General features: G+C 44.2%; 1 protein-coding gene across 1 annotated transcript; it reads left to right on the top strand.

The window, feature by feature from the left end:
• The first annotated feature begins 21841 nt into the window (after positions 1–21841).
• On the top strand, positions 21842–23897 carry LOC136545610 (uncharacterized). Its single transcript, XM_066537617.1, has 2 exons — positions 21842–22018; positions 23494–23897. The coding sequence occupies exons 1-2, from the start codon at positions 21913–21915 to the stop codon at positions 23733–23735; spliced, it is 348 nt and encodes a 115-aa protein (XP_066393714.1). The 5' UTR covers positions 21842–21912; the 3' UTR covers positions 23736–23897.
• The last annotated feature ends 48192 nt before the right edge of the window (positions 23898–72089 follow it).

Consider the following 72089-nt stretch of genomic DNA (forward strand, 5'->3'; position numbering starts at 1 on the left):
CGCCGGCTTGAAGATAACCAGTTTAGTGCCATAAAATCTAGACAGATTTCGTGTCCTCCCTTTTCTTCGCTCCACACGTTGAGGTGTGTGTTTTGCACTCTCTAACCTTTCTCATAGCAGCAGCAGTCTTTCTCTAGCTGAGGATGGGGGCTAGAGTTTTGCTCACATGCTTCTCTGATAATACTTCAACCATCGTTCTAGACACCAACTTGACTATGCACAAGCATTGGACTTATGGGCTGTTTTCGCAGCGTACCAAACATTATTCCACATGTAGGGCATTTCTACATAGATAAGGAACCATTCCTATATATCCTTCGGCACTTCATCCAATAGAGTCCGGACACATGTGTTAGTGGCACCTTGGGGCACAAAGATGCTGACTAAAACTAGGGACGTGCTTTCGCTAGCTCCTACCTAGCCGATACAATGTCTTGTACTATATACGTGATTGTCCATGATGGAATTGATTTGATAGCACATTTGGAGAAGAAGTAGCACTTGCATTGCGGGGCCAGGTTTGCTGTTTCCTTGATCAACATTGTTCTGTGAGATCTGGCCTTCATAGTTACCAAATAGTCGTTACCTAACTGAAGACTAACTTTCCTACTGGTAACAAATCAGTTGTCCCTCAACACTAAAAAGGTTCCAAATCTTCACCCTTGATAATAATAAAAATTGTGGTCGAAGCCTATAGATGGTCGCCATTGAAGTCAGCAGAAAGGGTTCACACCAAAGAAGGTCGGTTCGTCTACGTGATCCTTATGCACCTAAAGATTGAGAACTTGGATAGGAACTTATATATACCAGGTGACCTATTACATCACATAATATCTTGGTCCATTTATGATCCGACTGATAACTTGTTCAACCTTAAGTGTGGTGCACCTTTCTGATCCAATAAAAATGACATAAGTTGCTCACTAGATGATCGACGTCATTACAGGGACAGTCATGTCAAGTAGAGTCACTTGTCTACCACCTCTTGCAGTCTGTTTATGTTCCTATTGGTGACATGTTCTTCAAAGGTTAACCGTTGGACTACTCCAGAAGGATGTCCTATTGCATCTAGTTCGACATATAGATCTCTTGACTTGATAAGGAGAGTTAACCAAGGAAGGGCTCAAGTGAGAATAACATATCGGTGTAGTTCTGTAATGGATCACAACTAGAAACCTCGATACCAGTGCATGCCGAGTGGCACAACCTTGTGTGTGCACCCATAGGGGCTCTCGGTTTCGTCATGGCACCATAGATCGCTAATCGTGGCACCATTACTGAACATATAACCTACAAGAAATCTCACACGACACAAATTGGGTTGCATAGGAGCAAGCACTATACGAAGGAGGGATAGCAAACAAAGGTAGTCACAAGGTTAGGAGTCAACAAGTAGGGGATCCGAAGATTAAAACACAGCGCAAGAGAGCATAGCCTAATTACCGAAGGCAACTAAGCAGGAGACTCTTGCTGAATTTTCATATACGCCTTGTGTCCACCAAGTTATTACCAGGTAAAGAGGAACATGAGATTTGGTATTGTCGAGCAGCAACATGAGATCAAGACTGATAAACATCCAGAGACTTGAAAGAGTTGGAGATAAAACAAACGAGATTTGAGGGATAGAGCCAAGGCACTGACTAAGGATTTAATTGATAAAGCAATGACATGATCTGCGAGGAAAAGGTTCCAAAGCAGGGTAGATAGCGATTAGCGTTGCACCAGATCATCAGTAGAAGAAGGAGTAATGAGATCTAACAAGGATTTTTAAGCAAGGTCCTCCCACACAGGAGCGGGACAACCACAAAACATGTGAGCAAAGAAGGGGGCTAAGCTTGGGTCAAAGGTCAAGCAAAGGCATGGATAAAGGTCTTCGTAGCGCAACGTTCAAGGGCTAGCAACCACATGTACAGGCTCAGGCTCCTAAGAGAGAACTTAATTGGAGACGACAACCATGAGATTATCAAAACTTGGACGCTGCTCTAGGATAGCGCTCTTCAACACCCGTATGCTTACCGAGGACAAAAGAGTGATAGCTACGGCACTACCTAGATAATGAGCATCCACACCTACATCATGGTCTTAAGCAAGCATTTCGAAATACTCAATCTAATTAGCTTAAGTGACTATTACTAAGCACAAAGCTCGCACAAACAAGCAGTCACCTATAACAACACTACTACACAACTTATGCAAAACATGGTAGTAAGGCACTGTTATCTTTTATTTCCTTTTTATAGAGTAGGTGGATATCTCTATAAAACAAGTTTCACTTACATTTAGCAATTTAGTTTTCAAAGAGGTGAACTTTTTTGCTAACTACTAACTTGTCATCTATTTCCTTTGGAAGCAAACATTCAAGGTAAAGCTAATCGCACACTATCTTCAAGCATAGCTATTCAAGCAGCATGGAACAAGGCACTTTGTCTAGCTTCACACAGGGAAAATAGTGACATCACATTGATCACAAGTTACTTAGCATTAGAGCAAGGTGAGGGAAGCATATTTATGCACAAGCACAATCATGATGCATGCTCGTCCTATTCGTCCTCACGAAATTGCCAGCCTAAGGCAGCAATTACGTTCTATGTCGGTGGCATAACACGTACTCTCTCGATATATAGCTAGTCGTCAGCTATATTCCTTCTATGCATTCATGGTTAGCATACCTATAGGCAAATTCATTGTAGCCCATCCCCACAAGAGATAAATAAGCACATAATAAAAATAGTAAACTAAGATACCCTCCATATACACATCCCTAGATATATATACTTCGATATCCATAGCTACCCGACAGATATACCCACAATTAAGTACCTTCATATATACATGTGTGTACCATGTAAATATTCCAGTAACCATGGCTAACTCTCCCCTAGACCGCTAGTTGGATGGTCATGCTCTCACAACTCACACTTACCTGGGTGTAGAGGCAATTGATCCATACATTACCATTCAAGTGAATGGCATCCATACAATAGCACGCCGTATGGACGACGAAAGAAAAATTGCAATAAAGTATATCCCTCAAAGTTAGTACTTAGATAGCCACCTAATAGTCCTTAACTGGGCATAAAGGAGGATGTTGCTAGCATAGTTTTGCAAATAAGTTTTGACAAATTTGCCTGTAGCTAAAGTTTTAGTTAAAATAGACTTTTTAAAACCAAAACTTGGCTTTTAAAACTATGTACCTGACAGTATTATGCTTAATCTCGCCCTGATATCAGCTATGACAGAACCATCCAATTTATATAAGATCAAGTACGGTTGTCCTCTCTAACACGTTGACACACCCATACTTTCACTCATATAAATCCAGTAGTCCGCTGAGTGTCCCGAAAGACCTCGGTAAATCAACATCACAACCAAGATCACGTGATTAAGCAAATACATATCACATACACAGGGTTGCAGCGGAAATAATATTATAAATGGGTTCACAAATAAAAGTACCAGTTTGGGTTTCAAAACCGCTTAGTGAAAACAATATAGCTTTCAAATGATTACATTAATATAAGTTCCAAATATATTGCTAGCATAAGTGACATCATCTGACAAAAGCATATAGATGAGAAGTAAGTATAGAATCACCGAGCCCACTGGCGGTTAGCCACCATCATCAACAGGTCGAGAACATCACCTGCAACAAGGTGGGATAAACTCTGAGTACTCGAATGTACTCTGCCAGACTTACCCGTCTTAAACCAAAATAAAGCGACACCAAGGATTATGCAAGGCTTTCTTTAGTGGGCTAGCTGACTCGTTTGCGAAAAGCATAAGCTATCATGAAGAAACCATTTTAAGTACTTTGCATCATCTTTATTATGACCTATCCATCTAGGTAAGCACCTGTACTATAGCAATCACTTTATTAACCAATAACATCCAGTTACCAATTTAGATTTAGCATATCCGATACCATCTAGATAACCATTATTGTTCCATAATAATTACTACGATGCCGTAACTCGAGTCAAGTGCTCACCATCCAGGAGCGATGGCGATTCGAATCGATTCCTAACCAGCTGGTGATTTATTCCTTACACAAACCTCACTCACCTGCTAAAGTGAGGTATCGGTCACTGAGTCAACAATCTAGGAATCTCGAGTTTGCCAAGAACCACACGTACCCGGGGGCCGACCGACTGCACTTTGGTCTTATCATCTCGCCCCCGTGTCCTACCACACCTGCTCCGGCATAGTGCGCTGTGGGCAATCTACTCGGCCCGAATAATCTCCCAGCTTCGCGATCGAAAGGTACTTTATTCAGCCAGCTACTCGAGGCCCAACAACGGTCGGTCCTTAATCGACACAGACGGAAACTAACAGCACCCCAGAACCCTGTCTGGTTACCTCCAACTTTTTTGTCTGGTCTCCAATTATCCATCACACATAGTTAATTCCAGGATATCATTCTTTCCATAGCTAAATTCTTCCAGTAACCACCTATAAATGTTGGTGACCGGATATCACCAATCGCTACCGGTCTAAGCAAGGCTAAGCAGTTATTCGATCCCGACCTAATAGGGTAATAAGGTAATAAGGTAGGCAAGGATAGTAATAAATGCACCAACGGTTTCAATCAACTCCTACAACTTAATGCAACAATATATAAACTCATATATAGGAAGAATTGCTTTTATAAAGTAGGAGACTTAGAATGCTCCGGGGCTTGCCTGGGATCCCACGCAAGTCAGTTCAGTTCGCTTGCACCGTCATGGTGACATCTCTGGTCCTAGCACTTGCTTAGTGCATGTGTATGAATGTGATGAATTGTAACACAAGATGCATCACATAAACATTCAAGACAAACACAAGATTATGCAAGACATAGACACCAATATCTATTTAACTAACCTCACACAACTAACTATAGAGAGCAAGCTACTCACATCAACTCATATCAAGCAAACAAGTTATTCACAGCAATCATAGAGTCAAGGCTGCAACAACAGCAGCTAATTTTACTCATAATAGGAGTTGTACTAATCCAAAAGACATGCAACAAGACAATCTGGAAAGCTTATGGAATTTTCTACAATTCATCTTTAATCATCTTATCATGATTCTCAAGTTAACTAAGTCAAATATACTCATTTACAGAAACTGGTCCACAATTTGACAGAAAGCAGCCGTTTCTGAAACCCAAATTTAAACAGGCATAACTCACAAACCACAAGGCCAAATACCACCAAATTTTAACAGAAGCTAGATACATGAATTATCTACAACTTTGTTATTCTCATATTAAGATGATTTTACAGTTAGAAGGGTCAACTAATCCAATAATTGCATCTCTGTCCAAAACATAGACAGAAACTGACATGCCACTTTAAACAGCTATAAATGGAGTTATACATGTCCTATAAATGTGATTCTAGACTTTTTAGAAATCTTAGCAAATTCTAAACAACTTTGTTGTAAACACCTAAAGCTAATTATACAACTAAGAAGGCCCCACAGTAAGAACAAGGAAACCCTATCTAGGTTTGGGCAGAAACAGCCACCGAGATTTAATCAAGTATAACTCAAGATCTACTTAGCCAAATATCATGATATTTAACTTTTTGGAAATCTTAAGAAAAGTACCACAACTCATGTATTTTCACCAGGTCATGATTCATAACTTCACTGAGCCAATTAATTCAAACATGCAAAACTGTTCAGAGTAGAAGCAAAGCAATACAGGGCATTTGTTATTTTTATAACTCTTAAACTATAGATCCTAAACTCTTGAAATTTTTACTAGACAACAACAATCACCTTAGTAGCACTCCACAAAAATTTCATATTTATTTAAGCATAAAAACTGCAGTTATGAAAAAGACAAGACATGGTAAGTAACAGGAACCTAGCTGCATAGACCTATTTTTACAGCAAAATATTTAAACTAAAACATGCCCTATTATAGATCTAGTGGATACAGAATTTCACAAGGATTCCAAAAAGTCCTCATTTACTATTTTATGATTTTTCTACAAATTACTACGAATTTTCAAAGTGGAGCATTCAAATCTGCCAAAAATCAAAAGAAAAGGAATCTAAATCTTGCATCGAGGACCCTGCGGAAAATATAAATCAAACATCAGCGAAGAGGTCCTTCAGGCACTATTCATATGTGTCTAAGGATTGCAGATACACCCTTTCCATTTGTCGAATTTTTGTACGAAGTCCTTGACACGGATCAAAACAGAGGAGCCCGCCGGGCTTGCTGTTGCCGGCCGGAGGAAGCTCGTCGGCGTCGATGGGGTGGCGGCGCAGCATCAGGGGGTCCACGCGCATCCACTGAGGCACTCAGCTTGGCTGGAGATGACCCAAGGTGGCCCGACCACGCACGCCAGCTGCAGCCGCGACGGCGGCGCCGGTGGCAGCGAGCTGCAGGAGCGAAGCCGGCGAAACAGCTCGATGGGAAGGTGCGGCGCAAATGGAGGAAGGAGTAGGCGAGGTTGGTGGGGCCTGAGGAAAAGCCGGAGCTGAAACGGGGCGACCATGGAGCTTCGGCGGCGGCGGCCATGGTGGGCGAGCTCTAGCGCGAGCGCACGACACCGAGAGCGAGCAAGAGCGCAGAGGAAAGGCTGAGCGAGTGAGGGTGAGTCGTGCTGGTGCTCCATTACATTGAGTGAGGCGCGGGGCACGCAGCAGAGAGCAAGGGCGCATGGCAGCCACGTCCACAACACACGTCGTTCACTGAGGCGAAAATCCGAACAGGTGGCGGGCGACAGTGAGGCTGAGGTGGGGAGCCGACTTCGGCCGTCTCGGGTGTGAATTGGACATTGGGCCTAAAACAAAGTTTGAAGCCCGCGAACTGCTCTTCATTTTTCATTTAGAGACCAAGGTCATTAGAGCTCTTCAACAGTGGGTAATTAAGCCACAAACTGCTAGTGTCAGCGTATTGACAGCGATAAGCAAACATTCAAATTGATGGTGAAAACGAGGTCAAACTGGTGCCATCTTTTTACATGCCCTTCTCCATGAACTTAGCTCCAACTTCCATTTTGGGGTCAAGTCAAGTTACTTAACGAAATTTGGAGAACACGAGACGTCAATGCCGATGGCGATGAATTTCTAGACTTAGAATATTTCTAAGTGCTGAAATCAGCAGCAAATTTGATCTTGTGACCTCGAGTTGACTTACTTCCAAGATGATCTATCTCTTTGTCCAAAAACAAAGTTTGTTCTACATGATATGGACTACAACTTTCATTTAAGGTCCAACCTCAAAACTAGTATAGAACCTACTGTTCTACTTTGACCAAAGTAGGATCACGATGAAGCTTAAATTATCCTTTTTGATCCATTGGAGCATTTTCTTGGCATTTGCCCAACATGAACCTTTCATGACTTTTGTTGTAGAGTTCATCTAGAGTCATTTTGGCAAGGTTGCAAGATTTGGTTGACAATCGAGAATTCCATTCACTTTATAAAATAATTCAAGCAAGGACATAACTCGTCATTTCATGTGACTTCTTGATTCTAAACTTCACGAAACTTTTCCATGGATCAATATAGATGGGTATTGATGTGAGACACATGAAGATATTCCAATAACACTAGCCAAGCATATATCTTAAAAAGGGCCTATATGTAAAGCAAGGGTGCAATATCTAAGTTTAGGTTGGGGCTCATTTCCATAGGTTTGACCTTGACATCTTCATCATTACTTAATATGCCATGTTTGAGCTCAAACCCATTGCTTAACTGATGGCAAACACCTGGGGTGTTACAAATAACTTACTTAGGTCTCTAGTGGTGGCCTGCCGGGAGACCCTAGTAAAAATAGGGTTATGAGCACGTTGAATGTACTCCTCGCATGCATCAGTGTCACAAATACCTAAGGGAAGATCAAGCCTAGTAATCAAGCGACACAGCTCCTGTCTAGCTACATCAGGTTTATAGTCCCAGTTGCGCAAACCATCAGGATTAAGCGCAAGCCTAGACTGAACAGCAGCACGTCGATTAGTTTTTTCCATACATGATTTCTGGTGCCTCTTCAAGTGCCCAATTCTAGAAATAGATCTAGCAGACATAGTAGCCTTACACATTTTGCAAACAGCTTTAGTGCAAATTCTACTACCGTTCACATCCTCATAGATCTCATCAAAGTTAGCCCAGACAGGAGATTTGCGCTTACCAACTCTGGTTGCATTACCAGAAACAGATGGAGCAGAGTTGTTGGTGTTGGAGCCAGTCCTAGCCATCATCGCCCCTTCACCACCGCCGTCGTCCAAATCGATCGGAGCCTGGCTAGCTCCGAGATCGACACCGAACAAGGCAGCTGCGTCCTCTCAAAGGTCATCGTCATCCTCGCCCTCGGGGGCCATGCTCGGTAGGACGGCATCGTCATCCGCCATGGCAGTGACCGCTCCGGCCACGTTCCTCGATGGTGTGGGTGGCCGCCGAGCTCGCTCTATGCCGCAGCTAGAAGAGGAAGCATCGACTACCGACCTACAGATCAAGAAACACATCAGATGACAGAATCAGATCAAGAAAGAAGATGCTAGGGTTAGGGTTAGGGTTAGGGTTTACCTACGCAATCGGAGCCCGGTGCCAGAGAAGACGACGACCCCCGCAGAGAAGACAATAGACCATTAGCAAGGACGGCGAGCGGCGGAGGAGGCATGACACTGATAGGAACACGAACTCACATATCACCAAGAGGGGAAGGGAGAGGGGGAGAGGAACGAGATCAGGGAGGAGAAGGGAAAGGCTAGCCGGCGGCGGAAGGCAGATCAAGGTCACCGAAGTCGATGAGGTCGAACGCCGAGGAGATGGCGGCACGACGAAGGCGAGGCGAAGACGAGAGCAGTGTGGGCGCTGCGCGGCGGGTGGAGTCAAATGGATTAGCCGATTAGGGTTAGGTGAGGAGAGGGGGCGGCCGGCGGCCGCGGCGTGTCCTTTATATATGAAGGGAGGAGCCGAGTGTGGGCTGATGATGGGCCAAAATGGCCGTTGGGCTGGCGGTGGCGGGTAGCAGTTGGGGGGGGGGCTGGCTGCCTCGGGCCACTGTCGGGCCTCCCTCCATTTCTCGTGCCGGGCCGTGGTGACCCACGGGCTTTGGGGTCAGCCCAAGCACGGCCTGAGCAGCGGGCTGGGCCAGCCTGTGCCCGAGTTTCATCGGGCCGTGCCGGGTTCGTGTCGGGCTTTTTTTTCGTGGTTCGTGTCGTGCCGTCTTGCCTCGTGCTTCATGGCCAAGTATAGGCGCTCGGCTGGCCACAGTCGGACGCGCGGCCACGCGGGCGCGGGGGCGGGCGAAGGAGTCGAGGCCGCCAGCCCAAAGGAAAAGAGTCCACGTGTGTGCAGTACGTAGATGGAGAAGATAGACATGGAGAGAGAAAAGAAAAAAAAAGAAAAAGAATATAAAAGGGTACTACAGATAATTCTCTGCTTTCAACAGCTAGATGAATCTGTTTTACCAAATGTTTTTCTAAAATAGCTTCTGCACCGTCCAAAGCAAAAAAAAAAAAACCCCACCGGTGAAACAGAGTTGTACCAAACATACTTTTATTATATTCGTCTAAGCCACAAGCCACGTGTGTCGCTGTAGGTGAGGACAAAATTTCATGACCCGTGCAACGCACGGACATATACCTAGTATATATATATAAATATAAACAAACTGCTACAACCAGGGTCAAATCCAGTGGTTGCATAGATATGGCATGTGTATCCTAGGCCCAGTCCAATAAGAGTACTACTACTTTGCAATCTATATATCTAATATTAAAAATGTAAAAATTTTCTTCACTTTTTTTTTATCGGGCCATTCTTTTCGTCAACGGCCCAACTCCACAGCCTGCACTCGCTTCAGCCGGCAGACCCGCTCGACCAAGTCCAACTCGATATCGTGAATACAAAATAGAGTTATATTAGCCATAGGCTACTTTTTAGGTATATAAATATATAAAAAAAGAAAAACTAAAGAATAAGATAATTCAAAGAAATGAGTTCTCATAGGATTCTGATTCTTTTCCGAATATAATAATGAGTTTTAATAGGATACAAATTCCTTTCCGAATACAATTACATTCATCTTCTATATTCATCTTCTATATTATTAGGGATAGAATTTTACAAACAAGAAAAACACATTGCCACCTGGGTTCCAGATTTGACCGTAGAATTATATAATATTAAATAACCAAAAATTCATCCCATTTATTTTGTCGGCCTCCCCTAACTAATCGGACAGTTAAGAGTTTCTTCCGTTTTTTATTTGACTCAGACTCACATTTATTCGAGTTACAACAACTCGTGTCTAATCGATGATAGATATAAAGTCTAATTCCAATACATATTAAGGTGTGTCCTATATGTGACCTAGACTCATGACTCCTGCTCATACAATAAGTTAGATACGTATTGGGTTCCATTGCAACACACGAGCATTTTTACTAGTAAAAATAAAAGAAAAAAGAAATCCTCCAGCCACCCTAATATAGAAGGTTTTTGTGAGCGGTTCATAATGAGTAGGCGCTAGTAGAAATCGAAGTGTGGGCTCATGGCTATGAACTGCCTGGGTAGACATGTTTGCGTAGCAGTTTATGTAAGGATATCGCTAGTGCAGACATGTTTCTTTTTTGTTGCAGACCAAAGAGACAAAATGATATCGTTATGGTTTGCCACCTTAAGATGAAGCAGTTTGCCAGTTTCTAAAGGAAGTCTCAAGTTAGCAACCATTTATACACCGAGTGAAAATGCAAAGGAAGCGGGATCTTTACAGCAGAACATGAAGTAGTGGAGTTTCCCATGCATATAGATCTCTATACCTTATGCTTGTGTATACTTATTGACTGAAAAAAAAAAACAATCTAGTATGGAAGCATGTACCTTATGCTTGTGTACTTAATTAACTACTTATCGACTGAATGCGTGGATATATCCACGCGTCTTCCACGAGCGCATCATTGTGCTAATATAAGGTGGAAGGGCGTGGAAAAGAATAGAGAGTAGAAAAGAGTTCTGATGTATAAGAGAGAAAGAATATATAAAAGTGGTTAGGATAATTTAGAAATAGTATAGAATTCCTGATATAAAATTGTCTTCTATATTTTAGGAGAAAATTATTAGAAACTATTGGAGATAGTCTTATTTATTCGTCGTAATACTTTTTGGCGAGTTGAAAAACTCCATCTTTTTGGGAAGAAATTCTTGGGAACTTTTGGAGATGCTCCATCTCTTAATGCTACTTTAATTTGGGTATCGGTACTGCTAGCGCCCGGACGTCCGAACGGAAGCCCGCGCGCTGCACTCCGTTTCGCGCTCCACGCGGGGCCCGTGCCGCCCGAGCGACAAGAGGGGAAGGGCGCGCGGCACCTCCGATTTGTAGGGACCCGACCGTGGCGTCATATGGATGCCCTGCAGGCGCCGGGAGGAGGACACACCGAGGCAATGCAACAAAAGGTGAGGAGGAGAGATGCAACACCCTATTTACTTTTGAAACATCCAAATACAACAGTTGCAACATGCGTCTAAAGGAAGTTGAAATACTTGAAACATGCTTCTGAAAAACTTAAAAAAACACCTAAAAACACTTGAAAACCATTGCAACACACGACATCCAAATAAAACACATGCAACGTATGTGTGAAACATATGCAACATCCAAATAAACACACTTTCAACATGCGTCCGGAAAACACAGATGAAACGTACCTCTGAAACATCTGAAACACTCGAAACATACACTTGCAACATGCCTCTTAAACAATTACAACATTGTCGGTATTTCTAATCGCCGGCTAGTAAATTTCTAGTTTTCGCGTCTGGCCCGAATGGTGTGGTCGGAGGACACCAGGATTATATTAGTTCGGGCAGAACATCCCAACGTCTAGTCTGCTGCTGCTCGTGTTACCAGCACTGTTTGTAGTAGGGGTTACAGATGGGTGAGAGAGGGAGAAGGTCCCAAGTCTCTGGTGAAAAGATCGAATGGGGTTGAGCCTTGTTGAGCTCATTCAGCCCTGTGCTCGTGCCTCTCCTGGGGCATCCTTCACCTTTTATAGGTGAAGGAAAAGGCGCATGTTACAGTGAGAGAAAGAGAGAGAAAAGGAGAAAAGCGAGGGCAAAGAAGGCCTCTAAGGTCGCGGCGTCCTTCATCTCCTTTATGCGGGTCCCGTCGGTCCTGCAGATGATGATGGGGATGGCTCCATGTCACGGCCATGTTCGTCACTAGCGCCATACGCAGGCGTCGTCAATCAGCCACGGCGCTCCACTCCATTTCGGCGGGCGACGTGGTCAACAAGTACTCCTATCAGAAGGTGTACGGGGATTAGGCAGCACAACGCCGATACGCCGACACTGTTGGTGATGTGAGCCCCTAGGTATGGTCCGTCGTGGCCACAGGTTACGTCGAGACGTGCCCTCTTCCCTCCCGATGTCAGAAGTTTAACCCTGGGGTCGTACTCTTAGACTCGTAGTGGTTGGAGGCAGTATGGATCCCCGTTGGGCGAGACGGAACCCGCGCCCGAGGGGTCTGGCGAGACGGAGCCCGCGCCCTCGATGTCGGGCGAGAAGGAGCCCACGCCCGAGTCTGGCGAGATGGGGCCCACACCCTCGGTGTCGTACGAGACGGAGCCCGCGCCCTCGGTGTCAGGCGAGACGGAGCCCGCGCCCTCAGGGTCGGACGAGACCTTAAATATGTCTTGGACCATCCGGACGAATTAACGTTCGTGGCCGTTAACTTCCTTCCTCCGGGTATCCCTAATATCGATACCCGACAAACATATTCAAAGTGTGCAACATCCCCCGATCTACTTTTGCAATATTCATATGAAACAAATGCAACATACATCTGAAACGCTTGAAACATACACATGCAAAATATGGGAGGGGAAGGCTAGGCCGGTTGCCGTCGGGGGGGGGGGGGGGGGGGGAAGGGTGCCGTGTCAGGGTGGGGGAGAGCCGCCCACTCCACTGTAACATCGTCGCGCCACCTCCATGGATCTCGCCTGGGTGGGGGAGAGGGCCACCGGATCCGCGGGCGTTGGACGTTGCGGTGGGTGAGGACGCCGGGGTGGGGGAGGGGCACCGCCGGGGTGGGGGAGTGTGCACACCATGGTGGGTGAGGGCGCTGCCACCGGCCAGGGAGGCAGCTATGGCCGCAGGTCGGGGTGGGGCAGGGCGCGAGCACGGACAAGATAAGAATGGAGAGGAGGAGGCAAGGGCGAGCACGCGCGTGCAGGAGTGATCAGTGGGAGACGTTCGTCCGAATGGAGATTTGTTTTTTGTTTGGTGCACGCTCCTGGGGAGCCGCGTACAGACGTAGAGTCACGGACGGGCGTTCTAATAGGAGCACTATCGTTTGGGTATCATGCATACTTGTCTTTCACTGTCTTTAAATACTATATATACTTTTTTTACATACACTACACCAATTGTAGGTGCTGTTTGGATTTTTTTTCCAAGCGAGAAATTCCATTCCCATTATGACATAACGGAAATACAAGCATTCAGAGTTACAGGTGGACAGAAACTAAGATGAAAGACAGGTGCTGTTTGGATAGCCAACATGTTTCTTTGATACCGTAGGACAAAGCTATGGCGGGACAAATTCAACATATCGATTGAAAAATTCAAGCCTCACATTATCTTGCTTGCTTAGATGGTGGAACTAACACGTTGAGAATCGTGCCACGTTGCATCGATATAGTAGTTACAGCGAACGTTTATGGAAGAATTAGGACGCTGTCCTAGATTGACGACCTGTTGCCATATATAAATCATATATATGCCGGCCGGACTTGAATCCATATACTAGCATACTTTTATATATTATTATAACACCACCAAGATGATTTGTGGCTCGGGCACCATGGATCACCGACCCAGCAGCAGCAGGAACCCATGCCTTTCTCTGCTGCTCCTCGTCGCTGCTGTTCTCGTCCTCTCTGGTGCAGTCCATGGCATGACGGCGGATGGCAGCACGGGAATAGGCAATTGATCGATCCACCGCTGCTCTCTACAGTATATCTCTACAAATTGCTCCCAGTTTTTTTCTGACAAAAGTTTAATTTGCATCGACATGCATGTATCCAATTCTTCGTTGCCGGATGCATGCGCGCAGCTGCAGGCACTAACGAGGCGCAGCAGGCCGACAGCGGGAACGGCAGCGGCGACTGCCACGGCCGCAACCACAGCCATAGCCACGGCCACCACGGCGGCGGCGGCGGCGGGAAAGACAAGCCGGGGACGCCGGCCGCCGCCTCCAACCCTTGGGTCATCTCGGCAGAGGCAGCACCGCGGCCTCAAGTAGTGTCGGGGCTCACGGCAGCCACCGGCGTCATCGTCCTCGTCACTGGAGCCGCCGTTTATTTCTTGGTCGCTTGCAACTTACTAGTTTAGTCCTACAATGTATCTCTATTACGATTGTACTACTCATTGACAAAGATGAATTTTGCAAGGAATATAATGCTGTCTTCGATCCAACAGCCTGGCAAACTTTTTGATTTCAGTTGACCAACATCGTTCCTTCAATCTTGGTCGGACGGCTGTGATAATTTCTTTTTCTTTATCTCTCAGCAAGCAATTGTAATCCTTTTTCTCTCCTACACACAGGACACGTACAGTTCGTTTCACTGAAATTTGGCTTATGCTGATGCTTATCCTGATCTGTTGTGAAAGAAAAATACAGTTCGTTTGCTGAAAAGTACTGGTGAAGTAGTGCCGCAAAACAGGACGAGTGTTGACAGGCTCAACCCCTGCATCACCCCCACCACTGCCTCTGAGCTATGCGCTCAACATGTATTGAGAGCAAAATTAAAAGTGACTAGTATAGTATAGTACACGTGCTAACGCCATGGCTTCATTTCAGGTTTGCACATAAAAACAACCAAACAGCGATATTTTTCTTACAAAGGGGGGAGAATGATGTTTGATCATGCTGAACCAGTCAACATTGTTATTCAAACATTAAGATTCTTAGAGAAAGTGAGAAATTAAACACCTTAATTGATGGCAAGACATTCGAATTTGATAAGTTCACATTCGAATTTGGAATATAACACAAAGAACATTAAAATTGGGCCAGCTAAAATTGGCCAGGCTGGAGGATACGGCCCAGTAAAAACTACAAACCGGCCCAGAACACCTTGCATCCGGCCCAGGCCAATTTAAGCACTATTCACTAGTTCGCGGTGGCCGCTCGCGCCCTGCTCGTCGTGACGGCCGTCGTTCTCCTGTGATGATTATCTGCTCACCTGCATTATTTACTCGACTCGTCTGCATACGTGTACATATCTCTGCACAACACCTAGCATAGCCAGAGATAACCTTTGGTGAGATTGATGGTAGATGGATACATACATGCATGGATTCTTCTACGTGTTGCACATCTCTCACTCTTTAGCATTGGAAATTGGAACGGAACTGCTCTTATTTGAACGTCTACGGCATGTTCCTCTTCCTACCATCTGGCCATTCATTCTTATCCACTCGTCCAAGGCTCGGTTCCACATTTCCTATCTTATTTTCTACTTCTGGTCTTCACTATGGGCACCCTCGCTTTTCACATCTTCCTTGTTCTCCTCTCACAGCAAGCCAAGCGGACAACACAACGAGCTCGGCTATGCTTGGCATCTCAAGATGAAGCAATTCCTCATGGTGAAGCTTGGAGGTGAGCATTGTGACAAGGGTGGGCAGCACCGGTGCCAGCGAGCTCTAGCCCACAGGCCGAGCCTCGCGCCCCACTGACTTCGAGACTAGCCCCTCCCCCCCCCCCCCCCCCCCCCCCCCCCTCTTGGATGGATCTCTATTGCTGCGTTGGAGGAGCATGAGGCTCTGATGCATTTGTGGGCAAGGAGCAAGAGGCAGAGTAGTGGTGCGCTAGTGAGCGGAGGGCGATGGGCGTGTGGCCAGGGCTGGAGCTCCTCGCCAAGATCTGTTTCAGCGGATCCTTCATTCTTGTCTATGTTGCAATATATGATTGTTTATGTTGCATTGATATTTTTGGAGCCGTTGCATTGACTCATTCGGGATGTTGCACTGCAAAATAAGCGGATTTTGATATGTTTCTATTCAAGCTGCATTTTTGGGATGTTGCGGCAATTATACCTATATATATGTCCCAACAATAAGTTGGTCTTGTTGCAATGACTTTTTTCTACATGTCGCTGGTTTGTTTGGTCGAGGTCGAGAGCGAGATGGAGATAGACATGTGTTTCTCTATGTTGTAGTTGCAAGTTTTTCGATGGTGCAACAAGCGACCTAGTTTTTTTGTTAAACATTCTCTATTGTGTTGCTGCAGGTTTTCTCTAGTTGTTTCATAAGATGATTTAAGATATTGCAACAACTATGTTTTAATGTTGCAGCAGGTTTTCTCTAGTTGTTTCGTAAGATGATTCAAGATGTTGCAATAACTTGTTTTAATGTTGCAGCCATATCTCTCTCCCTTTCCTTCTCTGCCAAGTTCGGGTGGTGCAGCATGAGGTTGTATGTTGGTGCACGGGTTGTGCCCCACTGAACGTGGGTGCTCCACCGTGGTCGAGCGAGGCGAGCGCATGGAATATGATGGGAAAGAAAGACGGGTGCGCGGCATGGTAAGCGTGCGAGCAGAGATATAATTTATTTTAATCATGGAGGCCGGTGGGTCAACCCAGCGTCTCATATTTATTTACGGGTGCTAGTAGTTCCAAAATTGGAAAAAGAAAGACATCGTCTTATTCTCCTATATTTCACGGATGGAAAGATATAAAGGCCAGCTGGACCGGTGTTCAGTCGAACACACCAAAATCGTGCCACGTTGCATCGATATAGTAGTTGCAGTGAGCGTTTATGGAAGAATTAGGACTCTGTCGTAGCCTACAAGTTGGCCGTGTGATGGAAGTTTTGGACGCGTGGCTTCCATCCAGAGCTGAGCCTACACGGAGGAGCCTGTGCAACAGGGAGACTGCACCCTTTTTTTTTTCCCAAAATCTTGCATGCATGGATATATATAGTTGCAGCGAGCGTTTATATGGAAAAAAGAGGACCTGTTGCCATAATCAGATGCCGGACAGAGACTTATAACTCTGAATCGATTCCTTATGCTAGCATGCGTTGTAGTATATATTATTACACCACCAAGATGATTTTGTAGCCGAGACATCCATCCATCCGGCACCATGGATCACCGACACCGACCCAGCAGGAACCCATGGCTTTCTATGCTGCTCCTCGTCGCTGTTGTTCTCTTTCTGTCTTGTGCAGTCCCTGCCACGGCTGATGGCAGCAGCACCAGCACGGGAATAGGCAAGTGCTCGACCGACCGCTGCTCTCTCGCCTAATCCCTGCCTGTTTCTTTTTTTTTCTGACTAAAGTTTGCATGCGCGCGGCTGCAGGCACTAACGAGGCGCAGCAGGCCGACAGCGGGAACGGCGGCGACTCCCACGGCCGCAACCACAGCCACAGCCACAGCCACGGCCACCACGGCGGCGGCAGCGGCGGGAAAGACAAGCCGGGGACGCCGGCCGCATCCTCCAACAACAACCCTTGGGTCCTGTCGGCAGGGGCAGCACCGGGGCCTCAAGTAGTGTCCGGGTTCACGGCAGCCACCGGCGTCATCGTCCTCATCACTGGAGCCGTCGTTTCTTGGTCGCTTGCAACTTATTAGTTTCGTTTTTACTTATAATTAATACTCGTATAATGTTCGTATCTTGATTACGCTTGCAACTTATAATGTTTAGTTTATACGTATAATACTCGTATAATGTTCGTATCTCGACTAAGATTGTACTCACTTTCCCATTGACAAAGGTGAATTTTGCAAGGCGGAATATATAATGCTGTCTTCGATCCAACATTCTGGCAAACTATTTGATTTCAGTTGGCGAACACCGTTCCTTCAATCTTGGTCGGACGGCTGTGATATTTTCCTGGTCTTTGTTATCTCTCAAGCAAGCAATTGTAATCCTTTTCTCTCCTATATACATTATGACAGCAAAAAGTGATTGAGAAGTTCAATTTCAAATTTGGAAATTAAACATTAATGAGCAAAAAGCATTGGAATTGGGCCGAAAAGACGAGTTTCAGGAAAAACCGAACAGGCCACTTTGGAAACTAGCCTAGATCAGTTTGGAAATCAGCCCACAGGCCAAAACACTATTCTGCACAGATCCCGCCAAAACAGCCTAGATCCCGTTCCTCAGTTGACCGAGTTAGACGCCCTCGTCTGATCCGCCATCGCCGGCGCGACCGAGCTTCGCCCTCCCCGCGTCCCCCCCCCCCCCCCCCCCCCCCTAGATGCACTTCCCAGATCCCACGCCCGCTGGCTGCCAGGCCTAGGCTGCCGCCATCGCGGAGACCCTCCTGCCATCCCCTCCTCCTGCAGAATCAACATCCAGGGCTTGCGGCAGCACAGGACCAAACCTCTTGCCTCCGTTCTCTCCTCCATTTGGAGGGATCATAGCAGCTTCCTCATGAAGAACGCGTTTCAGCCGCCCATATGCTTCAAGTGATTGAGATGCTACGAAGGATGCCATTTGACTGATATTGTGTAGCTCATGGTACCTCTGTAGGCTATCGGAATAGTCATACATGGCGCTCTTCATTATAGGAGGAAATCCACGCTTGCCCCCCCTCGTCCACCTTTCCAAAACACAGCAGTCTGGAAGCTTGTGTTCTCCTCGACGACCCAATACAAAGAAGATGTGTGAGCATGGGGTTCCAAGGGACTGTAACTTTAGACAAGAACAAGAAATTTCCTTCAGCTTGCGTTCAACAATGCATATCTCACATTTCACATAGTATTGTTTGTCTCCTTTATCAACCCATCCAACAATATACTCAACAATATCATAGCCATCTACAGTCTCAATCCAATAACACTTGTCGGCTGCTTTTACGCTGTACTGCACATCAGTAAAATAAACATTTGGTGTGAACAAATTCGCAGCCTCTTTCTCAATAGTTGAAGCATCTGGTGGTAAGCATGGCTTAGAACTTGCTTGAAAGTCCAGATACACTTCATTACTGTGCAACTTTGAAAGACAGTGGTTAACGTGTTGTATCAGCTCTAACAGTGTCATTTTCCGATCTAGATTAAACTGAATCCTAGAGTGTAGGCTCTCACTATGCTGGTTGCTCCTCAGTCCTAAGTAGCACTTACCAGCATGATACGCCGCACACCAGATTTCCCTCATCTCATACATCTGGTACAGCCACGAGTCCTTATCTGTAACTTTCTCCTTTGCCAAGAATGCTATCAATTTCCTCTCAATCTTTTCTATGGAGCAACGATCATAAAGAAAACCCCTAACCTTATCCTTTAGATCCTGGGTGTGAAGATTACGTGCAATGCACACCTCAATATGCCATACGCATAGCCTATGCGATAAATTCGGCCACACAATACTGATTGCTTTCTGCATAGCACGGTCTCCATCGGTGATCACAGAAACCGGATGCCTCTGAATCATGGCATCACAGAATGACCTAAGCAGCCACACATATGACTCAGTATCCTTGTGAGAAAGAATTCCACAGGCAAAAAGAACCGTGCTTTTATGGTGATTCACCCCAACAAAGGAACAAGGGTCAGGTTGTATCGATTCGTTTTGTACGTGCCATCAAACACGACGACATCACCAAACGCTCTATAATACATCTGACATTGAAAGTCACACCAGAGCAGTCCCGTCAGGTGCCCTCTACGTTTCGATTCTGTCATGTAACTGATGATTGTTCGAGCATCACCACCAGAAAGTGTCTCCGCCTTGTTGCGATGGCAGAAATTGTAAAGGTCCCTTGATGTAAATCCAACCTTATCAGACCCACCGCACCGCCTAACCATAATATCCATTATCTGGTGTTTGCGGATCCCAGAAATCTGCAGCTGCACAATCTATGATTTCTGATCATCGCTGATTCTTCTATGTGAACGCAGAAAGCAAGCAAGGTCTGGTTCCGTCATCGGATGGTTGTGCTCGTCGATGAAATCCTTCACATACCACTGCTCTGTGTTCGGATCCTGTGCAATCACAAGTTGAGCACGGCATCCACAACGAGTGATATTCCGCGACCTCCGCTTCTTGATCTCCCTCCTCACCTCCTTCTCTACGCAGAAACCTTCACAGCTGCAAACAAACTTCCGAAGGGTCCTCGAGGCTGGCCTCCGCTTCTTTCGAGGTTTCATCATGTGATCGGATTACAGGGGAGTTGGTACCTCGAGGCTGGCCTCGGACTGGAGGGCGACGAGGGCACACGGGAATCCGGCGGACATGACGAAGGCGGTGACGGAGGCGACCACCGCAGCCCTCGCGCTGGGGGCGGGGGCAGCGGCGCGGCTGGGCCGCCGTCGCGACGAGGCTCCGGCGGTGGCTAGAGGGAGGGAGAGAGCAGGGCAGCGGTCGCTAGGGTAAGAGCAGGGCAGTGCGGGCGATGGCAGGCCGGCGCGGCGCCGTGTGAGGGCGGCGGCGGCGGTGGCGGCTTTGGTGAACGCGACAGCGCGTGCAGGGTCGGGGCGTCGGGCGACGCCGAGTGCGAGGGCGAGTCGGGACGACGGCGTCGGGCGCGGATCGGGGAGGGGGCGCGGCGAGTAGTGATAGGCACGTGAAATGACCAACATACCCTTTATGATGATAATTAATATTTTATGGAGGCAATGGGAGGCAACGCGAATTATAAGGTTCGATCAAGGCCATTTAAGCTCAACAAAGATAGCTGAACTGCCTAACGAGCGGTTTGTCCCGTAGTAACGTATTTGGTACCATGAATAAGTAAAAATTATGTACATAGATTTTGTTACGCACTTAGATATGCATTATGTCCAAATACATAATAAAAGCTATATATCTAGAAAAGCTAGAATGACTTACACTTTCAAACAGAGAGAATACAATTCTACGTTTGAGATTAGTCAAACTTTCTCAAATCGTTTGACCTATTTTATAGGTAAAAATATCAGTACTTATGTCTCTATGTAGGTTTACTATAAAAATATATTTCATAACTAATCTAATGATGCTTATTTGATATAGATGATTTTAGTACTTTTTTTGAATAGAGGTGATCAACTTATCGAGAAATGTGAATTGCATTCTTTTGGGACAGGGGGACTACTCCCTCGTACCCAAATCCTTTGCTTCCCTTGCCTTGTAGAAAATTCTAGCATCTTCCTCCTACCATCTATTTCCCTTGCTTTATATTTATTTTGAATTCTATCTCAGTTGTATCCGATTGCCTATACATTTTGGTGTTTGTTAATAATGTCCTGAAGTGATTCGGTTGCTAAAAGTACAGCGGCAGCACATAGAAGTGTCCCAGCGTGTTGCCGTTGTTCCCCGTAGTCAAGAAGACAAATGCATTCCCTTCTTGCTCTATGTTACTCACTATATCCAAATACCAGTATCCGAGGTAAATCTAAAAAAATAGTAGTCTACAAGAACAGAAGAGCAAAAAGAAAGGCATGCATGATCTGTTCTAAACATCTCCACGGGCTTACATATCGAAATTGGCCCGCTTGCATTGGATAGGTCCGGTCTCTTCACATAAGATTCAAACCAGTCTGCCTTGAACATATAAAAAAAAACACTAAGTAAAGTTGTTCTGTACTATTGTATTGTATCCATAAACAACCGGGCCTACATATCACATTTGAAATGTGCATTATGCTTTTATTACAAAATCTAAGCTACATGGTACATACAGCAAGCAAACCCATTGAATACCCCCTACTGCTGTCTTTTTTATAACATTTGGCGACTAAAAATCAAGGAAGACATTCGTTAGTGCTTGCTTTTACAAAGTTATAAACAAGCAAACAAAGGGATAGACAGTGAGGTTGGTGTGACGACCAGCACCAGAAATGGAGGGACCACGTGGAAAGGAATGAGGAACCTATTCTATATCCCTTTCAAGGGGGCTTTTTAAGGCAACGGTGGAGAGCTTGAGTGGCAGTTCGTGGTCTGGGTTTGCTGCTCTGTTTTCTTCAGAGCAGCAGCCATGGAGAGGATGAAGAAACCATGCCTTGGCGTCACCCTGCTTCTCTTCTTGCTCCTGGTGTCTGCTGCCCATGGAGCTCAGCTTGCAGATGCCAAGGACGTAGCAGGTATGCGATTTTTGCTCGTCCTCAGGCTAAAAACTCGGGGCTGTATTTAGTTTGTCTTCCATGTATTGTATTACTTTTGTTTCTACAGCACTGCCACTAGCTTTCTGTGATTCAGTTCATTTAGGCCAAAAAAAAACTTGAATTGGAACCCCAAAAGGCTGGTTTGAATTGAACTCCAGAAAGGTGGTTTGAATTGAACCCCAGAAAGGTGGTTTGAATTGAATCCTAGAAAATTGGTTTGAATTGAACTCCCAGAATGCTGAAACTGTGGAAACACAAGAAAGATATAGTTCTAAAGACACAATGTCCTGCTCACTCTTAATGCTTTTAGGATAGCGTTTTCAGTTCTTGAGGAGTGCGTACAAAGCATGGTTGGCCTAGGAATGTAGCAGCATAACCTTGTAAATTAAGGCACATATGTTTAGCTGATTTTTTTAGATAAGCTATGTTTAGCTGATAAAATAAATATACTTGTATGCTAGGACACCATCATGCCCCCACATCTTTTGGCCAATTGCTTGCAACTAGCTAAGGATATATATAGACGCACATATGCTTTTTGTTTATCACAGTGAAATGATTGGTTTTATGAAAGAACAAGTAGTATGAAATGCGGATGCAGTCTTGTGGAGGAGAACTGTTGTGTTGTAAATTACTCCGTAATATGCTGCTGCAGAACTTTGGCGCAAAGGCATCTATGGTATCAGTTGTAATATGATAGGTTAACATGTTTCAAACTTCAAAAACTTCTATTGCATAGGTATATCCCCCCCCCCCCCCCCCCCCCCGTGTTTGCATTTCTATGCTGTAATGCCTGTCTAATGAAATCTGGATACCAAGTTAAAAGAAAGTGAGTCAACACCTGATATGTTGATCACTTAAAATAATTTTATACCCTCTTTAGAAACTAGAAATACAAAAGGAATTTAACAGACAACATATAGTCTTTTCTCACAATCAAACAAAAGTAGTTCCAATTGAGGCCTAAACCTTATGACTCTGAAGAAGATTTGTGCAACTCTGAAGAGAAAATATATATGAAACAAAAACAAACATATCTTGGACTCTGCTGAGGTCTCCAGACCCCAAATGCAGATCGGAGGCCCCTTCTCTATCACAGATGCTCTGTCGGTCTGCCCTGTCCATGTGTGGTGAAAGATATGATTCCCTGCATTCCAGGATGCACAACCCACACGTTAATTAAGGATACTTATTCCTTCCTGGTGCCCGCCAATGGCATAAGAAAGCGATCCGGCACCAATACTTTATTCACTGCACACACCGCATCATTGTACTAGTACTCCAAAGTCCAAACAACAAAAGCTATAATATAGCTTGCTACCTGATGACCTGATCAATCCACACAAAAAAACAGTTAAAAATTCTTGAAGAAAGAATCCACTTTGATGGTTTCCAGGACCTGTGAACAGAATCATCTCAATTAACAACATTTACCGCTGAAATGATGTGTGCAGCTGCAGCAGGTGACGGCGAGAGGGCCACGGTAAGGACAGGGCATGGGCACGGCTACAGCAGCCACAGCGGCGGGCACCCGAACGGCGGCACGCCGGAACAGGGTGGCACGGGGATTGTCGATCCACGTAACAACAATGCTAGGAGCCACCACCGCAATGGCGCGGCGAGATGGGCTCTTGGCTACTCTTCTTGGCTCATCTGCACACTCGTTGGAGGAGTTGTTGTGATGCTTCTTGTATGAGATACGTACTAGCTAGGAGATGAGGTGTGATGCTTGTATGTAAAAATTGAAATGTCTCTTCTTTCCTCGAACCTTTTTTTTCCTGTAAAAAAATATGGTATTGTTCAAATGTCGTCTGGAGGGAGAGAGATATATACACCATGTGGGGTGTGAAGTTGGTGAGTTTTTTTACCCCAAAATTTTTCGCATTTTCCCTTTTCATGTATGTAGCTTTAGCGGCTTGCTGTGATATGGTATGGTATTTGAGTTACCATGTCAGTTTCAGGTTTTAGATTTGGGTTGTTGTATGTTATTTTGCCTTACTTGTGCAACCGTATTACTATGCTATATAGTAGATCTAATGAAATATGTGGTTGGAGAACTGTACCTAATAAATTATGCTTGTGAGGATGGAACATCGAAGCGATCCTAAGAACATTCGGCAATATTTAGAGCCTGTTAGCTTTGGAGCCTAAGAAAGTTGTCTAAGCCAGGCAACAATCTCAGGCATTGGATTTTTGTTGCCTGTGCAGACACACTTCTCAGTGCAGCAACCAAACAAGCCCTTAGGCCCTCCACAATGTACAGCTTAAGTAGTGCTAAAAGAAGAGAGAGATTGTTCAAGAGTGACTCCACACACTGCAACGACCGGTGCCAACGCTAGCCAAATGCGGAGCGGAGCAAGTAGCTGCTCCGGTTCCATCTTCGTGCCATCTATTAAAGAAGTATATTTTTACTGCTGGTCCCAACTTGCAATGGCATGCCTGATGAGCTGAAGTACATTGATTTGACTACTACACTGGCCTGCTGTACCTTTTTAAGCGATGCTTGCAATGCTTACACGCTGTGGAATTTCAAAGCCATGCCAAATACCAGTCATGGGACCCGCTTTTTTCTTTAGCACCGCTCCGCCATTGTGGAGGGCCTTAGACTTGGTAATTTGGGCACCGCTTGCCATGGCCCAAGGCCTGGCCTAAAAATAATAGATAGGCAACTGGTTAGGAGGCCAAAAGCAAATCAGGCTTAGCCAGAGCTCAGGTTGAAGCATATATTTTTTTTCTCATTTCTTTTACTCTGGTCGGAAATAGGCCTCGACGTCCATAACCTGGCCTGGTCTGGCTCGAGAAACAGAGCCGCAAAAGATAGCACGTGGGGGGCCATGCCTGTAAGCATGCAACCCCCGTGGCTTCGGTGGCTGCCCTGTCGCTTGGTTCAAAGGCAAACTAGCCATTAGCTCCAACGGTCGACTAAGCGTTTCTGCGGTGCCTCTCTTGTGGACCCCCTGATAAATCTGGTGGGTCCCAGACTCTCTCAGGTGGATTACACTGAGAGTTTGGTGCAACGTATTATCTAGTGTAGTGACTCCCTAGGCTAGGAACTGAAAATAGTACAAGTCACAAGGGTTGCAAGTGATTCAAATCTGGCAACTCCAGTGTGTTCCAACATGAACACTTTCACCTTAGGAACTGAGTTTACTTTTCAAAAACAATTTTCACGTGCATCTTACCACGTCATTAGATGCAATGCATATACAAAGTTAGTTCAAACCTAGTGGCACTAAACAACCATTTTGCATTAGAGTCGCCCTCTTAACAGTATATTATCTATCCTAAATCCAACCACACACTCTATTGCGTCTTGGCCGATGAAATAAAAACCCGTAGAAGATACCTTTGCCTTTGGGCTTTCATCTTCTCTTCTTCTCTCCAAGTATGAGCTTGCTCCATATGGCTTGACCATCCTCACAACCATCTCCTAGCCTTGCTCACCATCTTGATGTGAACCCTAGTTCAATCACAACTCAATGAAACCATTAATCCACTAGTTGCCATTCAATTACCAAAACCAAACTTAGGGATTTTAGTGGTCGAGCTCGCATGTCGTGCACTGTTGGTGGTCGACATCATGCTCGTGCAACACTGACGGCTCGAGCTCGTGCTCACGTGTGCCGGCAGCCGAGATGTCATGCCTGTGAGGGGCCAGTAGCCAAGCTTGTGCCCGTGCATGACGGCTCGCTCGTGACAGAGTCCGCCAGTGGCCAAGCTCGTGCCCGTCTGTCACCGGTGGCCGAGGATACCTGGCATAAGCCCTCTAGTTCTTGTGTAGATGGATCTCGCCGCCATGAGATCGAACTTGCTGGCCATGGAGGTGGAGGTAGGAGCCAAGTACAACCACGGGGGAAGCATGCGAGGAGCCCGACTTAGAGTAGCAGCACCACAGCCTCGCGCGGCCTCGCCCCCGCCCCATGCTCACTGGCTGCACGTACGCCACCGCCACTGCCACCGCCCCCGCCCCGGGCTCATCGTTCGCACAACGCTCCCGGTACTCCTAGGCTGCGCATGCTTCTGCCTCTGCCTCTGCCTTGCCCTCGCCGGACGCACGCCACCCGGTGCCTACGCTTGCCGTGGGCCATCCTTTGCGCCGCGTTTGTAGGTCACGCGTGCCCCCTCCCCCACACTCATCGGCAGCATGCCGTCTCCGTCCTCGTCCTCGCTGGACGCACACCGAGCCCGCGCCTACACTCGTCATGCGTCGTTCCTTCCCCCAGGCTTGCGCTCACGCTCACTGCCCCGGGCCCCACAGTCGTTGTTTGCATGCTGCCCCTGCCCCGTGGAGCCGAGCCCATGTTTCCGTGGTTGCGGCGGCTGCCATGGTTGGTGTATGGAATAGAAAAGATGAGGTGAGAATGGAGAAGGAAGAGGACAAGGGTGAGCTCCGGAGCGGGTCTGGAAGAGAGAGAGAGAAGGGAGGGTCTATTTTCTATGAGAAAAGTAAATAGGCGGAGTTCAATGCAAAAATGACTGTAATTTTGACATGCCACATAAGAAAAGTATCGGCGACGAATCGGTATAGATCTACGGTGAATCGAAAATCAAAATAAGGAATCCAGAAATGCATTTTAGAAGTTCATAAACCTAAATAGCACACCTAGTTTAAAGGTTGTTGGTGTATTTAATTCTATATTTTTTATTCCTTGTAATTTTATTTTTGCTTTGCATAAAAGCACGGACATTCCTATTAAGAAATCACTAATCATTTATTCCAGCAACTTAACTTGCACCAGGAATGCTAATGTTAGTACACATCATTCCTTGAGCAGAAGTTTGTAAACATTGGCAGCGCCACCCATGTAACGGAGTCCTATTGTAGCAGTGGTGGCGACCGCCTGGGTCCACAGAAAACACAGTTGCATGCCGGCCCTTCAATGCAGTTTCCGAGGGCAATACATCTGTGCTTGCAGTTCTTCGAGATACAATTGTCACCCAACATACGTCCTATTCGTTTCGGCTTGTTTGACTGATAAACTATGACTAAAAATATTGTTGGCTGATTTAGTATAAGAGAAAAATATTGTTCGTTCGCTGAAAAAGTACGACTTATAAGCCAAACAAGCCCAAGTGAATAGGGTGATTCACTTTGGGAACTTTGGGAACAGGGCTTATAAGCCAAATAAGCCCAAGCCCAAACTGATAACTTTGGGAACACATTTTGCATTGCCGCTACTTTCTGTTGACGCCATTATTCCTACCCCATCTGCAAATCTCAACAAGAAAAATATTCGCAAAATAACTATAACAACACTTGTGAATAGGATCGAAACACATTATTAATATATAGCTGCATAGGTCAAAATATACTTGTGAGCAGCACCATGAAGGCAAGGAACAGGAAAATTTGGGTAGTCCTCATCTTGATTAGCCTGCTGAAAGGGTGACTTGAAGAATTAATGGTGTTGAAATGTGCAACTAGTTGCTAAAAGTTTGACCTATGGGGATAGTAAATGTGTCTTATATATAGTGGTTTGGGACTATTAATTCTTGGAAGCACATTAACCGTATGTGCCAGTACATCATCTCCTGAAAAAATATAGTAGCATTTAATTGTGATTATCAGTATGAGCATATCTACCGACTCATTCTAGAGTAGGAAATTAATGTATATAACAAGGCTTGCTACTGCCTATTGCTCTTTAGGTGTATTGCATATTTGCTTGAACTATTATAGTAGATGAGTTGCAGCAAATTAATGTAACACCCTAGGTGTTTGGCTTCCACTAATTGCATTTCATTTCATAAACATATGCATCATCCATGTCACCATGCCATTATCACTGAAACATACATATGCAGCATTCGCAAATTCTGTTTGTTTCATACTTGATTGCTTATGATTGGTAGTAGTGCAACATGTGAATGCAACATGAATTTCTCCTACCTTGAAACATGGCAATATGGTAGTAATGTGACAAGTGTAAAATAACAACAAAGTCATGAAACATGTGAAACATTGCATTGCAACATTTGGGTGAATTGCTTGTTTTGTTGCTTCATCACATGTGATCATTTGAAATGGGTATAGCATTTGTGTAAAGTGGTTGATTATGGTCTAATACACCTTAACTAGACTTAGGGTAATTGTTTGAACATTGTTCATGTGGACCAAAATGACCAAATTGCCCTTTTGTGGAGGTTTGACTTTAAATTACCCTAGCATGGCACAGTTTGACTGCTTCAAAAGACCAACTTAGAGACTTTGCATGGCTATGCACTCTTTACCAAAGTTGTAGCTAATTTATCAAGGAACAAAAGTTGTTTTATGATCAACTCATGAAAATATGTGGAATAGCCTCAAACATGGCCCACAAGTCAAAATTGAAGGCTGATTCAAACACTTGAAAAATTTCTAAGTGTTAGAACTGGATTCAGTTTCGTGTACCCAACTTTTTCACCTTGTAGATCCCTAACAAAGCCAAACCAGCTCGAGCTCCAATAGTAAGAGTTGTAGTTCACATATAGATGTTCAACTTTGTTAACTATGGCATAATCTAGATTGTCACAGATTAGGAGCTAATCACCGCCAAACTTGCTCTGTCAGTCGGGTCAATTGTTGACTGAATCGCGTTTCAGACCAGCTACAGTGCTGGCCGTTTCAGAAAACCTTTGACGCGTGTACGCCGCGCGTCGTCGGTCGCCTGCTCACGCTGCCACGCGCCGCGGATGCCCTGGCATAGCCGGCCACGACTTGAGCTCGCCCAACGTGCCTGTCAACCAGCTCACCAGTCCCATTTCCATTTCCTCCGCTCGCCCGTAGCTCCGCAGCAACAGAGCAGCAGCTTCACCATTGCCAACCGGGCATCGCCACCGCCTAGCTCATGCCTCTTCACAAAAACGCGTTGCCTAGCTCGTCTGTAGCTTCGCAGTGATCTCCTCTACCTCCTCCACCCCACCGTCGTGCCAATTTGGCCTTGGTAAGGGCAAAATCGCCGTTTTCTTCCACCGCCGCCATGGCTGACCTCGCCGGAGATGGCGCTCCACGCGGCCAGCTGTCCTCGTGCCCTTGCCATCCCTCCTCTGCCTTGAGCTAGGTCTAGTGCATGCCACTGATGCTCGTAGGGTCACCCATTCGAGCCGTGGTGCCGTAGTCTTGCCGGAGCCGGCCATGCTGTGGCCGTGCGCGCGCCATGCTCGTCGCCACCCCCGGTAGCCGTGATAATAGCATCAATTGAGGACATCGCTAGATGCGCATGGGCAAGGCGAACATCGTAGCACCGCTGACCTCGCCGGAGGAGCCACCGGCGACGAGCTATGCTGCCGTCTCCTTCTCCTCCCTTGTCTGTCTCTATCGGGCGGGTCCCGGTTGTCAGCCGCTGAGGCTGAGGCGGGAGCCTGGCTGGGCCACGCCGTTTCTGGGCCACGCCTACGCCTGCTTTGTGGGCCGCCGTTCTTCGGGCCGGCCCACCAGTAGTTGAATTGATTTTCTTAATTTGTTTTGTTTTATTATTTTCACAGATTGGTGTACATTTTCAAAAATATGTATCTCCTAGTTGGTAGCTTCAAATGATGTGGTTCAAATTTTGCTGAGTTCATGAGAAGGTCTAGTTAATATTAAAAATATGAGTTATGCCATGTTCTGTTATGAAAATGGGAGTTTCTATTTATCTCTTTTAATCATGCAAGAAATAGGGGTAATTATATCTTTTTCTAGGTAGTTCCAAATGGCATGAAATTTTTAGGGTGTACTTCTCACATCATGAATAGCTTGTAGTTAAATTTTCATAAATTTTGGACACTGTTTGCAGGAGATAGAAAATTATCTTGTTTGCATGGATGGATCTTGTGTGAATTATCATAATTTTTCTATAGATCCAGTAAAGGTAAAATTTGGTGAGTGCTATTCTTATGCTAGAATGATGCTAGAAAAAATAAGAAATCTATTGCTTGACACTTTTCAATAGGGTTTTCTAATTATGCTAAAAATAGACATGCCACCTATTATTTTGGGTACAACAAGTTCTGCTTACTCAATGGCTTTGAAATTTTTATGGTAGTCTATGTGAAGCATGAGATAGCTACTGTAATTTTTGTAGACTTTTATGAATAGTTTTACTATATATTGCTTTAATCACCTAATTAACTAAATAAATTTAAAAAAGATATTAAATAATTTATTTAGAAGTTGGCACTATACTTTTTAGTGTTCCTCTGGTATGTGCAACAAGTTGGTAAACTTGGTTTGGTCAAATTATGCTTTTGCATCATCATTAAATAATTAAGTTAGTAACCCTATCATTTCTGGACAGATTCTAGGTTTGCTGGAATTCGATCTGGTTAACTTAGAATCATGCTTTGATGTTTACAATTGATTTGTAGAGAGTTTCATAAGCTTTCCAGAATGTCCTCATGCAAGTCATTTGGAATTGTAGAACTCTTGTTGTGATTGAATTAATGGACGATCTGTGTGCATATGAAACTTTAAATGTAATTTATGAATGCCTTTACTATTTCTAAGTTGTGGTAATGTTCCTAGGTGTTAGGCCTTTAACTGAAGATGAGCATCTTTATCTTAGGTTATGCAAGTTAGGTAAGTTGATCTTGTTCTTTAAGTTAAGTTAGATACATGCTTAAAGTGTTTTGAATAGAGCTATTTTACTCGGTAAATGGGTGTCCAGTGATGTTTTCGTTAAACATTTACTGTGATTCATTTATCATGAGCATCATGTCATTTCTTATGCATCCATGATATTTATCTTGTGCATCGGCATGCAATAAGTGTACCGGAGGGAGTAACACTGCTAGAATTCGAGGAATCGAGCGAGCAGCAACAGCCGACACCGGAGGTTCAGGAGGTGCAGCCTTCAGGAGAAGTGGCAGACGAGGTCGCCGTTGAGTGCTCGGATCACCGTCCGTGCAACTTTGTGAAAGGCAAGCCCTGGAGCATATTAAGCCTCCTAATTTCCGAAATGCAGTTATAGTATTATTGTTACATATATATATTGTTGCATTAAGTTTAGGTGTTGGATGCAAACACTTGCTGCATTGGTTATCTGATCCTTGTCCAGATATTGATACCCTGAATCCTATGTAGCTCAGGCTCATGTAGTGCTTAGCCCTGCTTTAACACGGTAGAAGTTAGGTGATTTCCTGTCACCTACGAGATATAGGAAGATACATATGGCACGGTTGGCTATATTTGCTATCATGGAAAAGAACCAGTTTTAATTTGAAATGAAGACCAGACGGAGGCTTGCTGGTTTGTAGTGACTCCGTCTGTGTCGATTAAGGACTGAATCTTGGAGCCTTTCCTGTTCATGTTGAACGCATGCCTCTCTCTTAGTTGGCCGGGTCTAGAGACCGACCACGAAGCTGAGTAGCTCACCTCAGGCCAGGAGTCGATAAGTATAAAGTACGCCTCGGAAGGGAGCTGTAGGCGTGAGTCCAAGGGCAGGTGATTTAAAAGTCCTAATCGTCCTAGCAGAAGGGTAATCCCTGAGAGTGCTGACACTAATCGAACCCGCGATTTGGTTCCTGAGTTGTCCCAAAGGTGACCCACAGCTACCCTTGCTAAGTATGCCAGGGTGAGAGTTAGGAATACCCCATCAGCTGAGTTGTAATTCAATTCGAGTCGCCGTCTCTCCCGGTTAGTGAGAACTTGATGGGCTTATCTCCAAAGTAGATACACTAAATAACCTAATGGTTTGGAAATGATGATATGATGATGACAGCCTGATTATACCTGCTATGGTTAATATTGTTTGCTCCTAATAAGTGAGTGCTCTAGTACAGGTGCTAATCTAGTGGACAGGTAAATGATGATAAGCTTGATGCTAAGTTTAAATTGGTTACTATAATCATAAGCTCTTTTATGCAACTGTGTCAAGCTAGCCCACCTAAAAAGTCTTGCATGATCCTTGGTGTCTTTGATTTCTAGTTTTGACGGGTAAATCTAGCTAAGTACCTTCTCGTACTCAGGGTTTATCTCCCACCTGTTACAGATGACCAGTTCTACTTTGGTTGCTGCAAGTACTGCCTTCTCCCAGCTAGGGATGAAGACTAGACCATTGGGTGCGGTCTCTACTAGTTCTCGTACCTAATAATGTTTTTGTGGGACATGACTCAGACTCGACAATGTATTTGAAAACTATGATGTTTTGTACTAAACTATGTTGCTTCCGCACACTCAAACTTGGTTTGTAATATGATATTTGAACTCTGATGGATGTAATTCGAATGCTACTTGTGAAATGTTGTAACGAATGATGTGTTGTGTTGAATCACTACGATCTTGGTTTGTATGTCGAGAGTTGGTTGAAATCCTTCGTGATTTCTAGACTACCGGGATTATGGGAGCTTAAGTACAGGAATATTGATCGCTTCGGTGATTGTTTTTGTACTTACGTTTTTATGATTTGGTCGGTTCTGTTACCGCTTGCATCAGAGCAAGATTCGACACTAAACATGTCATTTGTGTTATTAAAACAAAAGTATTTGTGAAAATCCTAAATTAAATACTAAGTATTGCCAGTGTTCATATCCCTTATGCCCAAATAAGGACTCTTAGGTGGCTTATTAAAGTACTAACTTGGGGGTTCCTGCTTGTTTCTGTTTCGTCATCCATATGGCGTGCTATTGTATGGATGCCATCCGCTTGGGTGGTAATGTATGGATCAAAATACCTCTACGCTCTGGTAAGTGGGAGTTGTGAGAGCATGACCGTCCAACCGTCGGTCTAGGGGAGAGTAGTTGTGGTTGCTCGCATACTTACATGTTTGATCATGTATCTATGAGAGTACTTAAATGTGGGTATCTCTGACGGGTAGCTGTGATACTAGAGTATATGCATCGGGAGATGTATGTATGAAAGTATTTAGTTTACATGCCTTTTTGGGAAATTACTGGGCTAAAATGAAATTTTCTGCAGATACACTAACAACATATCGTTGTAGATCGACTAGCTACCGTATACGAGAGAACGTATGTATGCCACCGTATATTTCGCTAGCCTTTAAATTTTTCTAGGTTTGTGAGGACGTACGGATCGTGCATGCATCATGTGCAAGCATACATGGCATTTCTTGCATTACTCCCTCCTTTAAAATATGATTGTCCCGACTAATTAAATTTCATATCCCTTAAATGATTCCCCCCTTACGTTACAACTTTTTGCTATAGATGGCGCGCACAAAACTCACTGCTCGCAAGTCCGCTGGAGGCAGGGCGCCTCGTCATCGTTTAGCTCCTCGTGAGCCCCGTCCTAAGCCTACTGAGGCGGAAAGGCTGAGGGCAGAGCTGGCCTGGGTGACTGCTGAGAGAAATGCGGCTCAGCACTGTTTGGAGCAAGTAACCCAAGAACAGGACCAAGAGACCCTGGAGGTTCAGAGGTTGACAGTTGCTCACTGCAACTGTGAACATATGTTGATTCACGTGATGAACCAACGGAATGAAGCCTGGCACGAAGAGAATGTGTTGAGAGCGTGACAGGTAGAGTTAGAGCAGCAGTTGGCAGTTGCCGAAGAGTACAATGACCATCTCCATGAGGAGGTTCACCTGTTACACAATCAACTTCACCCTCTCCTGCCACCTGATGATGAGGATGAGATGGGCTCTGGTGTCATCATGGCTGAAGGTGATGGTGGCATTGAGGTCAATGGACCTGAGGACGTTCCACCTGATGAGGAGAAAGATGAGGAGTTAGAGCCTGCTAGTGATGAAGATGGAGGAGAGATCTTCAACACTGACTCCGAGGATGATGTGTAGTTTAGCTCACTACTTAGCTAATGCGCTAGAGCTAGTCTTTTGTTGATCCTCATGCATGAACGAGTAGCTTTGTAATAAGTTAATCGTTGGGATGTAATATCGGACCCTAAGTTATTTTGGATGAAAGTTTGGAACCACTATGGCTTGGATGTAACCTATCAAACGTGTTATGCTCCACGCATGTGAGCCTTTGTTAAATTTCGTCTTTGCGGTCTATAGATCTCGCTGTTGGTTAAGTTCATCGCATTTATGTGTCAATTGATGCGCTCGATGAGTTGTGTGATTGTGATGAATGATTGTGCCTCTGTTGATTATATAAATATATTCTCTCCAATGGACTCAGTTTGGTATAATTATACAATTCATCTACAAAAATTTCCACATCGTCAGTGCTCATTGGCTATACATTTTATAGATGGCTTATAACCTTCGTCGCGGTCGTAGCATGGGAGATGAGGAACAACCACCTCCTCCACTGCCCACACTAGCTGAGCTAATGCAGACAGTTGTTGAAAGTCAGCGCATGCTAGCTAAGGCAATGCGCCATATGGCTAACCGTGATGACCGACATGTCCGCCAGGGGCCCGAGCCGAACCAGTACAGCAGCTTTAAGGACTTCATGGACACAAAGCCTCCTATCTTTTGTGAGGCAGAAGAACCATTACAAGCTAATGAATGGTTGAGCACAATAGAGCAAAGGTTTGGATTGCTCCATTTGACAAAAGGCATGAAGGCTTCATATGCAGGACACCAGCTCCAAGGCCCTGTAGGCATCTGGTGGACCCATCATAGGACCACCTTCCCTGCAAACGTCAAGATAGTTTGGGACCAGTTCCAGACAGCTTTCCAGGGACACTTTATCCCTCCTGGTCTCATGGCCATTAAGCATACCGAGTTTATGAAGCTAACCCAAGGCAACAAGAGTCTTAATGAATACCTCTAGGCATTCAACAACCTGGCGAGGTATGCTCCCGAGTTTGTGGATACTGACGCTAAAAGAATAGCTAGTTTCAAGAGGGGACTTTCCCCTAAACTGATGAAGTCTATGGGCAACTGCAAGTGTGTCACCTTCAATGAGTTTATCAGTGACACCCTGACTCAGGAGAATAATGATAAGATATATGCTGCTTCCAAGACCCGTAAAAGAAACTTTGAGGCTGGTGCTTCTCAGTCTAAGGCACCCGTGGTATCCAAGACCCAATATCGGCCAACCAATGCTAATGTCCGGTACTACCCACCTTAGAAGAAGAACCAAGCTAAAACCGGTTTCCGCAAGGGGTACACAATTTCCTTGCCAAAGAATACCTCTGGGCAGGGCAGCTCCAATGCCCCACCAGCTAACAGGCCATGCTGGAACTATAACCAGCCTGGTCATTGGGCTAATAAGTGTCCCTATCCTTACAAGTAGAATGCTTAGGGAAACGTCCATCAGGGGCGTGTTCACTACACTACTGTGGAGGAAATTCCTGCTGGTGAAGTGGTCACCGCTGGTAGGTTCCTTGTTAATGATCACCCTACAGTTGTGCTCTTTAATTCGGGTGCTTCGTATTCCTTTGTGAGTTCTACTTTTGCGTCTATGCATAAGATGAATGTGATTACAATTGTCAAGGGTGGTTATTGTATTAGTGCTGCTAGAAATAATATCCGGACTAACCAAGTAGTTAAAGATGTAAAGATTGAGATTGGGGATCGAGAGTTCCTTACGGATCTTGTAGTTCTACCGGGGGTAGGAATTGATGTAATCCTAGGAACGAAGTGGATGAGCGGAAATGGAGTGTTGATCGATACATCAACCCGTGTGGTAATGTTGAGGGATCCTGTGGATATGAAGGGTTTTCTAGTGCAGTTACCTCATGATATCTCTATCCACAATACAGCCAATGCTACCCTAGCCAAAGCCATTGAGGATCTACCAGTTGTCTGTGAGTTTTTAGATGTCTTCCCTAATGACTTGCCTAGATTACCTCTGGACCATGATGTAGAATTCAAGATACAACTTATTCCAGGTATGACTCCTATTTCTCGAAGGCCCTATAGAATGCCGCCCAATGAGTTGGCTAAGCTGAAGAGTCAGTTGAATGAGCTATTAAAGAAAGGTTTGATTCAGCCCAGTTCTTCTCCTTGGAGTTGTCCGGCCATCTTTGTGAAGAAGAAGGACGAATCTTTGCGCATGTGCGTGGATTATCGCCCCCTAAATGCTGTTACTATCAAGAACAAATACCCTCTTCCTCGCATCGATATTCTGTTTGATCAGCTCTCCAAAGCTAAGGTATTCTCCAAGATCAATTTGAGGTCTGGCTACCATCAGATCAAAATTCGTCCTGAAGATATACCTAAGATAGCTTTCTCTACTCGTTATGGCTTGTTCGAATACCTCGTCATGTCCTTTGGGTTGACCAATGCTCCGACACACTTTATGTACCTGATGAATTTAGTATTCATGCTGGAACTGGACAAATTCGTCATCATGTTTATTGATGATATCCTTGTATATTCTCAAAATGAAGAAGAGCATGCTGAACATCTGAGAATTGTTTTAACTCGGTTACGTGACAACCAGCTTTATGCTAAGTTCAGCAAGTGCGAATTTTGGTTGAACAAGATACCTTTCCTAGGTCATGTGTTATTTGGTGATGGAATTTCAGTTGACCCTACTAAGGTGCAAGAAGTCCTAGAGTGGAAGGCACCTACTACGGTCACAGAAGTCTGAAGTTTCCTGGGTTTGGCTGGCTACTATCGTCGCTTTATCTCGGATTTCTCAAAAATCGCCAAGCCCATGACTCAACTACTTCAAAAGGATGAGAAGTTTGTGTGGACTCCGAAGTGTGAAGAGGCTTTCCACACTTTGCGGACCTTACTAACCTCTGCTTCTGTATTGGCACAACCTGACATCGAGAAGCCTTTTGATGTCTACTGTGATGCATGTGGCACCGGTTTAGGGTGTGTTCTTATGCAGGAGGGCTGGGTCATTGCTTATGCTTCGCGCCAGCTTTGAAAACATGAAGTCAACTATCCTACCCATGACTTAGAGCTAGCTGCGGTTATTCATGCCCTGAAGATTTGGAGACATTACTTGCTAGGTAATGTATGCAACATCTATACTGACCATAAAAGCCTCAAGTACATCTTTACTCAACCTGAGTTGAACATGCATCAATGGCGATGGTTAAAATTAATCAAAGACTACAACCTTCAAGTGCACTACCATCCTGGTAAGGCAAATGTGGTTGCTGATGCCTTAAGCAGAAAGGCCCATTGCAATTCCTTAGTTAGTGAAGACTTTCATCTGGCACACCTCCTTCATCCTGTAGTACTCCACAATATCACTGTGGATTGCTCTCTTAGAAGTCGAATTATCGAACTCCAGAAGACTGATGTGGGTGTGTTTCATATCAAGTGGAAGATGAAAAAGCAAGAGACCAAGCACTTTAGGGTCGATGACAAAGGAATTCTCTGGTTTAATGATAGGCTTGTGGTACCCAAAGACAAAGAACTTAGAAATCAAATTATGGCTGAAGCCCATTCTTCTAAATTGTCCATCCATCCTGGTAGCAGTAAAATGTATCAAGATCTCAAGCTATATTATTGGTGGACCAAGATGAAGAAAGAAATCGCAGCTTATGTGGCAAGGTGTGATAACTGTTGCAGAGTCAAGGCTATTCACATGAGGCCTGGATTATTGCAGCCACTCTCTATTCCTGGCTGGAAGTGGGAAGAAATTAGCATGGATTTCATTGTTGGATTACCCACTACTAAAAAGGATTGTGATTCTATCTGGGTTATCATAGATCATCTAACTAATTCCGCTCACTTTATTCCGGTCAAGACTACCTATCACCCTCACAATTATGCTGAGATTTATTTTCAACAAGTGGTACGTCTTCATGGTGTACCCAAATCTATTGTTTTAGATAGAGGACCGCAATTCACGGCTCACTTTTGGGAGTGTTTACATCAGAACCTTGGCACTCATCTAATCCATAGTTCTGCCTATCATCCGCAAACATCAGGGCAGACTGAGCGTGTTAATCAAATTCTTGAAGACATGCTTAGAGCTTGTCTTATCTCTTACAAAGGCTCTTGGGAGGACTGGTTGCCTCTCACTGAATTCTCTTATAACAACAGTTATCAAGAGAGTATCAAAATGGCTCCTTTTGAAGCTCTTTATGGCCATAAGTGTAGAACTCCTTTGAACTAGGTGGAACCCGGAGAAAGAAGATTCTATGGTATTGATTTTGTAAAAGAAGCCAAAGAGCAAGTCTAGACTATCTAGAAGAATATGACTGCCGCTCAGGCTAAACAAAAGAGCTACGCTGATAAGAGAAGAAAACCTATTGAGTTTGAAGTAGGTGACCATGTTTATCTGAAGATATCCCCTATGAAAGGAGTAAAATGTTTTGGAATCAAAAGGAAACTTGAGCCTCGATATGTTGGACCATACCGCATTATCGAGAAAAGTGGAAGAGTAGCATATAAGCTCGATCTACCACGTGAAATGGGAGCTATATTCCTAGTATTCCATGTGTCCCAGCTGAAGAAGTGTCTTCGTATTCCCGAGGAAAGAATAGCAACAAGGAAAGTCAACTTGAAATCTGATCTTTCTTATGAGGAGAAGCCCGTGCAAGTTCTGGATACTCAAGAAAGAGTGACTCGTAGATGAGTAGTTAAGTTATACAAGGTAGTTTGGAGTAATCATAGTGAACGGGATGCAACCTGGGAGCAGGAAGATTATTTATAGGAAAATCATCCAACTTTCTATACTAAATGGTATGCTTTCCAAATCTCAGGACAAGATTTTTCTAAGGGGGGAGGGCTGTAACACCCTAGGTGTTTGGCTTCCACTAATTGCATTTCATTTCATAAACATATGCATCATCCATGTCACCATGCCATTATCACTGAAACATACATATGCAACATTCACAAATTCTTTTTGTTTCATACTTGAATGCTTATGATTGGTAGTAGTGCAACATGTGAATGCAACATGAATTTCTCCTACCTTGAAACATGGCAATATGGTAGTAATGTGACAAGTGTAAAATAACAACAAAGTCATGAAACATGTGAAACATTGCATTGCAACATTTGGGTGAATTGCTTGTTTTGTTGCTTCATCACATGTGATCATTTGAAATGGGTATAGCATTTGTGTAAAGTGGTTGATTATGGTCTAATACACCTTAACTACACTTAGGGTAATTGTTTGGACATTGTTCATGTGGACCAAAATGACCAAATTGCCCTTTTGTGGAGGTTTGACTTTAAATTACCCTAGCATGGCACAGTTTGACTGCTTCAAAAGACCAACTTAGAGACTTTGCATGGCTATGCACTCTTTACCAAAGTTGTAGCTAATTTATCAAGGAACAAAAGTTGTTTTATGATCAACTCATGAAAATGTGTGGAACAGCCTCAAACATGGCCCACAAGTCAAAATTGAAGGCTGATTCAAACACTTGAAAAATTTCTAAGTGTTAGAACTGGATTCAGTTTCGTGTACCCAACTTTTTCACCTTGTAGATCCCTAACAAAGCCAAACTAGCTCGAGCTCTAATAGTAAGAGTTGTAGTTCACATATAGATGTTCAACTTTGTTAACTATGGCATAATCTAGATCATCATAGATTAGGAGCTAATCACCGTCAAACTTGCTCTGTCAGTCGGGTCAATTGATGACTGAATCGCGTTTCAGACCAGCTACAGAGCTGGCCATTTTAGAAAACCTCCAACGCGTGTACGCCGTGCGTTGCTGGTCGCCTACTCACACTGCCACGTGCCACGGATGCCCTGGCACGGTCGGCCACGACTTGAGCTCGCCCAACGCGCCTGTCAACCAGCTCACCAGTCCCATTTCCATTTCCTCTGCTCGCCCGTAGCTCCACAACAACAGAGCAGCAGCTCTGCCATTACCGACTAGGTGTCGCCACCCCCTAGCTCATGCCTCTTCACAAAAACGCGTTGCCCAGCTCATCTGTAGCTTCGCAGTGATCTCCTCTACCTCCTCCACCCCATCGTCGTGCCAATTTGGCATTGGTAAGGGTAAAATTGTCGTTTTCTTCCACCGCCGCCATGGCTGACCTCACCGGAGATGGCACTCCACGCGGCCAGCTGTCCTCGTGCCCTTGCCATCCCTCCTCTGCCTTGAGCTAGGTCCAGTGCATGCCACTGATGCTTGTAGGGTCACCCATTCGAGCCATGGTGCCGTAGTCTCGCCGGAGCCGGCCATGCCGTGGCCATGCGCCACCATGCTCGTCACCACCCCCGGTAGCCATGACAATAGCATCGATTGAGGACACCGCTAGATGCGCATGGGCAAGGCGAACGTCGTAGCACCGCTAACCTCGCCGGAGGAGCCACCGGCGACGAGCTACGCCGCCGTCTCCTTCTCCTCCCCTGTCTGTCTCTCTGTCGGGCGGGTCTCGGTTGTCAGCCACTGAGGCTGAGGTGGGAGCCTGGCTGGGCCACGCCGTTTCTGGGCCGCTCCTACGCCTGCTTCGTGGGCCGCCATTCTTCGGGCCGGCCCACCAGTAGTTGAATTGATTTTCTTAATTTGTTTTGTTTTATTATTTTCACATATTGGTGTACATTTTCAAAAATATGTATCTCCTAGTTGGTAGCTTCAAATGATGTGGTTCCAATTTTGCTGAGTTCATGAGAAGGTCTAGTTAATATTAAAAATATGAGTTATGCCATGTTCTGTTATGAAAATGGGAGTTTCTATTTATCTCTTTTAATCATGCAAGAAATAGGAGTAATTATATCTTTTTCTAGGTAGCGCCAAATGGCATGAAATTTTTATGGTGTACTGCTCATATTATGAGTAGCTTGTAGTTAAATTTTCATAAATTTTGGACACTGTTTGTAGGAGATAGAAAATTATCTTGTTTGCATGGATGGATTTTGTGTGAATTTTCATAATTTTTCTATAGATCCAGTAAAGGTAAAATTTGGTGAGTGCTATTATTATGCTAGAATGATGATAGGAAAAATAAGAAATCTATTGCTCGACACTTTTCAATAGGGTTTCCTAATTATGCTAAAAATAGACATGCCACCTATTATTTTGGGTACAACAAGTTCTGCTTGCTCAATGGCTTTGAAATTTTTATGATAGTCTATGTGAAGCATGAGATAGCTACTGTAATTTTTGTAGATTTTTATGAATAGTTTTACTATATATTGCTTTAATCACCTAATTAACTAAATAAATTTGAAAAGGATATTAAATAATTTATTTAGAAGTTGGCACTATATTTTCTAGTGTTCCTCTGGTATGTGCAACAAGTTGGTAAACTTGGTTTGGTCAAATTATGCTTTTGCATCATCATTAAATAATTAAGTTAGTAACCCTGTCATTTCTGGATAGATTCTAGGTTTACTGGAATTCGATTTGGTTAACGTAGAATCATGCTTTGATGGTTACAATTGATTTGTAGAGAATTTCATAAGCTTTCCAGAAAGTCCTCATGCAAGTCATTTGGAATTGTAGAACTCTTGTTGTGATTGAATTAAGGGACGACTTGTGTGCATATGAAACTTTAAATGTAATTTATGAACGACTTTACTATTTCTAAGTTGTGGTAATGTTCTTAGGTGTTAGGCCTTTAACTGAAGATGAGCATCTTTATCTTAGGTTATGTAAGTTAGGTAAGTTGATCTTGTTCTTTAAGTTAAGTTAGATACATGCTTAAAGTGCTTTGAATAGAGCTATTTTATTCGGTAAACGGGTGTCCAGTGATGTTTTCGTTAAACATTTACTGTGATTCATTCATCATGAGCATCATGTCATTTCTTATACATCCATGATATTTATCTTGTGCATCGACATGCAATAGGTGTACCGGAGGGAGTAACACTGCTGGAATTCGAGGAACTGAGCGAGCAGCAGCAGCCGACACCGGAGGTTCAGGAGGTGCAGCCTTCAGGAGAAGTGCCAGACGAGGTCGCCGTTGAGTGCCCAGATCACCGTCCGTGCAACTTTGTGAAAGGTAAGCCCTGGAGCATATTAAGCCTCCTAATTTCTAAAATGCAGCTACAGTATTATTGTTACATATATATATTGTTGCATTAAGTTTAGGTGTTGGATGCAAACACTTGCTGCATTGGTTATCCGATCCTTGTCCAGATATTGATACCCTGAATCCTATGTAGCTCAGGCTCGTGTAGTGCTTAGCCCTGCTTTAACACGGTAGAAGTCAGATGATTTCTTGTCACCTGCGAGATATAGGAAGATACATATGGCACAGTTGGCTATATTTGCTATCGTGGAAAAGAATCAGTCTTAATTTGAAATGAAGACCGAACGGAGGCTTGCCAGTTTGCAGTGACTCCGTCTGTATCGATTAAGGACTGAATCTTGGAGCCTTTCCTGTTCATGTTGAACGCATGCCTCTCTCTTGGTTGGCTGGGTCTGGAGACCGACCACGAAGCCGAGTAGCTCACCTCAGGCCGGGAGTCAATAAGTGTAAAGTATGCCTCAGAAGGAAGCCGTAGGCGTGAGTCCAAGGGCAGGTGATTTAAAAGTCCTGATCGTCTTGGTAGAAGGGTAATCCCTGAGAGTGCTGGCGCTGATCGAACCCACGAATTTGGTTCCTGAGTTGTCCCAAAGGTGACCCACGGCTACCCTTGCTAAGTATGCCAGGGTGAGAGTTAGGAATACCCCCTCAACTGAGTTATAATTCGATTCGAGTCACCATCTCTCCCGGTTAGTGAGAACTTGACGGGCTTATCTCCAAAGTAGATACACTAAATAACCTAATGGTTCGGAAATGATGATATGATGATGACAGCCTAATTATACCTGCTATGGTTAATATTGTTTGCTCCTACTAAGTGAGTGCTCTAGTACAGGTGCTAATCTAGTGGACAGGTAAATGATGATAAGCTTGATGCTAAGTTTAAATTGGTTACTATAATCATAAGCTCTTTTATGCAACTGTGTCAAGCTAGCCCACCTGAAAAGCCTTGCATGATCCTTGGTGTCTTTGATTTCTGATTTTGACGGGTAAGTCTAGCTGAGTACCTTCTCGTACTCTGGGTTTATCTCCCACCTGTTGCAGATGACCAATTCTACTTTGGTTGCTGCAAGTACTGCCTTCTCCCAGCTGGGGATGAAGACTAGACCATTGGGCACGGTCTCTACTAGTTCTCGTACCTGATAATGCTTTTGTGGGACATGACTCAGACTTGGCAATGTATTTGAAAACTATGATGTTTTGTACTAAACTATGTTGCTTCCGCACACTCAAACTTGGTTTGTAATATGATATTTGAACTCTGATGGATGTAATTCGAATGCTACTTGTGAAATGTTGTAACGAATGATGTGTTGTGTTGAATCACTACGATCTTGGTTTGTATGTCGAGAGTTGGTTGAAATCCTTCGTGATTTCCGGACTACCGGGATTATGGGAGCTTAAGTACAGGAATATTGATCGCTTCGGTGATTGTTTTTGTACTTACGTTCTTATGATTTGGTCGGTTCTGTTACAATTAATATAAATGAATGCAATTAATATGGGCTAACAAAATCATAAGTAACTTAGTCCTTTAATGTGCTAATGGATTTTTTTGTGGAAATAACTAATGGAATTGCAATCATTAGTGCAGAGCATTTCATCTACGTGGAATGGTTGTGATAGAAGTATTCCTGCTAGTTCATGAGGCCACACATGGTAGCAAGGGGTCGTAGTGACATAGCCAACAGGAATATTCATGCGCCCATAGTGACATACTCCCTCCGCCCACAAATTATGTCATTCTCACTTCCTGAGAATTCAAATATTTTCAACTTTATCCAAATATATACAAGAGATTAATAATATTTATGGTACATAATAAGTATTATTAGATTAATTGTTGAATATATTTTTATAATAAGCTTATTCAGAGATACAAATGTTTGTTAATGTTTTCTACAAACCTAGTCAAACTTAAGAAATTTTTACCTAAAAAAAACCCAAGTCACTTTCTTTTCAGGAGGGATGGAGTATTTGTGTTGGTGCCCTTTTCAAGTCTTCATTCATGGATAGTCGACACACGCCCTTTTGAAGCCTGCACAAATACTAGACTCACATCCGTGCTCCGTGCCCTTGTGGAGCCCTAGCATGAATAGTCCACGTCCCCTCTAGCTACTTCACCAGTATGCATACTTAGTATTCATACTACCTCCATAGTGAGGCTTCAATAATCACTACTAGACACCTATCAATTTGAGCTTTGAGATAATTTTCCTTGATGGAGAGTTGGATGAGGAAATCTACATGGATCAGTCTAATGGGTATGTAGTAAAAAGGTGAAGACCACAAGGTGGTGTAAGTTATTGAAATATTTGTATGGCTTCAAACAAGCACCTAAGCAATGGCATGAAAAGTTTGACCGAACTTTAACCTCTGTGGGCTTTGTTGTTAACGAGGTTGATAGGTGTGTGTATTATCACTATGGTCGGGGTGTATCTGTTATATTATGTTTATGTGTTGATGATGTTCTGATTTTTATACAAAATTGATGCGATCGATGAAGTCAAGTCTTTTTTTGTCAAAAGAGTCGAGCTTTGACATGAAAGATCTAGGAGAAGCAAATGCGATTCTAAATATCAAGTTGATTAAGGATGAGAGGGGGGTTTTCTTTTTGCGAGTAAGATGAGAGTAGGATTATTTTGTTGTAGTCTCACTATGTTGAGAAGGTCTTTAGCCAATTTGGCCTTATGGATAGCAAGCCTTCTCCAACACCTTATGATCCTAGCGCAACATTAAGAAAGAACAAGAGGATAGCTAGAGAATACTTGAGGTACTCTCAAATTATCGATTCACTCATGTACCTAGTTAGTGCAACAAGGCCAAACATCTCTTTTGCTATTAGCAAATTGAGCGGGTTCATGCCCAACCTGAGTGATGATCATTGACATGCACTTGAGAGGGTCTTGTGTTATCCTAAAGGTACAATGACTTATGGGACTCACTATTATGGCCATCTAATTGTGCTTGATGGATATAGTACAGTTCAAACAGGATATCTGATGTTGATGAACTCTATGCCACAAGTGGGTATGTGTTTACTCTTGGTGGTGGTGCAGTGTCATAGAGGTCTTGCAAACATACCATTTTGACGAGGTCAACCATAGAAGCAGAACTTACTGCTTTGGATACAACAATGCAGAAGTAGAATGCATGCATGAGCTCTTGATCAACTTGTCGGTGGTTGAAAAACCAATACCAACTATCCTTATGAACTGTGAAAACCAAACGTTATTGTCAAGGTGAACAATTCTAAGGATAATGTGAAGTCAACAAGACATGTTAAAAGACGCTTGAAGTCTATCAGGAAATTGAGAAACTCCAGAGTAATAGCTATGACTTATATTTAAACAGACAAAAACTTGGTAGTTCCCTTTACAAAAGGGATATCATCGAATATGATAGAAAATGCATCAAGGGAGATGGGTAAACCCATGTGAGTTTACAGTGGTGGTAGTCTAACCTTTTTTTATCGAAGATCCATGATTAAGGATATGGAAAAAAACAAGCTAATGCAAATATACAAGAGAGAAAGAAAATATAAAAATGGTTGGTGTGATTTACAAATAGTTCGGGATTCCTGATGAATTTTTTTTTCTATATTTAGGAGCGAGATTTTGGAAACTATTCGAGGAAGCCGACAAATATGCTCCCAACTTTTATTAGTCACTTGAAAAACTCATTGCTGATTTTTTAGGAACAATTGGAGATGCTCTTATTTCATTATCCAAGTGAACCTCAATGTTGGGGGAAAACATGATAGCACGAAATGCACCCATAAGGTGCCATCCAATACACGTTCCATGGTAATCATCACTTTGATGATGAGATGAACTACTATTTGCATACATTTCATATTATATATACGGCATTACGCTAGCAAATTATATTTTTTGTTTCTTGTAATTTTTTTTTGCTTTGGATAAAAGCACAGACATATTCCTCTTTAAGAAATCACTAATCATTTATTCCAGCCATTTAACATTGCTCCAGCGCTATTACTGTTGGTACACATCTATGAATCTATCCTTGAGCAGAAGTTCCTAAACATCAGCAGCAGCATTGCGGCTGCAGCATCCCATGTAACAGAATCCTATTGTAGCAGAGGTGGCGCATGCCTGGGTCCACAGAAAACACAATTGCATGCCGGCCCTCCGATGCAGTTTCCACTACGAGCTCCGAGGGCAATGCAATTGTGGTTAGCAGTCCTTCGGGATACAATCGTCACCCAACTTAATAACTGCTGGTTCACAATCTTCATTGCTGCTACTTTCAGTTGATGCAATTGTTCCTACCTCATCTGCAAATCTCAACAAGAAATTTTTATCAAAACAACTGTAACAACACTTGTGAAATAGGATTAAAGCAACAGTTATATGATAGATCCTAATGCATGTAACAAATTATTAATATATATATAGGCAGAGATATACTTGATAGCAGCACCATGAAGGCAAGCAACAGGAAAACTTGGGTAGCCCTCATCTTGATTAGCCCTGTTGAAAAGGTGTTGAATGGTGTTGAAAAATGTGCAGCTAGTTGCTGAATGTCTGATCTGTGTGGATAGTTAAACGTGTCTTATATATAGTGGATCCGAACTTGTTATTTTTGGAAGCACATTAATATTATATGGCACTACATAATCTCCTGAAAAATTTATGTATATATATGTAGTAGCATTTAATTGAGATTATCAGTATAAGCATATCTAGTTATCTACTGACTATTCTAGAGTGAGATATTAATGTATAACAAGGCATTGCTATTGATCTTTAGCTATATTGCATATTTCCTTGAAATACAATATTAGATAACTTGCAGCAAATTAATAGAAATAAATGCAATTAATATGGGCTGACAGGCTAATAAGTACTTTAGTCCTTTAATGTGCTAATGGATTCTTTTTTGGTGGAAAAAGAACTAGTGGGATTTGCAATAATTAGTGCAGAACATCTCATCCACGTCGGCCCATCCATACTAGCAAGAATAGAACGGTTATGGTCCAAGTATTCCTGCAGCTCAAGAGAGCCAACAGGAATAATAAAAACTATTCATGCGCCAGTACTAACATATTTCATATTTGTGTTGGTGCCCTTTTCATGTCTGGTAATGCTCAGGCTCGGGCGTCCGATAGGATGGACACCACGCGCTACCGGTCCAACAAGCCTGCCTTCTCCTCTGTACGTCTCCCTCATCTCTCTCAAAAATATCTTCCTACTCGCTTGCCCATCACACGCTTCACAGCGCCGTGCAGCCGTCAGCCCGCCCCACTCTGCATTCGCTGCAGGGGCCATCTCTCCCCGCGCGCCCTCATCCTAGACTGCTCACTCCTTGCTCCTACCCATCGCGTGCCCCTCCCGCGCCTCTCGCTCCTTGCTCCCATATTCCCACCTATTGCGCGCCCACACGCGGCGTCAGGCACTACTACAAAAAAGTTTTGTAGCAACGGGATAATTTTTTGTAGGGGCGGCTAGTAATGGAGCCGCCTCTATAATGGGTATGCTCGAGACCCATGAGACTAGCCACCCCTATAAATGGCACAGTAGGGGCAGCTGATGATTCGAGCCGCCTCTACAAATGGGTCGATTTGTAGGGGCAGTTCACTCACCAGCCGCCCCGGTGTTACGATTTATAGGGGCGGTTCAATCACCAGCCGCCCCTACAAATCACACTTGTTCATCATTGATAATCATGAACAGTTGTGATTTTTCTTTTTAATCTCTGGGTAAAATTTGTAACTAGTCTTTCTCCCTCATACTAACTCCAAATGTGATGATTTTTTCCTAAAATTTTCTAAAATCATGCCCTATCAAGTTACTGTGTTGATTTGGTCATTCTTTTCGTTTGACAAAGTTTGAGCAATTCAAAATTTTAAATTAAAAAAATGACAAGTTCTAACAAGATTTTGAAACATCAAATGATTTCAGCTAAAAAAGTGATGAATACCAAAGATGTATAACTCATCAAGATCTACAACTTTTATTTTAATTATTTCTTTATCTGACAAAGTGATAGTAAACATTTTTCATAAATCAACATGTCTCTCATATAGTTCATGAAACTATGAGGAATATGTAAATTTATGAACAATGTTTACTAACACTTTGTCAAATGAAGAAGTGACCAAAATAAAAGTTATAGATAGTGATGAGTTCAACAACTTTTAAGTTCACAACTTTTGTAGTCGAAATCATTTAAGGTTTCAAAATCTTGTTTGAAGTTGTTAATTATTAAAATTCAAAATTTGAACTATTCAAATTTTATCAAATGAAAAGATGACCAAAATAAAAGTTGTAGATAGTGATGTGTTTAACAACTTTTATATTCATCACCTTTACAGCTGAAATCATTTAGTGGTAGAAAATCAGGTTTAAAGTTGTTATTTTCTGAAATTCAAAATTTGAATTGTCCAAAATTAGTGACAAAGATAGATGACGAGACTAAAATGAAAGAGCATGATTTTAGAAAATTTTAGGAGAAAAACCATCATATTTAGAGTTAGTATGAGGTAGAAAAATTAGTTATAAGTTTTAGCCACAGATTAAAAAGAAAAATCATACTTGTTCATCATTGATCATGATGAACAGTTGTGATTTTTCTTTTTAATCTCCGGATAAAATTTGTAACCAGTCTTTTTCCCTCATACTAACTCCAAATGTGATGACTTTTTTTCTAAAATTTTCTAAAATCATGCCCTATCAAGTTATTGTATTGATTTGGTCATTCTTTTTGTTTGACAAAGTTTGAGTAATTTAAATTTTAAAATTTTAAAGAAGACAAGTTCTAATAATATTTTGAAACACCAAATGATTTCAGCTGAAAAAGTGATGAATACCAAAGATGTATAGCTCATCAAGATCTACAACTTTTATTTTGGTTATTTTTTAATCTGATAAAGTGACAGTAAATATTGTTCACAAATCAACATGTCTCTCATATAGTTCATGAAACTATGAGTGATATGTGAATTTGTGAACAATGTTTACTAACACTTTGTTATATGAAGAAGTGACCAAAATAAAAGTTATAGATAGTGATGAGTTCAACAACTTTTATGTTCACAGCTTTTGTAGTTGAAATTATTTAAGGTTTCAAAATCTTGTTTGAAGTTGTCATTTATTAAAATTCAAAATTTGAACTGTTCAAATTTTGTCAAATGAAAGATGACCAAAATAAAAGTTGTAGATAGTGATGTGTTCAACAACTTTTATGTTCATGACTTTCTTATTGAAAATCATTTATGGTTTCAAAATCTTATTTGGAGTTGCCATTTATTGAAATTCAAAATTTAAACTATTCAAATTTTGTCAAATGAAAAGATGGCCAAAATAAAAGTTGTAGATAGTGATGTGTTCAACAACTTTTATATTTATCACCTTTACGGCTGAATTCATTTAGTGGTAGAAAATCAGGTTTAAAGTTATCATTTTCTGAAATTCAAAATTTGAATTGTTCAAAATTAGTGACAAAGATAGATGACTAGACTAAAATGATAGAGCATGATTTTAGAAAATTTAAGGAAAAAAACCCATCACATTTGGATGTAGTATGAGAAAGAAAAACTAGTTACAAGTTTCAGCCACAGATTAAAAAGAAAAATCACACTTGTTCATCGTTGATCATCACGAACAGTTATAATTTTTTTTAATCTCCGGGTAAAATTTATAACTAGTCTTTCTCCCTCATACTAACTTCAAATATGATGATTTTTTTCTAAAATTTTCTAAAATCATGCCCTATCAAGTTACTATGTTGATTTGGTGATTCTTTTCACTTGATAAATTTTGAGCAATTTAAATTTTTAAATTTAAAAAAATAACAAGTTCTAACAAGATTTTGAAATACCAAATGATTTCAGCTGAAAAAGTGATGAATACCAAAGATGTATAACTCATCAAGATCTACAACTTTTATTTTGGTTATTTCTTTATCTGACAAAGTGATAGTAAACATTATTCATAAATCAACATGTCTCTCATATAGTTCATGAAACTATGAACAATGTTTACTAACACTTTGTCACATGAAGAAGTGACCAAAATAAAAGTTGTAGATAGTGAAGAGTTCAACAACTTTTATGTTCATGACTTTTGTAGTTGAAATCATTTAAGGTTTCAAAATCTTGTTTGAAGTTGCTATTTATTAAAATTCAAAATTTGAACTATTCAAATTTTATCAAAGGAAAAGATGACCAAGTAAAAGTTGTAGATAGTAATGTGTTTAACAACTTTTATGTTAATGACTTTCTTATTTGAAATCATTTAAGGTTTCAAAATCTTGTTTGAAGTTGCCATTTATTGAATTTCAAATTTTAAACTATTCAAATTTTATAAAAGAAAAAGATGACCAAAATAAAAGTTGTAGATAGTGATGTGTTCAACAACTTTTATGTTCGTGACTTTCTTATTTGAAATCATTTTTGTTTTCAAAATCTTGTTTGAAGTTGCCATTTATTGAAATTGAAAATTTGAACTTTTCAAATTTGGTCAAATGAAAAGATGACCAAAATATAAGTTGTACATCTTGATAAGTTCTACAATTTTGATGTTTATAACTTTTTTATTTTAGATCATTTTTTGTCTTAAAATTCAATTCAAAGTTCAGAAATTCAAAATTTTAAATTTTTAAATATATTTTTTTATTTTACAAAATAAAATGTATCATTATATCTATATATATAAGCAATTAATTTTTTATGTGTATGGGAAATATAGCAAATTATTTTTATTATATTTATATATACAATTACACATTTATAAAAAAATATGCAGAAGTAATATTTAAAAATATGCGAAAATATTTGTAGGGGCGGCTAAATCAGAAACCGTCCCTACAAATACATTTAATTGTTTGAACCATAATAATTCTGTAATTGTCTTACTTCAAAATTGATGTCAATTCAAACCATAATAATTCTATAATTTGTCTTACTGTAGAAAGAAGAAGGTAAAGACTTCTTCCTAGCCAGCCGTACGTTTATCCAATCTAACCGCACGCATGCGTCCATCTACGCAGGATTGGAAGAGAGAAAGCACACCGCTCACTCGCTCAGCCTGTGATGGGTCCCACCTCCTCTCCTCCTCATCCTTTCATTTCCCATCCATTTCTTCCTTTCTCCTCTCTCTCCCTCCGATCTCGATGACTAAAGGCTCACCGAACGCCGACCCGTGCTCCGCCGATCTCAACGACCGGAGGCCCTCATCGCCAGCGACACCCTCCCTTTCTCTAGCCGCCTACCCTTGCCCTCCGCTTAGGGCTGATGGAGGTGGCCTTCGACGCCTACTTCCGCGGTGTAGATCTGGACAGCGACGACTGGATCAGCGGCTAGGAGGCCGTCACGTGGGTCCGTCGAATGGTCTCACGGCGGTGCCCTTAGGGCAGAGTCCGCGCGCGCACGGGCTAAGACAAAGCGACGGTGCAGCTCCCTTTCTGTTCTGGCGGTGAGCTCAGACAGGACCACCAGGGCCAAGGCGAGATCGTCGTCGACTTAAGGGTAGGTATTCTTATGCTTTGGATTGGGGATTGCTTGGGATTTTGGGGAATTATTGTTGCTAGGGTTCGGATTTGGGATAAACAGGGGCTTAGGGTTCTATTTGATTCGATTTCCCCTTGTGAGTTCTTACCCTAAAACGGATTCAGGGTCCTATGGGAGCTTAGATGCCTACTGCTAGTCCCGCCTTGATCCATATTGTGCTCTATAGGTTTAGCAAATTGCATCATATCCATGCTGTCACTTTTGTTAGGTAATCTGCTGCCTAAACTTGATCAGGTAGAAGGTAGTCATCATATCCACGCACAGGCATTGCCTAGGGCTACGACCAATGACCAAGCTGGGGCACAAGTGCGTCAGACACCTTGCCTCGCACGAGCATAGCTCAGCAAGAGCAGGTATGATACCCCCTCCCTCTCCTTTTTCTTTTGCTAAAAATCTAATAACTCCATGCGTACATAGTAGAATGAACGACTAATTTGATGGGGAATGCTTTGGATCAGCACAGATCTAGAATTGTAATGTGTAAAATTTGACTAGGGTTTCATAAAATTTTACTAGAGATTTAGTTTATCAGGCTAATTGAAAAGCACCAAAAATACTTAGTTAGGGACGTGGCAGGGGCACAACATAGTCAGCGGCTAGGGTTAGGGTGGCTGGATCCATGGGCGCTCGTGCAAGGGCGACGGGATCCTCGGTGGCTCATGTGAGTTCATTAGGATCCATGGCTGCTCCTCTAATGGTGGCCCAATCCATCAGTACCTAGGTACCTGGTGAGGTTGCCATTGATGGATGCTGCGTCCGCCTCTCTGCCCCTAGATCGGCACATTGGCCTGGGCGACCAGCCACCGCCATGATAGTGACGCCAACCTAGGGTTTCACCCATGGCTCAACTCGTCGGCCATACCTCTAGTACCTCACCCTCTCCTTCTCTTCCTAATATGTCTCATCGCTCCTCCCCAAGTCCTCTCTCCATCCATCTCCCCTTTGGACAGGTGATTGGCCGGCCCTACAGCTTACTCTGCCTAACTAGCGCGGTAGTCCTAACACAGGCGCCACTCAGCGCGGTGACTCCGGACGCGGCAGCCCTGGCATGGGCGCCCCTCACGCGCGCAGTGGCCTGGCCAGGCCCCAACTGCCACTGTCCTAGCATGGTGACTTTGCTTCACTGGGCTGCTCCCCGGTGCATTCCTCCCATAGTCCGCCTTGGCTACAGTGGCCGGCTATCACCTCCCACAAGACCAGCAACTGCCACCAATGCCTGCTGCCGGTACCATCCCCCTTGTCCTCTACTGTTATCTTCGCATTGTCGCCGCTTGTGGGGGTATTAACCCCTATATCCTTATGGCTAAGCTTGGGCCAGCCCAGACCAGGGGGTCTGTCCCACTAGAAGATGACGCGCGGCCTAGCCAATGTGCTCGGAGTCCCACGTAAGGAATCAAGGCAGACTTGGAGATCAAGTAAGATCCTGATCGGTTAGAATAGGAATCCTTATCTGACCACCTATGGCAATTATAACTAGTTAGAATTAGTTTCCAGATCTGTAACCCTGCTCCCTAGACTATATAAGGTGGGCAGAGGACCCCTCTAAAAACATCTCTCATTGACATATAGCAATATAATCAGACACAGGACGTAGGTATTACGCCTTCAAGGCGGCCAAACCTGGATAAAACCTCATGTCTGTCTTGCGTCACCATCTTGTTTGTAGCTTACGCATCTGTCTACTGATAATCTACTACCTTGGGCATACCCCTAGGTAGACTGCCAACCATATTTCATCGACAGTGGCACGCCAGGTAGGAGGTGTGCGTACTGCTCTCTAGACGAACAAGATGGTCATCATCCCTGATTCCATGGCTACGCTGAACAGCCTCACATTCACCATCGGCCAGATCACCTAGACCACTGGCTCCGACGACTTCATCGCCATGACCATAGAGGAGGCACGGATTCAATCTACGTCGACCACTGCTTCATCTGCATCGGCTATGGCTCCGACCACGGTGGATCTAGCTCCAGCCACGCCAGCATCATCTTTAGCCACGCCGACAACCTGTCATCCGCTTCCTCGCTACAAAGGGAGGCAGATCGACAACACCGACCTGCTTAACTCCATCGATCAAGTTGGCACCAAACTTGCTGAAACCCTAGCTCTGGTAAGTTCGATTCAAAGTCAACCTAATGAGCAGGTAATGACTACCCACAACAGATCTACCCGACCAGCTCAGGCCAGTCGTCCTGCACGACTTAGTACGGATCTTGTGGTCACATCTACTCCTGAAGGGCGCTTCGTTCATCGCCGGCCAGCCCCCACGACGGGTCTTCGGCTCTCTGAGTATGAAACCTCGATGGAGAACTACCAGGCTTAGCCCTACGGCCTACGCAACTTCATCAACATGGTCCGGATTGAGGAGTATCAAGAAGGATCGGTCCACACAGTTCAAGAGGGTGGCTCAAGCTCCCCGTCTGGCATCGCATCTAATGGCTCCGTCCACACCAAGCTCCAACATCATGACAATAAAGGCATTGAATACGATCTGGATATCCCAGACCATGCCTCGGGGTTCCCATGATTCCCATCCTTCCCACCAAGGCGAGGAGACTTGATCAATGTTGTCAGTAATGATGAACCACCGGTAGTTGGCGAAACAGAACAAGAAAGGCTAGCATGCGAAGCACGCAATATTGATCGATTTAATCACCGACAAGTCGAAGCTGAGGCAGAAGAGGAGGCACGACGCATAAGGGTCCAGCCATGCGACCTTAATAATGCCTTTGACAGGGTGGGGGACAAGTAGGTCTTTAGGTCTCCAAGCGCCAACGTAACTATTGCTATGGCGACAATGCAACGACTACCCAATACCCCGAAAATCCAGGCAGTTCATGATGATATACAAGCTTACCAGACCGCAGAGATTGTAAATCAAGCCTGGGCTCCATCCATATCAGTCGAATCAAGCCACAGCCGCCAGTACTCAAGTCGCTCATAGCCACCCAACCAATGTGGCTCGCGCAACAATGACCCATCAGACAACCGTCAAGGCAGAAACGGTGGTCATGATGGTGGTCGGGACGACAACCGCCGCGACTACTGGGATGACAACCGCCATGACTACCGGGATGACAACCGCCAAGACAACCACGACAATTGCCGTGATAACCGCGGTCGTAGGGTTAACTAGGGTGGCAATCAGGATCGCCGTGATGGTAATAACGATCTCCGCCACTCCCTCGAAGAACATGATCTGTGCGATCGCATTAACCAAAGAGCCAACGATCATGCATCCCACGAAAGCTATCGTCGTATGGAATATGATACTACCCATGGCCCTCTAGGTTTGAAGCAGTTTACTCCACACCTTCGCCAAGTCATATGGCCTAAGAACTTCAAGCTCAAAAAACTTCAGAAGTATGACAGCAAGGAGAACCCTGAATTATGGGTCATGCTCTACGAAACTGTGTGTAGATTAGCCATGGCTGACAAGCACGTCATGTCTAATTACTTCCCAGTCGCTGTCGGCCATGCAGGCCACCAATGGCTGATCAGCTTGCTAGTGAACTACTTTGATTCTTGGCAAGAGCTCAAGCAAGCATTCATCGACAACTTCATTGCTACTTGTGAGCAACCCGGCAACAAATATGATCTGCAGCGGATTCGAGATCGCAAAGATGAGCCACTACGCGAGTACATCCGACGCTTCTCGGAGATGCGCATCAAGGTCCCATCAATCTTCGACAACGAGGCAATCAAGGCTTTCATCACTGGTCTCCACTTCCACGATGCCCTAAGGGACAAGCTCCTTCGCAAGAGACCTAAATCAGTCATAGCGCTCTTAGCCACTGCTAAAAAATATGGGATGCCGATGATGCTAAAAAGATAATCATCGAAGAAGCAGCAAGGGTTCCACACTTCGACCACCCCCCACACCGCGATGACTACCGCGACAACCGTGGTCGGAATGACAATTTTGATCACCGCAACCAGCGCAACGATTCCCACGACCATCGTGACTAGCATAATCAGTGGCGTAATCATCGTGATGATTACAGGGGCAAGCATGCTCAGGAAGACGACGACGAGGTCAACACCATTAAAAAAGGTGGCGGACGTCGCAACTATGAAGAAAACTACACCAAAGCATTGAAAGGACCCTGCTAGCTCCATCCCAAGTCAAACCATACCATAGAGAATTGTCGTGTTCTCAAATCTATCTACACACGCCAACAGGCTCTGGATACATCTGACAAGGCTAACGACATAGGGGAGCAGCGTAACAAAGACAACGACGATGAAGACATAGATCCCCATCACAAGTACGTCAAGCCAACTGATCGCGTCCACACCATCATTGGGGGCAAAGTGTCCATCAAGACCAAACAAGAACGCAAGCTCCTCGCTCGCGCTTGCTTGAACGTGGCCAACGCCGACAACCTCATCGTCGATCCGTAGCTCCCTCCTTGGAATCACCGTGAGATCTCCTTCAGTAGAAAGGACCAATGGGCTACAATACCTGAGCCAGGGCATTTTCCTCTGGTTCTCAATCCTTGTATCAACAAGGTTCAGTTTGACAGAGTGCTAATTGATGGCAGCAGTTCCATCAATATACTGTTCAAGAACAGTTTGCCAGCCCTAAAGATAACCCAAGCTGATCTCAAGCCATATGAGGCACAGTTCTAGGGTGTTCTCCCTGGACAGAGCTCCACACCTCTCGGGCAGATCACGCTACCTATGTAATTTGGTACCCCAGACCACTTCCGCACCGACTACGTCAACTTCGTGGTCGCTGACTTCGAAGGCACCTACCATGCTATCCTTGGCAGACCAGCGCTCACCAAGTTTATGGCCATACCTCACTATAGGTATTTGGTGCTCAAGATGCCTACCAAGAAGGGGGTTCTAACTCTCAGGGCCAACGTATACACAGCTTACACCTATGAGGATGACATCTTCAAAATAGTAGAGGCTCACGACCTCTCTATTCGCATGGCCAAGACCATGCTCAACGCCAAGAAGACCCCAGCCGACCACCTGGAGATCCTAGAGCTCAAGGCCCCACACAAGAACATGAAGTCCAAAGAGCACAAAGCGATCCAGCTGGTCGACAGTGATCCTAGCAAAATGGCCCTTATCGGGGCCAACCTGGATCCTAAATAGGAAGACCGCTCATCAAGTTCTTGAGGAGCAACGTGAGTGTGTTCACATGGAAACCCGCTGACATGCCCGGTGTACCTCAAAACTTGATCAAGCACTCCTTAAATGTCGATGGCAAGGCCAAACCTATCAAGCAAAAGCTACGATGGTTTGCTTGCGATAAAAAGGAGGCTATTAGGGTAGAAGTTACACGGCTTTTGGCTGCCAGATTTATCAAAGAAGTGTATCATCCGAAGTGGTTAGCCAACCCGGTTCTTGTACGCAAAAAGAATAATGAATGGAGAATGTGCATTGATTACACTGATCTCAACAAACACTGCCCTAAAGACCCTTTCGGCTTACCTCGCATAGACGAGGTCATAGATTCAACTGCTGGTTGTGAGTTGCTTTCCTTTCTCGATTGCTACTCTGGTTATCACCAGATCGCTCTAAAAAAGGACGACCAGATCAAGACATCCTTCATCACGCCTTTCGGCGCCTACTGCTACATGACCATGTCATTTGGGCTCAAGAACACCGGGGCTACCTACCAACATGCCATATAGGCTTGCTTCAAAGATGAGATAAAAGATGACCTCGTCGAGGTTTATGTTGATGATGTAGTTGTTAAAACCAAGGAAGCATACATCCTTGTTGACAACCTCAAACGTACCTTTGCAGCTCTTAACACATTCCAATGGAAATTAAACCCAAAGAAGTGTATCTTTGGTGTTCCGTCTAGTATATTGCTTGGCAACGTCGTCAGTCACGACGGCATATGCCCTAACCCAGAGAAGGTAAAAGCTGTCTTGGACATGAAGCCACCCAAAAAGGTGAAGGATGTTTAGAAGCTTACCGGATGCATGGCTGCACTTAGTCGTTGCATATCAAGATTAGGCGAAAAAGGACTACCATTTTTCAAGCTGCTCAAGGCATCCGAGAAGTTTGAGTGGTCGGAGGAAGCAGACACTGCCTTTACACAGCTGAAACAATTCCTTACATCACCTCCGGTCCTCACTGCTCCCAGAGAAGATGAAACCCTCCTGCTTTACATTGCGGCAACTAATCGAGTGGTCTCCACTGCCATGGTGGTCGAGCTTGATGAGCCTGACCACGTCTACAAGGTACAGCGACCAATTTATTTCATCAGTGAGGTGCTCAATGAATCCAAGACCAGGTACCCATAGATTCAGAAACTAATCTATGCCATACTAATCACATCCTGAAAGTTGAAATGCTACTTCGACGGATATCGCGTGGTGGTCATGACTAAGTACCCTCTGGGAGACATCATTCGCAATAAGGATGCAAACAGGCGCATCGTCAAATGGGCAATGGAGCTATGCCCTTTCTCCTTGGAATTTGCAAGCCGTACTACAATCAAGTCTTAGGCACTTGTCGATTTCATCGTCAAGTGGACAGACTTAAGCACACCTGCCTCTCAGGGGCTCGCTGAGTATTGGAAGATGTACTTCGACGGCTCTCTCAACATTGATGGAGCAGGAGTAGGAGTCCTTTTCATATCACCATCCAAGGAGCAGCTCTGATATGTCCTCATGATTTATTTCCCGACGTCTAATAACACTGCCGAGTACGAAGCATGCCTATATGGTCTGCGCATTGCGGTTGAGCTCGGTGTTAAACATCTCTATGTCTATGGAGACTCAGCTCTAGTCATTAACCAACTCAACAGGACTGGGATACGACCAGCGAAAAGATGGACGCGTACTGCAAATCGATCAGAAAGCTGGAAGGCAAGTTCTATGGCATCGAGTACACACATGTGGTCCGGGACAAAAATCAAGCAGTAGATGCACTGTCAAAGTTAGGATCATCCCAAGCCAAAGTCCCACATGGCATATTTGTTCAAGACCTACTCACGCCTTCCATCAAAGAAGAAGATCCCACGGTCAATAAGCCTCTAGACCAGCTATTGGTGGCTACGGTTCCGGCGTCAAACACCACCGAACCACCTCCGACCACTAAGGAGCCTGACTGGAGAGTACCTTTCATCAAGTACCTGACAGATGGTAGTGGTTACACTGATCAGATAGAAAACGAACGCCTGATGCGTCGCAGTAAGCAGTATCTGCTCGTGGATGGCAAATTGTGGCGCAAGAACGCGAAGGAGGAAATCTTGATGAAGTGTATAACCCAGGAGGATGGTGAACATCTCCTAGACCAAATCCACTCTAGCTCCTACGGCAACCATGCGGCCTCGAGAACGCTGGTTGGCAAGGCTTTCCGAGTAGGGTTCTATTGGCCGTCAGCCATAGCCGATGCAGAGAAGCTAGTCCGCCATTGTGAAGGTTGTTAGTTCTTCGCTAAGAGAATCCACGTACCAGCATATAAGATTTAGACAATACCAGCCTCTTGGCCCTTCACATGCTGGGGACTAGATATGATCGGGCCTTTCAAACTGGCCCCTGGGAAATTTACATGCGTCTTTGTGTTGATTGACAAATTTTCCAAGTGGATAGAGTACATGCCCCTGGTCAAGGCATCTTCAGAAAAGGCCGTCGCGTTCATCGACCAGGTCATCCACTGCTTTGGCATACCCAACAGCATCATCACTGATCTAGGTACTTAGTTCACCGGGAATGCTTTTTGGGACTTCTACGATGAAAGGAGCATAGTAGTAAAATACATCTCGGTGGCGCACCCTAGAGCTAATGGATAGGTCGAGCAGGCAAATGGTATGATCTTGGATGCACTTAAGAAGAGGATGTATAGAGAAAATGACAAAGCTCTCGAAAGATGGCTCAAAGAGTTACCAGTCGTGGTCTGGGATCTCAGAACCTAGCCTAGTCGCAATACCGGCGTATCACCATACTTTATGGTTTATAGCGCTAAGGCAGTGCTCCCAGTAGATATAGCCTTTAGATTAGCATAGGTAGAGAACTTCGATGAAGACAAGGCCAATGAAGTACGAGAGCTAGAAGTGAATAGTGCAGAAAAGAAGCGGCTCGATTCTTGCATATGTACAGCCAAATACCTTGCTGTTTTGCGCAGGTACTACAACAAGAACGTCAAGGAGTGGTTCTTCGTTGTTGGGGACCTAGTCCTGAAGTGGAAGATGAATCAGGCTGGCGTCCACAAACTCGCAACCCCATGGGAAGGGCCCTTCATGATCAAAGAGGTTACACGCCCAACATCTTACAGGTTAGCTCACCTAGACAGTATGGATGTACCCAATTCATGGCACATCGACAAGCTTAGGCGTTTCTATGCTTAACTACTAAGATATGTACCCCTCTTGTACTTTCGATTTAATTCAATAAAGTTATTATGATTTCTCCAACCACTCTAATGTGTCACTTCAAAGTCTATTGTTATTCTAACTTAACCAGTTAAAACCAACCACCATTCCTTATTGGGTTTTCGGAGCAGGCCCTGTCTTCGGTTCCTCCCAACACGTGCATGGGATCCGCTCTCTACGCTATGGGTGATCGACAGGTGCTCTCTGGTTTGACTTGTGTGTTTCTACGTGTGCACAAGCTACGCACCTTAGAACCCGACCACAAGACAAACCAGGGCCATACAAACCTTTCAGGATGACATGTCAACTAAACTGGTACAACTAAATAGAACGCTAACACATTCTAACTTAGTTACACCAACACGATATCCGAGCTTAAACATGTTTTCTACAAAACAAACAAGCTTATGCTGATATACAGTTACGTTATTACAAGCTTGCCTGAAAAGGTCTAAGTTTACAATAACACAACTACATCTTCTTCTACAGCTATAGCCTACACTATTGGCTAGTCAGGGCATGCGGCACCTGCTGCTTACTGGGCCTGACATCATGCAAGGGTCTCAAGGACTCTGGCATTGATCGAGCTAAAGAAGATGGCCCCACCGATGCCTGGCTAGTCGAGACCGCTGGCTTCGCCGGTTGGCTTGAAAATGACGGCGCTCCTAGGTGACTTGTTGATGGCGTTCCCTGTATGGGTGGTGTCATACCTCCACATAGGTTAATATCGCCAATTATTTTTGCCGACAAGTCCAGCTAGGTCATCTGTAGCTCCTCGGCCTTGTCTGGATCTACCTCCTTTGGGTATCTAGCCTCCAGGCGCTTGAGATCGATTAGGGGGTAGTGAGCACGTACCATGCTCAGCACATGTGCGCCTGCGTACTCTCCTGCCTCCTTCACGAACTCCTGGAACCATCCCCATGCCCTTTGGCATCTCTCGATCAATCCTAGCTGTGGCGTCCTTGGCACGTCCTCTCCTAGTGTCGGATTGATGAGGTTAAGGACTGGCAAAATGCCCGTTGCCACCTCCTAGCACCGGTTTTTCCAAGTGTCACAATCCTTGGTGATCTCTTGGCATTGCGCCTTCCAGCCGTCATGGTCTTTTATCATGGCCTCCAGATGCTTCTTCGCATTGATTTTTATAACTACAAACCACATATGCTGTTAAGACGCTATATTACGCCAAACTACGATAGGCAACAAAAATGAGCAAAGGGGTTTGGAAAACTTACCTTTCAGCTCCTCTATCATCTTGGTCGTGTGGTCTCGGAGCTGCGACTAGTCTTGCGCCAGTTTTCTGTTGTCCTCTTTCAGGCAATCACACTCCATGACCGCACGACTGTTCTTCTCTCGGAGACGGACCACTTCGGCTTCTAAGCCTGCACTACAGCTGTTACTACCAACAACGCAACAGCACTTGTTAGTAGTCGTTGTGATAAAGTGGCTACTTACTTGTTCTTTCCCGCTCTTTATTACTTAGCTAGATGATCAGGTTCTGGTTCTAGGACTCTTGCACCATCTTTTCATGGTTGGTGGCTTCAAGTCACTGGCGCAAGCGTTCCACCTCCGCTGTCAGCTCCTTGTTGCTCACAGTGATCCCCTCGATCTGGTCAAAGCATTTCTTGTGGTACCTTGCGGTCTTCATTAAGTCCTGTGTGCAGATAGCTAAGTACGATAGCTGTGACTAGACAGCAAGATCAGGGGATGAAGCGAAGCTTACCTACACCTCCATCACTAGCCATTTCACCGCCCATTCAACTTTCTTGGTTTCTTCGACCTCTGGGATTTCCTCATGGACAACCCATTGGTCATTCCACCAACGCGACACATACACATGTTGTCGCTTGTCTTGTGGATGGCCCAGGACCTCCTCCACTTCGTCCTCTTCGGGCTCTTCTTTGGGTCTCGGTGCTGGTCCGGCGTCAGTAGCTTCTACGATCACCATGGCCTTCCCGTGGGCTGCAGCGTCGACAACCGTGGTTTGTGCTCTCACCTCCGGCCGTTGCTCCTCAGTCTATTCCATTACCCTCGATGCTGAGGTGTTGCCCTTAGCAGGTTTAGCGCTCGGAGCACTCGTGCTCGGCTCAGCTCTTCCCTCGACCGCCTACTCAGGGACTGTTGTTTGACTGCTCTCTTGCTGAGGCCCCAACGGATCTTCTGCTATAGCTTCCTCGATGGCCAGCTACTGGGCAGTCTGCTCTGAACTTATTGGCGGAGCCACGCTACTTTTGGCTAGCTGGTCTGAACTTTCTGTGGACGCCGAACTAGTACATCCGAGATAAGTTCAGAAGGCAACCATATTCAATGTAAATTGCTAACTTACATCAAGGTTACAAATACTTACATGTTGGATGGGCAGAATGATGTGGAGAAGGCGCGTCTCTTTGGTCGTACTTGCTCCACATGCTATGCGGGTGATGCCTGGTCTCCCTCTACATCCAGCACTGTTGCTGGGCCTTGGTGCTTGACCCCTCTGCCGCTTGCCCTTTGCGCTGCAGTGGTTGGTGGCGTGCTCGGTCGAGTTGTCGCTCCTGTCACCGATCGCGTTCCTTGCCTAGGTACTCTCGAGGTTGACCCGGCTGCATCCCTCACCGCCGTCGACAATGTGGGTCCCATAGGCATGGAGGAGATACCTTGCTCCATCAACTCTAGTTGCTTCCTCCTCTTTTGAGGGACAAGTCGAAAGGTGTCTTCATCCTCTCCCTCCTCTGCGTCATCATCCGACCAGGCAAAAATCGCCTATCGACGCTTGTTGGCCAAGTTCTCCTTCAGGCCCCCCTCGGGCTCATTGATACTTAGCGCCCCCCGGTGAGCAGGGTGGTTGCTGATCTCTTCTTCGGCTGTTTAGGGGCAACCAGCCGCTTACCAGCGGCTAGGGCCGCTGCCTCCTCTCCAACTCCGAGCACCGCCCAGTCGACATCCTCGTCTTCGATCTCTATGCTGGTCTGGGTGGTGGGACTAGCTCCTTGTGGCCACTCCACTCCAGGGGGTGGCGACACAAACATTGTCGCTCTATCCTGACCATTAACCTAGGTAACAAAAATGGGTGAACATAGTAAGTTTCCACTTATCCTACCATAGTATAAAACTATAGGTACAGGGCAAGACGAGTTACCTTTGGGGGAGGTCGGGCAAGCTTGAAAGCATGCTCGATGTCGCTCAATCTGGTATAATTTGGATCAGCTAAGTTAAATAGCTCTCCAATTTTGGCTTTGACTTCGATTTTGTCAAGCGCCCCCTGCCTCATCCTCATCGGGTCCACGCTACCTTGATATTCATAGCCAGGATGTACTCTCCTCTAGCAGGGCTAGATCTATTGGCTGATGAAGCTCCTGACCACACTCGGACCATCCAGTTTTTTCCACGAGATCATTCCAAATATTTTTGGAATCTGTTCTAGGTGCTTGGGCTTCTCTGACCAGCTTGTCCTCTTTTCTGGAATGTACCCCATGTCGCACAGTGTGATCGTGTTCGGCTCTTCATGGATGTAGAATCATTTCTTGTACTAGTCATCTAGCGACGTGTTCCATGGGCAGTGTAGGTACTGGGCTTTCATGCCATCACGGAGGTTGAGGTACACACCCCCAGCTATCTTCGAACCGCCGCTTCCTTTCTTCCATAGACAGAAAAATGGCAGGAAAAATTGAAATGGGGCTGGAAGCCGCCATATGCTTCGCAAAGATGTATGAAAGTTGCGACAAGGAGGATCGAGTTGGGATGTAGATTGCAAATCCCAATCTCGTAGTAAAGACAGAGCCCCTGAAGAAAAGGATGTACCAGAATCCCAAATCCCCATTTAAAGAAGTCTTCGAACACCACGATCTCACCTGGTTGTGGATCGGGGTACCCCTCGCCCTCTGGCGCATGCCATCCTGCGAGATCCTTGTTGTGGAGTACTCCCATGGTGACAAGGTCTTTAATGGTCTACTTGTTGCTTCTCGATTTCCACCATTCCTTCACCATGACCCCTGTTTTCTTCTGCGCATCACTTTTCGCCATGAATCTGGCCTTGCTGATGAACGAGGAAATGGCGAAAGGATTGATTGGTGGCAATTTTGGATGTATTAGGGTTGGCGAGAGGAAGAAGAAAGCTGCGGCTGCAAATGGCAAGGGGGTTCAGCAAAAAGTAACTTACCTATCCTATACTGTATTTAACCCAAGAGTTATGTTGTTTCATCTGCCTGGGATTCTTGGGAGATGTGCACACACGCCGCAGACGGTTGTTTTCACAGCTTCGAGATCTACGCCAATATATGCGCCTCTTCGTTGCTAGTGTGGGAGGGCCCATGCTGACGCACCTATTTATAGGTGCCACGCAACTATTTGCTTGACAAGACAAAAAGGCAGTATGACGTGCTATACCCGTCTACTTTTTTGACCAGACGTGTCAGATTGGACTTGACAGAGCAAGTAAATAAATAAATACATAAAATAATAGTACAAGTGGCATATGGTTTTTTGCCACACTTCTCGTGCTCGGGGACTGTCCAGACCACCATCGTGCTCGGGGACTGTCCAGACCACCATCGTGCTCGGGGACTGTCCAGACCACCATAGGGCTAGGGGATTGTTCCGACCACTCTCGTCCTCGGGGGCTGCCCCGACCACTCTCTGAACATTGCTCAGAGACCGCTCTCCTCGGCTACATGTGATTTGTACTCACATACAGTTGAGAGTCATTTATTTTTTCTCACTTAGACCTTGCTACAAGGCTGATACCTCGCCTTCCAGCAAGCTCGGGGACTATATCGGTACGATGCACCTGCTGGTGCTTCTCGTATCGCTTGTACGACGATTGGATTCTCAACTTAAGTGAGAATTCTTTTTAGACCCTAGCACCACGTGCCTGCATCACCTACTACTAGGCTCGGGGACTAAGTGGGCACACTTCACCTTGCGGTGAATGTGCTTATTTTATCAACCCCTATGCTCTGACTGTTGGCCATAACTACTATTGTACAAGGGTCACTTACGTTTCTTTTTAGAAATACAAGTGGGCACACTTGATCAGGAAAGGAATCTTTTTCTTTTTTCTTTGGAGCACCATGTATTCTTTGAACAACCGGAATCTTCGGCTATAATTGTGGTCTACTGCTCTTTGTGCTGACCAGAATACTGGCACATTTGCTTGGTTAATGTTTCAGCCAGTTGGAGATGACATGAAGACAGATTGCGTTAGTTGAAGAAGATCGAACGGCGTGTCGCAACATAATACATGGTGCTTGGGGACTAGCTGTGGGGGTATTAACCCCTATATCCTTATGGCTAAGCTTGGGCTGGCTTGGACCAGGGGGTCTAGCCCACTAGAAGATGACACGTGGCTCGGCCAATCTGCTCGGAGTCCCGCGCAAGGAATCAAGGCAGACATGGAGATCAAGCAAGATCCTGATCGGTTAGAATAGGAATCCTTATCCGGCCACCTATGGCAATTGTAACTGGTTAGGATTAGTTTCCAGATCTGTAACCCTGCTCCCCAAACTATATAAGGCGGGCAGGGGACCCCTCTAAAAAACATCTCTCATTGACATACAACAATACAATCAGACGCATGACGTAGGTATTATGCCTTCAAGGCGGCCGAACCTAGATAAAACCTCATGTCTGTCTTGCATCACCATCTTGTTTGTAGCTTGCGCATCTGTCTACCGATAATCTACTACCTTGGGCATACCCCTAGGTAGACTGCCGACCATATTTCGTCGACACTGCTGCAACTCGATTGATAGTTCATTTGGTTTAGCTTCCCTGTAGATGAAAGCCTATCAATTGGTTCATGATTCGTAAGCCTGGCGCAAATTGGGTGCATTTTTTCCCTTTTGGATGTTGCACTGGATGCAATGTCTATGAAACTGCACTGGATGCATTGTTTATGACCTATGAGTTTATTTTTTTAATGCTGAATAAAAAAAGGTACTGGATACATGAACATCACATAATTTTCCAAGTTTTTAAATTTGTGTTGAGTACTATATGCATGTGAAACCTATTGCTTTTTCTAATGCCACATATAGTGATGTCACCCTATCATGTCACAGCTTTCCAGGATATCTTCCAGCATATTCACTTTTGCTAATTTGGGCTACAAGTATGTAATATGTTAGTCTAATGGCACACATTTACCTAAAGAATTTCACGCACGTATGCTGCTTTATACTTCAAATTCACAACATATTTTAGTGGTATATGCATCCTATTGTTGTTTTCTGATGGCTCATATAGTGGTATATGGATCCTATTGTTGCTTCCATGCCCTTTGACTTATCTTTTTTTTACATTTAGGTTTGCGTTGGTTATTATATGGTCTTTACCTAAGATAGACACGAATAAGCCATTCTTTATTCATGTTAGAGTATACTGCTCCTGGAAATGTCAATAAAGGGTTACGATGCTAATCATTCTTCTCTCCTTTGTTGTGCTCTTCCAAGGTTTTGGGGTTAAGGGGACATCCCTCGATATGTTCGTGCTTGATGGACAGTTGTGTATCTATGTGTCTCTGACAACAAAGCACAGGTAAATAAAACTGCAATGCCAATTATAGAAATACCTTTGTCGGTGATTCATTCTTTCATACTGTTTCTCTCTACTCCTTATCTTGTATTATAGTTTGTCCCTGCATTTAATTTATTTAACAAAAACAGGTGGCCTCACCAACTGTTAAATTTATGTATAATTAGTCCAAACCATAGGCCTAAATATAGGGAATATTTTTGCCTTTTCAAACAATGAAGGGACTGTTTTTTAGTTTATTGCAGCATCACGCCTCAGATGCTTTGTGTAGATTAAGATGGATGCTTCTATTACATCACGCGGCTTCTAATTAGATGTGACTAGCAAAACAAAGACATTCACTTAATTGCCACATTCACTTAGTTGCATTTGATACAGTTTTCCTAACTATTCTAGGTCAGAATTCAAAAATGGTACTGGATCGAATATATATGGATCTCGGGCTGGCAAAATGTTGCTGAGTACATGCTTATTACATTTCTTAGTTCTTCTAGCTAGAGCTTATCTGGATACTGCTTTGCGTTCTAAAAAATTCTATAGTTAGTAATTCAGTCATCTATGTATACATTATGCGCAGGTTTGTTAAAGTGAGTAAGCGACAAGTGCATACCCTTTTTCTAACAAGATAACCTTATAGCAGGGTTCATGATAGCCCTATGCCGATGCCGCCCACACAAAGAAGAATGCTGGTGTCCAATTCTATATGCCCCCAATGCTGGTAGCCGTAAACGATATAGTGAAGAATCTACATCCCACCATAGCGAGGTACATACAATTGATAATAGTCTGGCTTGTTTTACTGGGTTTCTCAAGGTAGATTACTCTGTTTTGATTTCTGAATGACATTAGCGCCCTAACTATAGTACATGAAGCAGAATACTCTACTATACATATTTCTTCTTCTGTTCTGACTTTTATAAAGTAAGCTATAAAATACCACCTTTTAAACTAAAGCTATGCTACAAAGTTGACATGGCAGTGAGTTTACATTCATCACTCAATTTAAACACCAATGTTGCATCTGAACCAACTCAAAATGAGGTCACTGAAATGCGCTGGATTGATTGTTTAGGTAGAAATCCTCAGTACCAACACCTTGTGCTCTTGTGCTTGTGGTCAGATTTGAATTATATATGTTCTGGTCAGATTTGATTATATATATATATGTTCTGGTCGAATTTGAATTTTTTTGGCAGAAAAATATACTGTAGGGGCGGTTCTAGATTAAACCCCCTTACAAACAGGTATTATAGGGGCGGCTGGTACTACGGTCGCTCCTACAAATCGATTTATAGGGGTGGCTGATAACACCAGCCGCCTCTACAAATCAATTTATAGGGGCGGTCTAGGAACCGTCCCTACAAATGCATGATTTGTAGAGACGATATGGTAGGGCGGTTGGTCGAGCCGCCTCTACAAACCATCGCTAGCCGCCCATACAAATGCTTATTGTAGTAGTGAGGCGCACCGCCGCCTTTGCTGGTGCTGGTGGTGTCATCGCGTGCCTCAGGCTGTCAGCACCTCTGTTGGTGCTCACACACTGTTGCTCGGCGTGGGTGAAAACCCTAGTTTGGTTATTGATAATTGATGAAACCTAGCACTAACCTTTGTCATGAGTTGTGAGATGAGCTAGGTTGGTGTAATCCAAGTATGGAGCATGGTGGCTCTCAAGAGAAGGTGATGATCACATGAAATGATGAGATGGACATATGTGATGATGATCAAGTGCTCAACTTGGAAAAAAAGAAAGAGAAAAACAAAACCCTATAGAGATCAAGGCAAAGGTATAAATAGGGGTTTTGTTTCGGTAATCAAGACACTATAGAGAGTATGATCATGTTTAGGATAGATGGTCATGCCATTAAGAGGGGTTCTTAACTAGACAATTCTGTCATCTAGTGCCACTAGGTGTTGGACTTCATGCATTGCATTTAGGCCTAGTGTACATCAGAGAGCAAGCAAAAATATTTATTGAAATTATTTGAGAAATGCTAACTTGACTCTAAAATATTTTGGGAAAACACTTTGAGAGTTAGCAATGCTTGCAAAGGAGTGTCAGACTGCTTGTGAATTGAAACAAGAATTAAAATCGTAGCTAACTGAGGTGTTTGCCTCAGGGTGGTCACCGCCATGTGTGTGGCAGTGCACCGCCCTAGCCTGTCCGGTGACCAGCTAGCAGATGAAGAGAAGAGCTAGTGCTAGGGCTAGCACCACCACCCCTAGGGCGGTGCCCACCTAGAGGTGGCCAAGAGCAGTGAATTAGAGGGCGAAGCTATGGTGCCTGCTCTATCTCCTCTGCCTGCTCTCCCTCCTGAGCCTGCTCTGTCTGCTATTGTGGCTTTCCCTGAGGCTAAGTCTCCTCCAAAGCAACATGGCATCCCTCAAGCATGACAGTCCTAGCTGGACTACCATGACGACGCTCAACCTGCTCAATAGCTGCCCTCTGTGCTGGTAAAAGCTGATCTGCAATTTGGACTCCACTCCTAGCACCTCCTCTCTTTGCACGCTCGGCGGCAGCTACAACTGCTGCAGCTCTCATTGTATTAGCATTTGCATACTTCTGCTTCTTTGACATGATCTTCTTCATTGCCTTGCCTTTCACATCAATAGGCAAGCAGGGCGGAGGCCTCGGATCCTCATCACCTAGACAACCTCTGGCGTTCTTGACATGAGCCATCTAGAATGAACTACTGCCTCGAACAAGAAACAACTGTCAACTATCACTTTCGAGGCTTGGCATCGATCCATACTCACGAGCTTGGCCTCGAGTTGACTGACAACTGCCAAAGTGACCTCAGAAACACTGACTCGCTGCACGTTAGAATAGATCAGATATATAAATAATTTAAATATACATCTATAGATACAAAACCCTAAGAAGCAAGCAATAGATATGAAATTAGAAACGAGGGCTTGCTACCTGTTGAACCGGTGAATCGATGAGAAGAGGAACGAATCAGGGAACCACCAGATCAGCTAGGGTTAGGATTCCAGTGAGGCAATGCGGCGCGATGATTGGGGCTGGTTGCTGCAGGGGCACTGGCGCGGTGGTTGCTGGCACAATGATGGCGCTAGAGTAGGGCCTGGGCACGGCGGCGTAGGAGCAAGGCGTGTGTGTGGGCACGGCGGCACAGTGTGGCTCGGCAGGTGGCATGGCTGTGGTCAGATAGTGCGGTGGACGACACGGGAGCAGGCGTTGTGGGGCGAGCGGCGGCGCGTGGGGGTAGGGAGGCACGGCTATGTGGCAGCGGCTAGGGCACGAGCATGGCGTGGGCAAGAGCGACGAAGTCAGCGTGGATTGGTATAGGCTAGGTCAACATCATGGCAGTTATATGGTGGCCCCCCATGATGTAAGAGAAAATGAAACAGGAAAGAGTTGGAATCCCGCATGACTACTATTGACCGAACGCTCCGGTGGCAATGACCGGACGCTGTCACCTAGAGTCCGGTCGACTCTAGAGAGGTCCAAATCCCCTGGAGTCACGACCGGATGCGTCCAATCACCACTGACCGGACATAGACAGAGTTTGGTCGATCCTGTCTTCGTCTTCTTCGCTTAACCAGACGTAGGATCACTTTCTGACCGGACGTAGGGAGAACATTGTTCCAGCATCTAGTCACTCCTTCACAGCAACAGTTCACCTCCTGTGAACTGACCGGACGTAGGGGAGCAGAGTCCGGTCCAACGTTCGATCACTCTTTTTCAACAAATCTTCAAAGTCCTTTCACACTGCCTGTTCCCAATCAATTCCTTACTTCAATAAGACCCAAATAAACACCAATTAGGACTGATGTGAGTGACCTCTCTCAAACCCTCAAAATTTTCAAAATATTTTGCCTTAGGCTATAATTCCTTTTAAGGAAATAGGCAATAAAAGGGTGATTGAAGAGAAATGACAAAACAACATTCATGCATATGCAATGCAATACTTGAAAGTAATTCTAGTTGCTTGTTAAGTTTAATCCAAGGTTAAGCTTCTTCACATGTTTTCCTACGGTTATCTTAACCATGTTAGATAAGCCCTAAGTGCATTACCATAAAGTAAACATGTTGTATATTACAATGCAATACAAGGGACAACACAAGCTCATTTTCTAGTGAAATTGCTAAAATCAAGCACATTGAGCTCATTCCTCAACCGACAAAATATTACCTCATCTAGAGGTTTAGTGAAGATATCCGCCAATTGATCATCGGTCCTTACACCTTCTAATAAAATATCATTCTTAGCAACATGATCTCTAAGAAAATGATGGCGGATATCTATGTGCTTGGTGTGAGAGTGTTGAACCGGATTATTAGCAAGTTTTACCACACTCTCATTGTCACATAAAAGAGGTACTTTTTCTAGAACTACACCATAGTCTAGCAAAGTTTGCTTCATGTAAAGTATTTGTGCACAACAAGCACCCGTAGCAATGTATTCCGCTTCGGCGGTGGACAAAGCCACACTATTTTGCTTCTTGGAGGACCAAGATACAAGTGATCTACCAAGCAGATGGCACCCTCCAGATGTGCTTTTTCTATCAACTTTGCAATCAGCATAATCCAAATCGGAATAGCCAACTAATTCAAATATAGCTGATTTGGGATACCAAAGGCCAATGTTTGGTGTGTGCTTGAGATACCTAAGGATTCTTTTAACGGCAATCAAGTGAGCTTCCTTAGGATTAGCTTGAAATCTAGCACACATACACACACTAAATATGATGTCGGGCCTAGATGCGGTTAAATATAACAAGCTACCAATCATAGAGTGGTAAAGAGTTTGATTAACTGTTTTACCTCCCTCATCTAAGTCGAGATGTCCATTAGATGGCATTGGTGTCTTGATTGGCTTACATTCATCTATTTTGAATCTCTTGAGAAGATCATTAGTATATTTCTCTTGAGAGATGAAAATCCCTTCTCTCATTTGCTTGACTTGAAAACCAAGAAAAAATGTAAGCTCTCCAATCATTGACATCTCAAACTCCTTTGACATTAATTCACCAAACTCTTTGTAAGAATCTTTATTTGATGATCCAAAGATGATATCATCAACATATACTTGACAAATGAAGATATATCCATCAAGTTTTTTGGTGAATAGTGTGGTGTCGACCTTCTCAATGGTGAAGCCCTTCTCAATGAGAAAATCCTGAAGATGCTCATACCAAGCTCTTGGGGCTTGCTTAAGCTCATATAGCGCCTTGGACAATCTATAAGCATGATTAGAATATCTAGAGTCTTCAAACCCGGGAGGTTGATCAACATAGACTAGTTCATTAATAAAACCATTTAAAAAGTACTTTTCACATCTATTTGATATAGTTTCATTTCATGATGTGATGCATATGCAAGGAGGATACGAATGGCTTCTAGTCTTGCAACCAGTGCAAAGGTCTCTCCAAAATCCAACCCTTCAACTTGAGAGAACCCGTTTACAACTAGTCTTGCCTTATTCCTCACAACAACGCCTTGATCATCTTGTTTGTTGCGGAACACCCACTTTGTTCCAATGACTCTTGCACCTTGTGGTCGCTCTTCAAGAGTCCAAACTTCATTACAGGTGAAGTTGTTCAACTCTTCATGCATGGTATTTATCCAATCTAGATCATGAAGAGCTTCTTCTACCTTAGTAGGCTCAAAGCAAGAGACAAAAGAGTGATGTTCAATAAACAAAACAAGCTTTTGAGAGCGAGTCATTACTCCCTTTGATGGACTCCCTATGATGAGATCTTATGGATGAGCTTGTAGTAGAGGTGAATTTCTTCTATCAACCACTTGAGGGGGAGGTTGTAGAGCATCAACATCATGTGCTTGTGTCACCATTTGCTCATGGGAGATATGAGTGTCTTTATTTTCTATTCTTCCATCTTTATCACCATCTTGTGGCACATTTGATGAAGAAGGTGGATTAATCACTTGCACATCATCTTCATCATCATTAG

The sequence above is a fragment of the Miscanthus floridulus genome, chromosome 3 (genome assembly GCF_019320115.1).
Source record: "Miscanthus floridulus cultivar M001 chromosome 3, ASM1932011v1, whole genome shotgun sequence".
Taxonomy (NCBI): Eukaryota; Viridiplantae; Streptophyta; class Magnoliopsida; order Poales; family Poaceae; genus Miscanthus; species Miscanthus floridulus.

What these genes read in the sequence shown, in the direction of transcription:
- LOC136545610 (XM_066537617.1), top strand. Translation starts at nt 21,913, where the DNA reads ATGGAGAGGATGAAGAAACCATGCCTTGGCGTCACCCTGCTTCTCTTC. An exon ending in AGATGCCAAGGACGTAGCAG is followed by an intron (nt 22,019 to 23,493) that starts GTATGCGATTTT and finishes TGATGTGTGCAG; the next exon opens with CTGCAGCAGGTGACGGCGAG.